Consider the following 72,089-nt stretch of genomic DNA (forward strand, 5'->3'; position numbering starts at 1 on the left):
GATTCGTGCTTTCGGCAGCGTGGCTTTGCCACGGCTCCTTGTGGGGTCGATGGTCTTGCAGTGATCGAGCATTGAGCACTTTCACCCAAAGACCTATCTCATCATGTATCCACTTGTCGCTTCATGAGAGTACATGCATGGTATACACCGCAACTATAATAAACCAGTGCAATGCAAGGAGACATCACTTATCTGAATTCTATGGTGTTGACTTAGACATTTATTACCTGCGCTTGATTAGCTTTTTCTTTTGCTAAAGACATGAAATATATTAAACGCAGATATGAAAAGTTCGTACAATTTGGGAACATATCAACACTTAACCATTTAAAGACAAAAATTTATGGCCAGGTAGCATTTGATAAGCCCGTTATACAACATGGGGCTACTCTATTTGTACGAGGCGGGGCGAGTCTGGGTGGCCGGGTGATTGGGGCTCCTGTGGGGTTGGGTAGGGAACATGTCAGCCGAGACATGAATGGTGTAGTCCCGGCCTGCTACCGTTTCCAGAATGTCTTGAAACAATTCATTAAATTCTTCTCTTTCCTGAGCTGCCCTTTCTGCCCTTGAGCATTTGGGGCCCGAGCGTGAGCTAGGGGTTTGTGCCACTAGTGCTGCCACCTGTTGCGCGTTTTGAGTCTCGACTTTCTTGACTCGAGGATTCTTCGGCCTTCGCCCTGGACAGTGTCACTTAGGGCCTCGCTTCTTGGCATACCTCTTGATGGTGGGCACATAGCACTCCAGTGGAGGGGCGCGTGCCACATGCTCCCATCGTTTGCAAAGAGCGTCTTTGCATGCCATATCTCCATGATTCTCCATGCGTTCCGTCAAAAAAGGAGGCCTGCAAGATGCGGTCAAGGGTTAGACTTGGATATAGGATACAACTGTTTGCATGGAAGGGATTTTAGTGTGGTCTATGAAGTGCATATGACAAGAAGGGGAGGGGTGACGCATGCGGTGTTTGTTGTAGAGGAATGGCCCCCATGCTGGTGTTCGCGTTGCCTCCAGTCATTAGCGGATATTAGTTTGTGCTAAGTCGCGTGGACTGGTTGTCGTGGAGTGGGACAGGGCACATCCTCGAAAGAACAGACCAAAAAGGGAAGCAGGTGTATTGGAAGGGACTACACCCTGTCTACACCATCAGAGTTGTTGGTCAAGGCTTCCGATGGCGGCAATGTGGGTTGCATGCCCTTCACTTGGAGGTGGGGCTGGTCACACGGCTTTTAAATGCATGATGAGAGGAGGACTTGAGGAGCTTAGTTTATCTGACCCCACTCTTCTCCCTGCGCCTGACTGTCATTGCTTGTGTGTGTTGACGTTGTTTATACACGGTGACACAAAAAGCTGTGTTTATTTATATACATATTCATGAATCCATGTCACTTCACGAGGATAAGAACCAAGTGTAGAACTCGGGGTTGTACTGGAGCATGGCACACACATCTAGTATTCGCGGCAGCTTACTTAATACTGATAGATATTTTGACACGTCAAGTAGCATGGAACCTTGACTGAGTCTACTGGCAATATGTAACTCCTCCTCGGTGAGAACCTTATCAATCAAGGGGCCTTGTAGCCTAGTTCCAGCTAAGTCCGTACCCCGAATGTCAGCTAGCACTTGAAGGGAAGTTGGTGCTAGATAGGTTGGGTCCTTTTGAGACCGCCATTTGGCCAATTGCTCTTCTGAGACTGTCATGATCTGAGCTCCTAATTTGGCCATTAAAACGCGGCTTTCGCACCAACGCTGCTCAAATTGACTCTGGCCTGCTAACAGTCGCTTTAGTTGCTCTATGTCTACGAGATTCGGTCGGCAAAGCATTTCATTAAACGTGACGGTTAAGCGCAATTCGTCAACCTCCTCGTCAGAGATGAGTCGCATGCGTTCATGCAGGAGCCTGTTGTAGTGCTCGTTAAGATATTCTTGCTCTTCCCATGATAGAGGAAAGGTCAAGTACTCTCCAAGCTGCTCCTTGTGGATTGTGCCCATGTCCGCCAGGACGTAGACACGTGCGACCACTTTGAGCTTATCATCCAGCTCAATTAAGCATTCTATGACACTTCTATGTTCAACGAGGGCTTGCTCCGTTGCCATCTCATGCAAAGTTCTAAGAGTTCCTTAGTCTTTAGCATGGCTGGAGGCTCAGGCCTAGATGAGCAAGATTGGTCAACGCTAGGATCTCTTATGCTCTTGGGGTTCTCACTTTTCTCTTGAGGTTTTGCTGCTATTTTGTCATGGTTCTTCTTGGATGTGATTGGTATAGATCTGTCACCCTGTTGTGATGATGTTTTATCAACTCTTGATTGGTCAATGCAAGTTCTGTTGTCTGTGGATAGAGTGTTGCAAGCAACTGTTGATGGCAACAGTTGCTTTGGTTTTTCAAAGCACCCGGGTGCGTCTGAGGGCTCATCGCTATTAGGAGAGGCATTAACGGGTTCGTTGGTGGATGGACTTGATGCTTTATTCCCCAGTTCCCCATCGCTCTTGATCTCAATGCTCTTGGGCCCCACAACCACCTGTGATTGTTGTTGCCTTTTGTGTTTTCTCCTCTTTTTCTTGGTCAATGAAGGTGCATCGCTCAACGACTCAGGACCCTGAACTAGATCAACCGTTGATGCGCTTGGTTGGGCCTCAGCATTCTCTTCCTCTAGTGTGTCCTTACGGGACATGGCCGTGGCCTGCTGAATAGCCTTGCTAGGTTGTGAGAGTACAATTACCTCCCTTTTCGGAGGGTCTAGCTCTTCAGCCAACTCCCTTGAGTTTAACTCCTCCAGCCTAGGCTTTAGGCACTCTGAAAGTGCTGGAGTTTTCGAGGAAGTTGGTTGTGACACCTCTTCCATAGGTAAACTACTAAGGACACTGTCCGCAAGGGGTCTTATCATGGCTAAGGGCTGTGACTGCTGTGATTCTTGATTGGAAGTAGTAGCAGCTAGTTTTGTGGGCTGGCTACCCTTGGTGGGTTTCGGTGTCAAGTCCTTAGGGCAATTAGAAGTGGTCGTTGCTCATAGAGCATTCCCTTGTGTAGGCTGAGTATCAGTTGAGCTAGCCACCTTAGGTTGCATAGGCATAACCTTGGGCTGAGAGCCACGGGTGGTGTCGTGTCCTGCCTCTTGGACATTTGGAAGCTTTGATGTAGACATAGGTTGGGAGTGAGCAGCCGCCATCGACGATCGCTGTTGTGTTTCCTGTGTCAATTTGGAAAAAGAGGATGTAGGAGATCTAGGACTCGTAAGTGGCTTTGACACTGGCTTGGAGATTTGCTCATGGTTGTTAGATGATTGTGCTATTTGCTTTGTTGAGCCTTTAACCTTGCCCTGAGCAATGTTGTGCCTATGATGCTTGCTATCCTCTTGGGGAGTCAAAGGATCCTTGGGCACTAGTGGCTTTTGCATATCCTCAACGATTACATCTGACGTCTACTTGTCAAGCACATTAGGTTGAGGATCTACCCTCCAATTGTTCCCGTTAGGTTTCTTGATTTCGACCATGAGGGGCTCGGTCACTCCACTGTTTTTGACTTGGGGCTTGGTTTTTCATTTAGATCTCCTCCTACGCTTCTTTACTCTTGATATGTCCTGGCCTTCAGTCGAAAAAGGAGGTTTAACAGGGGGTTTTGGTACCCAAATCCATCGGTTACCTGCGTAGTACCCTTGAGCACGTAGCAACGCTTTGGATATCCATCGCGGAGTTGTGCTGACCCTCCATCGATGCCTGTGTCTATAAGGCTTGGACTTCTTTCGTGGTCTTCTACGATATCTGTAAGTCCCAACTCCATCCTTGGCCTTGTCTCCTGACCTTTTTGTTTCAAGCATGGCCTCGCTCACTGGTTCTTGTTGTTCGACCTGTGCTTGTATCAACTCTTCCAACAAGTCCTTGCCCTCGTTTGCAGGCTTGCCCTCATTTGTAGGCTTGACTGTTATGTCATCACCTTCCTTTCCTTTCCCTTGAGGTTCGATGAGGTCACCATTGCTAAAGGTGGTGACTATCCTCGCACCCGATAGTGTTAGGTGTATCCTTTGTGCTACATAGTCAGCCTCACACTTGGTCGCCCTTTTGAAGGGTCTTCCTAGGAGGGTTTCTTTCCTATAGTTAGCAGTTTTTGGAGGAACATGAAATAGGATAGGCAAGCTTTCTGTTTCAATTGTCGCAAGGATTTTGCACTTCCCTATGAGTGCTTGTGGATGTCCCCCATAAGGGCTAAGAGTTGCATCAGTCAGTGTGAGCTCTGGTTGGCCTAGTAGGGTCTAGGATTCATAGGTCAAGATATTAAAATCTACTCCTTCATCAATTAGAGCATCAATAGTATGCTCTCTTTTCACGGTGAGTTTGACCCTAAGATAAGCAGGTGATATTATGTCCTCATCTTCCGGGTCTTGGCTCGTAAATTTAAGCCTTCTAATAGATACCCTTGAGTTCTCGACTGCACGACCAGATGTGGATTCTCCACTGTTGTCTTGAATCGTCAGTGCACTGCTATTTAAGGCACATCTCTCGTCAAGAGTGTCATGTCTAGTCATCTTGGCATTTGTAGCTTGCTGATGTTGCATTTCGCTCTGACTAGACTTGGTATGAACACAATGTCTTTGTATTCTCGTGGTGTGGCCTTTTTGCCCTTGATGGCTAGATTGGCCCATTGTTGTTCTAGGGTCCGTGTTTCTCTCTGTTCGAGTATGAGCATTTGGTTGCTCTATTGCAAGTGAGACTCCATGCTCGTGTAGAGCCATTGCTACCCTAGGATCCAATTTGGAGGGCCTGTCACAGCGCGTGTTTTCTCTCCAACCTACTCAAGGGAGGTGTGGAGGGGGCAGGGGGTAGAGCCCCCTCTGCAAGGGTCCAGGGGGGCAGCCCCCCCTGGCCCGCAGGGCCGTTACGGTAAAAGCCATGCACAATTTGGAGGACCGTTTATAGCCAAATTTGAACCACTTACTCTCAGTTTCAGCCCGGTAATAGATCTACGATATGGTTTCACCTCTATATGGTTTCTCAGTTAATTTCACTGTCTTCAGGTTAAAATTTGAGAAAATCTAAATTCGGCCTAACAGGTCCGAATTACAGGGTCCGAGTGGGTCACTCGGACGGGCCGAGGCACATGGGCCGAGGGCTAAGTTCAGACGATTCGGACGAATTCGGATGAGGTCACTCAATCGGGCCGAGGGCCGAATGTGGGATGTGGCCAAGGGCCGAATTTGAGTCTCGGGTGGGTCGACTCGGACGGTCTGAGGCCGACTAGGGTTTGGCCAAGTGAGCTGGGTGGTCCGAGGGCTGAGTGTGGGCCTCGGACCAGAGTTGACGTGACTCGGACGCACCGAACACCGCACGTGTTTTTGCCGCAACTCGCAAAATTCGACGTGCAGGGCGCTGGGGGTCTTCCCCCTTGTTGTGCAACTCTAGATTGGTCCTACTGCTATAGGGAGAGGTGTAGAATTACCTGGGCTAGCCGAAGATCTCCCTAATGCCAAGATTGAAGCGGATTTCCTCGCCAAGCTTCCCTCTTCTCTCCTGCTCTCCTGAAACCCTACAATGCACAATGTGGCCTTTCTTGCCACTTCTGGCCCTTATACCCTCTTCCAGGTATGGTATTGGCACCCCCAATAACTCACTTACCGACCTTTAGGCATCACAAGTAAGTTTTTACCCCTTATGCACGATTCTTGCCCTGTTTCTGCCCTGTTTTGCAACAGTAACCCTAATGCTTATTTTCTTTGTTTTTCTTTATTTTCTCCTACTCTAATGCATCCAAATCAAAAGTAAATACCTATACTACTCCATCTCACAACATAAATCCCAAGAAAAACAACAAACCTACTTGCCAAGGAGATGGAATACCATCTTCAACCCCCTTGCTTCCTACCTATCTCAAGCACCGGTTCGAGGGAAACCCTACTCCAATGCTTGATTCGAAGCACGCAAGTGCTCAAGGCTTGAATCCATTGGTCCGGGCAATGGAACCAAAATGTGGGAACTTTCGCTCAACCGCCAAGACCCTCGGACCGCTTATTATTTCAAGCGTTTCAAGCTGAGCACTAATGGCTACCTCTCACATAGCCGACGCACCATCCATATCTACGTGTGTAGTGAGCTTACCTCCATGCCGTTCGAGTTACCTCCTCTCCCGCGCACTCCGGTAGCTCCACGATCCAAGTGCAAGCTTCAAGTGAGCTCCATTCTCAAGCTCCAAGCTCCAAGCTCCATTACCGCGAGCAAGACAAGGGAAGAGAAGAGAAGAGAAGAAGAGAGGAGAAGATGGAGAGCTTCTCCTCCTCGGTCCCTCACACTCACACACTCACTCCCTCACACTCTCACGCTCCCTCTCTCAAGCACAAGCTTAAGCAAGCAAGAAGAAGAAGAAGAAGAAGAAGAAGAAGAGAGCTACTTTTTGCCACACATGAGAATGAGCTTCTCATTCTCTTTTTAACTTTATATACAAAACCCTAACTCCCTTTTGGGCGATCATCCCCTTTTCCTCTTTTTTACATGGCCGGCCGTAGCTTAGGCCCTTTTTTCCATTGTCCTATCTTCCTAGCTTCTTGTCCACTGCCCATCTACATTTACAAATTGCACAGGTGAGAGCTCGGCGCTCTTTTACAAGATTTCAAGGTGCGCCTTTTTATTTTAAAATGCACATTTCCCCTTTTGCCTTTGCCTTGGACTTTTAAGGTTTCCCTTGCGCTTTTGGCCTTTTCTCCTCTTCTTTCTTCAGTCGGGCTACTTTTTTTTCGCCTTTGCCTTGCGTCTTTTCCACTTCCTTTTGCTTTCTTCGTGTTGGGGTTAACACTACGTCTTGCTGTAGCCTTCTAGCCCTTTGCTCATGGTTGTAGGCAATTATGCCTTCTAGCGCTCTCTTGATTGCTCTTCTCTCTTCTTCCAGGTTTGCTACCACTTCCTCTACAGGTCTGCCCTGGATCACGGTCCTAGTGAGTAGATCGTAGTTGTGGACCAATTCCTGGACTGAGGTTGGAAATTCTCCTAACTCTAATTGGTCCTCTCCTTGTTCGCCTCTTGATCCCGACATTGTTTCTGCTTCCAGCTCCACGAGGTTGTCAATAAATCCAAGCAACTCCGACAGCGTCCAATCCTCTATATTGTTGCTTTCCGTGTCTTCGTGTCTTCTCCAGGTCCTACTAGTAGGGCACTCGAGCACCTGTCTAAGTCTTGGGGTCTTCTCCTACTAGTGGGTTCCTTAATGTTATTAGATATCCTGATGTGTTCCTTGTTATTTGAAAGCAGTTGCAATCCTTATTCACGCGTTATGCTTAGTGCTTTCGAGGTGCTTGGTGCGAAAATAGGCTTTTCTCTTTTCTTGCAGTGCAAACTTAGTGGAACACGAGTGAAGTGCTAATGTAGAAAGAGTTTAATGCGAACTCCACTCTGTTTCTCTCCACATTCTTAGCCTGATTTGAGTTCTAAGCTCGGTTCCTGGCTATTCTATGGTCTTTCTGAAGGTCTGTGCTGCGTTTTCTATTTTTCTCTAAGTTCGATTGGTCTCTGAAGTTCTAATGGTCAAACTGGGTCTTGGGGGTATTCAAGGTTGTGTGCTAGGGGTTAGGTCTGTGGCAGGGTCAAGTAAAGATCCTTATTTTTCCTTCTGGCAGGATGGTCCGATTCCTAGAATCGAATTGTCCGATTCTGGGAATCGAACAGGGCTAGTCCGACTCTAGTAGTTGAACGCGGTCGGATTCTTGCAGTCAGACAGAGTGGACCGAGTCCAACAGTAGAATAGGTCAGGTCCGATTCCTAAAGTCTGATGGTTCGGCTATGATGGGCGGTCCGAGTGGCACGTGGCACGTCCGATCCGACTGTTTGATCCGGTAGTGGGGTTAGATTCTAAAATTGTTTGGTCCGATCCGAATGTTGGATGGTCTGACTAGCACGCAGTCCAACTCCCTCAATCAGACGGTCCAATTCTTGGAATCAGACGGTTCGACTCCAAGACTCGGGTGGTCCGATTCTGGGAATTGATCTAAAATCAAGCTACCATAAAATTAGAATGGACATTGTTAATATTGTTAAAATTACTTCTCACACATAATTTGGTCACTATATGAATTTGTTGTTATGCCTTTTGGTTTAACAAATGCACTTGCTATTTTTTCCATGTTTATGAATAATTTTTTGTTGATTATCAACATTTTATCATTTTTTAATGACATTTTGGTTTTTAGTAAATCAAAAAATGAACATAAAGACCATTTAAAAATAGTTTTTGATTTGCTAAATGCTAATCACATATATACTAACCCTGCTAAATGTGCACTCTTTCAAGATCAAATTGAATATCTTGGTCATATGGTTTTCACACAAGGCATTAATGTAGACTCAAAGAAAATGCGTACTATTAATGAATGGGATGTGCTTAGAAATGCATTGAGGTTTGTTTTTTTCTTGGATTAAGTGGTTTTTACAAGACATTTGTTTGTAAGTTTTCTTTGATTTCTTTGCCTCTAACACTTACTACATTAAAATGTTATTTTTTGTTGGGGGACTACTAAAAAATCTTCCGATTCCTTGAAATTTTTCTTAACTTATGCTCCTATCTTGTAATGACATGATTTTAAAAAGCCTTTCTTTTTTGTCACTGATGCCAGTGGATAAGAAGTAGGTATTGTACTCATGTAGAATGTCTATCCTATTGTCTACAAAGCTACAAATTGAAACTATCGAAGCAGAACTATAGCACATATGCTAAAGAATTATTAAAAGTTATCCATGCTTTAGATATCTAGAAATGCTACCTTATGGGTTCAAAAGTTTTAATAAAAACTAATCAAAAAGTCATAAAGCATATTTTATCTTAGCATTCATTTTTGATAGGTATATTAAATAGGATTCTTTTATTCAAAATTTACATCTTATGATTTAGTATCAACCAAGACATGCTAATGGTATAGTTAATGTCCTTAGCCATTGCCCTCATGATCATGTTTCTACTCACCATATGCTTGGATTTGAAAATATAAAAAATATTTCCTTGAATTATGTTTCTTCATTAGTATTTTAATCCTTTGATTCTATGATTTCTAATTATCCTTTTGATCTTGATTTTGGTGATATATGGCATCATATGCATGATTCTAACAATATTATTTTCAATTATTATACATTTGTTAATGGAGTTTTGTATTTCCACAAGAAGTTGTGTGTTTATACCATTTAGAGTCATGGTGGCTATGTACAAAATGCATATACCATCCTATATGGGCCATAGAGGTATTCAATCTACTTTAACTACTTGCAAAGAATTTTTCTATTGGCCTAATTTAAAACATGATATAGCTCAATTTGTATCTCAATGTATGATTAAATAGCATCATGGCAAAATATTTGATCTACTTATGCTTTTATCGATGTATTTATGAGAGATTATCAAAGATTGAAGAAACAAGAATATGAATCATCAATGATGAAGTTTATGTGATTATTTTTCATTTGATATTGAGTGTTCATTTGTGCTCATTTGATTTGGTGGATATGAAGATTTGTTGTGATAAATTGGTGGGAGATTCATTCTCTGATGTTGCATAGAGAATTCATGTTCCTAGTGTTTTTTTCTTTTTGTGGTTTCTCAAAAGCATAAAGAACAAGCTTGTTGGTGTGATATGATAGATTTTCTTGCAGTATTTGCCTTGTTTCTTTGGTGTTTTCTAGAGAGCTCCAAATTTTGGTGTGCAACTGAGGAAAACTACCATGAACAAGCACCTACAGGAGGCTGAAAAAGGAAGGAAATGATACTATTGAAGAGGAAAAGAAGCACAAAAGATTATAGGATTCCAAGTACTACAACAGAATCAGTAGATTTCATAGGCAAAGCCACTTTCTTCTCAAGGGACTTATTCGCTAATGGTGAGAGTACACTACTATCTTGATGTGGGCCTTGTATGATCAGCTATTTCCCCTATCTATAGAAGCAATAGAGATGTGTATTTTTATATCGACCTATTTCAAAGAAAACTGAAGAAGTAGAAATAGAGAGAATGATAATCAATGGAACATTTAACTTTCATTGGGGAGGTTTTATATATAAGTGGGAGATTGTGAAGAAGCTCCAAGAGTTGTGGTTAGTGAAGGTCCATAAAAATAAGAGGGAAAAGAGCTAGACTTTTTCATGGATGCACAACAACAAGACACATGGGATGCCTGGTATACTGACAATTGTCCAATTGGTAACCCACTAGAAGCTAGTAGACAAAGTATTCTCCACAACTTATACCATTGAGACCCTCCGAGGTTGGTACTACCAAAACAATGGCACTATGGCAAAGTCTCAAAAGAATGAAATTTGAAACCTTTAGAATAAAATATATTCTTCTTTACAGTCAAATGAAAGTAGAGTAGAGACTACAAGAGGAAAGAAGTAGAAAAAATATTAGCAAAAGAGTCTTCCAAAGACTAAAGCCCTTTTATTCCCTTCTCTGAAGCACCAACCAATTGGGTGGAACCAACTCCTTGATGAATGATGTGACAAAGAGGCAAGTACTAGAACAAATCCAGAGATATTGGAAGAGAGAAGACAAAAATAAAAGTTGAAAATGAGCTAGCAACAAAAGCCTCCTTTGATGCCCTTATAGTACTCTTCAAAGAAGTCCCAATGGTGAATCAGAGTTCCCATCCTAGCTAGATCCATCATGGAAATATTGATGCCAGAAAATATATTTTCATTGCCAATTTTCAAGGGAGAGAACAATGAAGACCCCGATCTTCATGTAGCCAAGTTCATGGTAGCTAGTGTGGCTACCAACAATGCTAGAACTATAGATCATTAGTTAGTAATATTTCCCACTACTTTCAAAGGCATAGTGTTCCAGTGGTATGAGAGACAAGCAGCAAGAACTTATGTCATATGGGACAAATGAAAGATAGCCTTTCTTACAAAATTCAAGCATGAAGATTTTGAAGAGTGAATGTGGGGGGAGTTCATGAATTTAACCTATCCTCTAGAGAATGGGTGGAAGCATATGTCTCTAGAATGGAATCCATATCAAAGAGATTATCCAATCATAACCAGGATTGAGGCATCTAGAAGGGAGTTTTTCTTAGAGGCCTACAACTAGAAGTTTGAAAGTTCGTGGAACTAAGAAGACCAACTAATATGCAAAGCACATTGGAAGGTGCAAGATTGTATGACGAAGTTGAAGTAAGATTGAGAGGCAAATTTAAAGACATTATTTTTGAGATTTTGGAGAATTTTAGGCAGATTCACAACATATTTGTGAGTGAAAATGAAGATTTTAGACTCCAAAGTGGTCCTTGGTGCAAAGCGGTTAGGGCACAAGAGAGAGATAATTTTGAAGATTAAGGCATAGCACGTAAAGCTAAGTTTATAAATAATGAAGAAGCATCTAGCCATCACTTGGGCATTAATTTCTCAGGTTTGGGATGGAATTTGAGGCCATACACGTGAATTTGTGGAGGAATACAGTCCAACCAGCTTAGGAGGTCCAAAATGGGCCAAGATTTGAAGAGGTGTGGGCCAATTTTAATAGGACATGGGCCAAGCCTCAAGGGGTGCTTTAATTTAGGTAATTATTGATGAGAGAATCATGGAGATAGAAGAACAAAGATAAAGAAAAATAGGCACCATGTTTCATGACTTTTGAAGATTCCTGTGCACAGATTCCTACGCATAGATTCTCTATTGTTTGTCATGAAGAACATGAAGAATGAAGCCTTCATGCCATCCTCTATAAAACCTTTGAATCATTTTATTGCATGATTTAAGGAAAATTTTGGCATCCAAATCTTCTGTATACCGTTTCTTGTTTTCTCACATTAAAAATGCTTGTGCACTCTCATGAATACTATGTGCCAAAGCATTTTTATGCATATAACGTTGCATAGCACTTGGTTTCTGTATTGATAAGATCCATGCCAATTAGTATCAAGGATCAAATGGGTTTCTAGTGAGGATGAGTAGAGAGTAAGTGTTATGTTTGTGCTAAATGATGAGGACCGGTGGATCAAATCCCTAACTGAGTAGATTGCTCGTATCTAGAGGCCGCGGAAATCAAGTGAGTAGGTGCCTTTGTGACATTTCTATGGTATATTAGACACCTTATTGTTAGATATTTGAACTTAGATATTTGGGTAAGTAGTTAAGAGATTGGACTACAATGTAGTGTGTCAAAGTTTAGAGAGAGAGTTCCTAGTCTATTGCTAGTCATTCATGGTCGTAGGGCCGTTGGGGCTAGTCTTCTGAGGTTTGTCAGTGAGCTTTAGTATGTGAGAGTATCTATCAGGCCCATTTTAGGTCCTAACAAGTGGTGCATTTTCCAAGAGTCCTTTAGGATTTTCAAAGAGGACCTAAAACTTAGTTTTTGAGCATACGACTCTTTAATTAGTAATGGAGAAAGAGTTATTAAGGCAAGAGCATGAGTGCAAGCTAGAGATACCTCAAATTCAATGAGAGTGATGTGAGGAAAAACTAATAAATAGTGCTTAGACCATACTAGTCCTATCTCTCTTAAAGTTATGAGGCTTACAACTCCTCATAGTAAGAGCAACCCTAGTATACGCAAAGGTGGTAGTTTACCCTTAACATGTAAAGCCAAGTAATTTACTTCTTTAAGGACTAGCCAAAGTGGTGAATTAACCCCACCATCTAGTGGTGAATTACATATCAAAGACTTTCAAAAATGTATATTTAACTGTCAAGTCAATGAGGAAGCACATCATTTGACGCTCTTCAATATGACTTTGAAGGGAAATATAATCTAGTGGTACTACCAACTTGCGCCAAATTTGATTGTCATATGTAAGCATTCTACAATATGTTTTGTAGGGTAATCTCTCCTAAAAAGGGGAGTCAATATTGGTTGCATGGCCTAAACAAGACTTGATAAGAATTTACTGAGAGAGTAAAAGTGTATGCTCAAAGGCTACATGACATTTTTCATTGTTCGGGAAACACTATCCAATTACCTCCTAACCGCTAAGTTGTAGTTCTTCTTGAGAGAGTTTGATTTTATGATCAAACTACACTTGAGCAACACCACACCAAATGATTTAGATGCAACTACAATAGTAGCAAAAGGGGTCAAGTTAAGAATTCAAGTTTCCTATACAACAAGAGGGAAATCTCTCTCAGACTTGGATTAATGCCAAGTCTGATGTTAATGGATCACAATTCATTACCTGGATTACCCAGTAACATAGTGATGCAAAATTAAGGAGCCCTAAATTAAGGGTTTTCCAAATTACACGCTCTTGTAGGGCCAAATGTTACCCAACCAAGACCTATGATGTCTATGAGGAGTGGACAAGGCCCCACTATAAACCAAGGGCCCATGCAACCACATCCCCTTTATAGACTGTAAAACCTATTGTGGGGGTGGCTCTTGATGCCATTGGTTACAAAACCTCTATATCAAATATTATAGAGGAAGCTAAGGACATGATGAAACATTACAATGACATGATTAGTGAATATTATTGGCAAATAGAAGTGGATGTTAATTTCTTGAAACATCAACAAAATTTGATGGGAACTAAAAATCCTGATGATGCAATTCCATCAAGATTTAGTTGTAAGTGGTATGGTGATCATCACCTCTCATGGGCTTTTCCTCATGTAAAGTGTGATATATGTGGGAAGTCAGGACATATGTTGGTTGCATGCCTTGCATGCCCATATCTTACATTGTCACATCTATCATGTTGTTTATTGGAGAGTCTCTATCTATCAATGCACTTGCAATGAAGCATCGTTCTATCTAGATGCCAATCTCTAGAGTGCTAGGATACAGGACATCATTGGGCACATCCACTTCTTTCACAAGCTTTGGAGCCTTATTGGGTTTGATAATAGCAACTGCAAGGTTAGCAATCCTTAGGCCATGTCTTTGCGTAAGAATGCTTTTAAACCTCTATCTACAACTAGGTGACAACATCAATAGTTATCACAATGTCAAATTAGGACAAAAGCTATACAGGCCATTCACCAAGTCATACTCTTTATGGGATCCACTAGTTTCTCCAACCGACTAGGGAATGGGGGCAATGCCCACTTTGATTTTTGTTTGTTCTTCAACCAATGGTTGCATCATTACATCTTCTATTACTAGAGCTACATCTCGGGCCAGTCATCATCACAGTACAAAATAAGGTAATTTTAAAATAAAATTGTTATACATTTTTTACATATAGAAGTCTTTAATATAAAGTGGTATTTTATAGATTTAATAGAAAAGGGCTATGTTTAATTCAAGAAAAATTCACAAATAAGGATATTTATAAATAGGTCTTGAATGCACATGATGTAGAATATAGACATATAGTGACCTCCCTGAGAGCTACATCCACCTCTTCCATCTCTTGAATCTTTGGTCCGTCATCATGTACTATCTCTATAGTCTTATGTGGCACTACAGTGCTTTGTACTATACAGTTGTGTACTATGCTACTCTGTGGCTCTGTTGGGAACTTGAACTTGACAGATTTTGTAGGTGGAACATTTTCTTGTGGAACAATAGGTTCTCTTCTCTTGGCTCTTGTTATTGTAGCTACTTCCCATTCTACTAAGTTGGAGGCAAGCTCTTGATTCTTTTATTGATTATTTGTGGCATTAGCCTTGATAGGGGTTGGATGAACTAGGACTTATCAGTGTAGCCTTCTCCTTTACATTGATTATAGAGGGGCTTGTGATCCACGGATTTTCCAGGGTTTGGATAATTTGGGGAGATATAAACTTTTCTATCTACATCTGTAGCATTCCACTTCTAATATTTGTCCCATTAAACTATCTTCCTCTATAACTTTGGAGGGGAATCTCCTGGGAGGACCATAATTAGGACCAAACTCTCTAGGTTTTGGGCCAATGTCTTTGGTTGTCATCTTGGATTCCAATAGGTTGAACCTTGTTTCTTCATCTTTCTTCCTTTTGCCATGCATCTCCTTCAGATAGCAAATGCCATGCTCACCCATGCATGGGGTAAAATTTGTACTCAATTAGTCTCTCATGTATTCTTGTCTCTTGACTCTATTCTCTTGAAATTATTGGTTCCCAAAATTTTATTCAATTTTTTAAAAAGCTGTGGGAAATTCTTGTATACTCTTTTTCCTTATATGTGTTGGTAGGTAGTATAACTAGGAAACATCTATAAAATACTTTGAAGATTTAATGGGTGGAAGATAAAGCCTATAAACCAAAATATGTATATGGTCCCATGTTCTCTTAGAAAGACTTAGAATGTGTAGTAATACACATGAAATTCATACCAAATAAGGCTAGATAAGGATCTTGGGTCTATAATGCGCAGCAAGGAGGTGATCCAACAATGTCAAAATGTCTTCTTACATGTTGTAAGGCCCAAAATTGGCAAATGTTGTGCTTACAACAAAAATATAAAGGTTATAAGCAACCAACAACTAAGACAAAACCTAGGTTACATTACACAACTATATGTTATCTTATGAGCTGAAATGCAAATAAGTATTATGTTATATTTGAGCATACCTTTAGAGGATTAGAACTATTGGGTCATTTATCTAGTTGATATCCTCTACAGAAATGGTGAGATAGTGTGAGTTTCCATCAACTCCAACACCAACAAGTACTTGTTGAGGTATCCCATAGAAGTGCATAAAGTGTAGAAAAGATAGTTATTTCAACTTGCATGTAAATTTCAAACATACGATAATAAGTACTTAGAAGAAATAAAATTATGAGCCAAAATTTAAGATGAAAATGAGTCAAAACTTGACATATAAGGCAAAAACATATTGAAATATGAAAATTCTTGATGAATATTTTTTTTTTGTGAGGATCGCAAGGGCCTTTTGTGTGTCATAATCCTTATCAAACTAGTCTACAAACTATGCCATAATTTCCAGTGTAGAGCTTGAAAAGGTCATGTTTGAACTCAAAACGATCATAATAGGAATTTTGCATGCACCTATGGACTTAAAATGATCAACATAATCATTTTAAAAAATAACATATCAAGATTTTTTATATGTCTACTTGTATTTTCCTTGCATCTCAAATAGTACTATATTATTCTCTAAGTAGTTAGTATTATCATACTTTGTCTCCAAGTAATGTTAACATACTCCTTAAGATTACAATGCTAGTTCAAATAATTATGATTTTCTTCCACTAATTGATATCATTATACTAATAGATATAGGAAACAATAGTTGATGCATAAGGCTTAGAGGACCCTAGAATAAAATATCATTATTTTGAATAAGAAATTGCCAATGAAGAGGAATTTCTAACCTGGTAAGCTATTTTTCTTTCTTTACAAAGCTAGATAAACTTGTTACTTTGATAATGTAACAAGATCTTCAATGTACCATGTAACATATCTCATGTTATCTTCTAAATGCTTAGTGGCATGAAGATTGCTTCTAAACCTCACCTCCAATTGTGAGAGGTTCTGTAATATGTGCCATCTAATTTTAAGATTAAATGTCAATGTGTCTAATGGAGTGATGCCATGAATTTGAAAATATATTGTGGATTTCTCGTATTTTTTATTAAAGGTTGGCATATTTATTCATGTATAGTGGTAATATAAAGACAACATGAGAAAGACAAGAAAATGAAACAAGATAAAGAAAACCAGGCCTATAAATTTTGGAACACATTATGGAGATAATAATTATTTTTTATAAAACTTGGTACCATTATTTTCTAAGAGTTGAGCTTCCTCTTATGCAAATTGTAGGTAACAACTAGCATTCTGTATCCAATGTATTCTTTTGACAATATTAAATCTTATTTGCATGTACACAAAAGGGGTAGAATTGTCAAGGGGGATGGGGAAAGACTAACCCTAATCTTTTTATATTTAAAGGACGAGAAAGAATAGAACAAGCTATTCATGTGTAAGAAAAAAAATTTGTACTTACTTCTTGCCTTCCATTATGAGGGAGTAAGGAAGATATTGAGATTGAGAGAGTGTATAAGAGTGAGGGACCAAGTGAGTGAAGGTCTTCATCTTCTCTCCAAACTCTCTCTTGCTATATGCATGCTTCATCTCATGCATGTGGAGACTATAGAGGGTTAAGAATCAAAGGGAACTCACTTGGATTGTGAAGTTCACCATGTGATACTATCGTGCACAATGGGATGCCTAGCAAGCTCTTTACAAGCAAATATTTATGTTTAGAGAGCGTGTGAGAGGCTAGCTAAGAGATACCCATCAAACTACATGGATTAAGCCTCTTGAACAAATAAGAGGGTGTTCAAAGTCCCAGCAATGAACTTGTGGAGTGCAACATTTTGGTTCCATTGACCAAGACCATGGATACATCAATCATGAAGTCACTTGCATGGTCATTGTCATGGAATAGGAGGATACTTGAGCATCCACTCCAAAACATGCACAAATAAGTAGTTCGGAATATTTTTCTTATTTTCACAACTAACGTGATAAGTAGGGATTTTGTTACTAGGTAGCATGAGATCTACAAATATGGTCATAGATTCTAAGGATGGAACATTCCATATACATTGTTTATTTTGAGGGATTAGAGACAAATAAAAAGAGAATATGGAGACGTGCAGCTTGAAAGAAGAAAAAATAGTACATTTATCAATGGATCTATAAGTTTCAATGAGCAATGGCTACCTTGTTTTTCCATATAAGTGTGAAAAGAATTTGGTCTTCTAGGGGTAAGGGTTTTTGCAAGAGGGAAGTAGAAAAGGGAATATACTCATAAACATATATATCTATGGTGTGGGGAGGAAAGAAAAAGTAACTAGGGCTTTGCTTTTGTGCATAATCATTGCCTAACCATTGGGTATGGAGTACCTTTTTTTCCATCACCATCTACCTTTTCAATAGATCTATTTTCTCTCTTTACATCATCATCCACCATAACTACCACCATAGAAGGGAGCAACTGGTTGGAGAAGGTACTATTGCTAAGAAAAGGACAAGGAATGACATAAGAATAGCCAATAGCAACCAATAAGAAGGAAGAAAAGGCATAGAGCCACCAACAAGGAGTAGAAGCTACCAAGTGAAAGGAGAAGTCATTGATAGGGAAGCCAAGGAGAAAATGAAGATATAAATTTATGGTTGCACACCCCCATACATTGAATATTATCTTCATTGAATATTTCGAAGGAGATATTACATTGAAAGAGGAAAATAGAGAGGTGAGGTAAAGGACTACCCTAACACCCCATAATCCCTCTTTCCCACCCTACTTATAAGGGAGGGAATAGGGAAGGATTAATAAGGGAGAGGGGTCACCCTTAATGAAGCTACCTGCAAGAAACACTGGTTAAGGTCAAGTTGTTATGGTTGTGATTTTTAATTCCCTCAGAGTTTAAAATATTTTTGTTGCCTTTTTATACACTACATAGTGCACTATTACTAACACACACATTGATACATGAGTGCATTGGCACTTGCACTCGCACATGCACTCATGTGCGAGTGCACTTGCATTGCACTCGCACATGCACTCATGTGCGAGTGCACTTGCATTGCACTGTAATCTCTTGAAATTTTTTACATATGACCAGACTAGTACTATGCACACACACACAACCTTAGGCGCCCACTATGGACAAGTCCCTCTTTCATTTTATCTCTTTGATAAGCACCCACCTATTCACAAGGGAGGGATGAAGGCCCAAAGGAGAAAGGAACAAGGCACCTTGTAGTGCACATACACTATTCTATCACTCACTACTAGAAAAGTAGTAAATCACCACGTAGCACCAAGTGAACTTACATGTGTCAGTATGTCTTTGTGTATGTGTGTGTGCATGCTTATGCACTAGTACTTGCATGGACTAATAGTGTGCACTTGTGTCATAAGTTGCATCTTGCACAACAACTATAACCCCAATAATCTATTGCACTTACATAAAAGTCTTCAGACACCCACATTCACTAGCAGTTTGGGAATCACCATAGTGTAGTGTACCTTACACTTGTGCATCATTTCAACCATAATTGCACTATAAGTGCATTCTAGTGCACTTATTTTAAAGAATAGCTTCTAATCAACCCAAGTGCATAGGCGACATGCCTCTCTCTCTTCCTTCATAACCCAACACACACCTTGTCTATAACAGAGGTTTGAGAGGGAGTAAGAAGAGACAGTCAAGCCTTCTACATACACTTACTATACTGAATTGCACATCTTTGTACACTTCCATGCACCTAAGCACACTTGCATGCACCTAAGTGCACTTGTTTCATCCTAGTGCACTATACTAGTTTCATCCTAGTGCACTATACTAGTCCACTTACATTTGCACAGAAAATTTTGACTCTAGTGCACTATCATGTACAAAGCCTTACACATGTGCACTAGTGCACTACCTTTAGTGCACATACTATTGTGCATTATCCCACTCTTGCACACAACCTTACATAACCATTTGCATTAACATATACACATTGTGCACTCATGTTGGCTTAAAGATTTTTAAGATCTTAAGTTCACAGACAATGCACAACACTGTGCCACTCCTACATGCACTAACAAGAGTCCCTTTCATCTTAATATCAACCTACACACACCCTATTTGCAAGCAAAGTTTTCTAGGAAGGAGGAGGAAAGAAGATGACATCTTATAGTGCACTAGAGTACACTAGCATGCATATGTGCACTTGTGTGCATTCATGTGCATTGGCACTAGCACCGGCATTGGCATATGCATGTGCACTTTACCCTTGAGTGCACCGGTATTCATACCCTCATGCACTCTAGGTCCATAGTTATAAACCTTGCACCTAACATCACCTAGTTCACCCGTGTGCACTGTGTGCATGTGAGTTCACTTAGATGCACTTGTGCTAACACTGACACATATCGACACTAACACACCCTAACATTGGAATGCACTAATATAGACATGCACATGTGTATAGATGTACTTGTAACGCACTTATATCGGCAACTTCAAACACCATAACCTAGTATATGTAAACAAGTAGTTAGCCAACCATACTACACCTTAATCGACAACAACCATAAAAAGCATCAAGCTGCCACAAAACATAATATCCAACAAAGCACAAGACATAGCTTGCACCCTACCCCCTGGCCCCTTGACAAAATCAAGGCATGAAAATCCTCAAGGGATAGGCCTAGAAAAATCTGACAAAAATCTAGAGAAATCGCTAACCAATTGCTAAAACAAAGACTGGCTTAAAAAAACCATCAAAGAAGTTATCTTAGGCGGTGGCCTGAACTACCTACCTAACTTAGGACAATTGGATGAGGAACTCCCAATAGGCGAGGAATCATATAGCTTGGTCATCATAAATTTCTTTTTGAACATATTTTTTCTTTCAAGGTTTCCATACTCGAGCGTGTAAAAAGGAGGGAGCTGAGCATAATGACCCAAGGAGAAGAGGGCATTGACCTCAGGTGTCCTAACTCAGTACCCAAGAATCTACCAAGCTCTTGCAAAGGTGACACTTCAATCTTTTTCTTGCGCTCACTTTTGTTTTTGCTCCAACCTTCCTTGGTGTTTTTGTTTTCAGCTAGATGCCATCCCTATGAAGACAAGGCATCGGCCTTGGGTTTGACTTGTCCCCAGGGATCTATTAGGCCTTCACAAGGCAATAATCAACTACTCTTAAGATTTTTCTTTCTTATTTTTTTCTATTTTAGGGGTTAGAAGCCCTTTTTACACACCTATGTATTTTTATATTACAATTATATTCAAAAATTTCTCTTTTTTTATTTTGGCAGGCTTCTCTAATTGCTTCACACTAGCAAGGACTCCTAGAACAACTATCTAACAAACTGGTAGAACAAGAACACTAGGACTACCTTCTAAAAACAGGTCTTTCAATGCTTGACAATGTCTTTATAGGAGGTAGACAACTACTCGAACCTCCCTCAGATATATCTAACCTAACCCTTGGGATTTCATGCCTTGATCTTGTCAATCACCAACAAAAGAACAATTCTTCCAAGTACATAAACACATATAGCATAAAAGAAAAGTACTCATAAAGGAAGAACATCACCTAGAATCGGTCAACAAGAAGCTTTTGCATAGCAAGAGGCTCCCTGAATCTGTCTAGCATAGCATTTAAACAAAACCCATTCACTTCACCCACACTAAACTATCACATGGCCCTCTTGGCCTAACGAAATGTGACATTTCACTATGAAATGATTGGCCCTCTTGGCCTAATGTGATAAGTTTCCAAATGTCCACTCGGTAGCATATTGCTAAAACAAACCTTTGGCCCCGATATAACTCCACTGAAGCATAAGACCAACCAAGGATAAGGGCTCCTCAAGCCCCACACTAAATGCACCAGGTTATTGGCCAACTCCCCTGCATAAATAGCAAGGGGTGTCTAATGAATAAAATGATAAACGATCCTATGCGTCCACAATAAAATGGAAAGGTGCTCAATTGCTACCTAACTCATAACCCAAACTAGCCATCGGCAACCAACTCAAAGCAATCATGGGCTAATGTTAGAAGGTAATTGTAAGAGCTTTTCTAGACCACAATTGAAAAAGACGTCTTCAACAAAAGCATAATTAGCTAGGGAATCTGCAAAGGGATTCCATTGTCAAGGAACCAGTTGATAAGTGTCTCAAAAATATGCAACATATCCAAGGTTGCATGATGGTACATCCATAGGATGGGATCCCGCAAACTATAGGTTCCATTCAATTGGTTGATTACTAACTGCGAGTCACCTTTCACCAATAACCGGCGAATACCATCACATCGAGCTACATTCAACCCCATAATCAAGGCCTTGTATTTTTACCATACTATTAGTAAAAGAGTGTCATAAATATACTTCCATTTTCATAAGAACCCTACATTGGGGATCGTTAATGACCACACCAATGCTCGCATGTTTAGCGAGCCCTTTAGAAGCTCTAACAAAAGACAAAGTATAGACCCAGTGTTCACTAATAGGCCACGCCATACTGATTAGCCCATTTGTAGTTATGATAATCAAAGTCAAAGCCGAGAGAGAGGATGTATGACACATACAATCCCTCCTTCCTTGTTGAACTTGGTCCGTCTTGCCACCAGATTACTCCACCCAATGTGAGAGATCCGTCTTGCCACTCAATAACCTAATAATCTTTACTCCACCAGATTACTCGACCTTGGTGGTAACGTTGCTCTAAATATGGATGCTCAAGATAAGGAATGATTCTTTCCATCTGGTTGTCTTGGTACCTGCTGCAAGTTAAAGCTGAATCATAAAGAACCTACATAGGTATCAAGTCTGACGTTAGCCATTACATGTAGTAAGGCTTCAACTTATTAAAGTTAAATTTATGTTTAAACTCTACCCCTTGCAAATTTGCTAAAAGGACTGTAGAGCTATTACTTCCTATACATACAATTTTATATGGCCCATCCCATTTGGGTTCTAGTTTATCAAGAAATAGCTCAAGATGAGCATCACAGTACAATACCAACAATTGACCCTTCACAAATTTATATTTCTTAGCCTAAAGGTCATGAAGTGCTTTCATTATCTTCTTCCCTATGTCTTGATGTAATAAATCTTGCAATCAAATTTTATCAAGATGTGCAAGAGAAACAAATATTTCCTACAATGCTTCTACCTTAATAAGGCATAATTTTTCATATAAGTGTAGTTAACTTCAGATATCCCCAATTTTCAGCTAGCAATGGCTATTGGATGATACCATTTTTCTTCCCAATTTGGTCTAAATAGTAGCTGATACTATGCATTGTTGCCACTAAAAATATATAAAAGACCTCACCTCTTCTAGGTTTAGGGTTTTCTAAGACTTTGGTTTAGACCACTTTAAAAACTCTCAAAAGCATCCCTATTCAAGAAGAATTCTCAAAGACCTTTGCTAAGATGTAATTGCAATCCTATCAGCTCATTCCATCACATACACCTTTGTTACAAAAAGCAAAGAATAGTCACAACAATAGAAATCAATTCCTTGGGCCCATTCATGAACAAGTGGTATTTTCATAGACTTGGTCTCACCTCTATTGGTAGTCAACTTATCACAATGGTTGAGCAAAGATGAGAACTCAATACCCTCAATATGACCTAGATTATTATGAGAACATTTTGCTTCATTCTATCAATTTATCTCAAAATTTAATTTCTTGATTTAGAAATGCAACATTATCTATTGCTTGACAAAATTTTGACTAAAGAGGAATTATACATCACTAGTCACTTTCCCTACTTTGCAACCAGATTGGTTATCCTTATGGCCTAACAATCAACATAAATGATTTGGACACTTTTGTAGAATCAGAGTACAATCTAAATTTTTACCAACGAATGGAGTCATGACACTATAAAATGTTAGCTCTTACACATATATAACAACAAACAAGTGTGGTATACTAGCTATTGTTTAGCTAAAAATTTCACAAGCCATAAGAAATCCAACCCCTCCAATTCTTAGAAGCATTGCAACAATTTTATGTCAGGGGGAGAGTAACCAATAGTAACTAGCAATGTGAGATGCTAACAAATTTGGCACCAGCAAGCCTTGACTACCCTCAAGGGCATGTAAAAAGACAATCAATATCAAGCACCTAACTTGATCAAGCAAAATCTACCTTCATATTCACCTTAAAAGTTGTCAACTTCCTCAAAAGGATGTGTGAATTGTTCCCCCCAAAAACTTAAATCAATGCATATGGCTCTTCAATGACGGTGCTTGCTACAATGACCAATCTCATGCTTCAACCATTTTGGCTTAGTATTTACTCTATGTGCACCACAATGCACTACTAATGCACACAATCAGAACCATTGACATGATCAACCTCTCAATTTGTAATATTTTCATGTTACTTTTATAAGGCTGAAAGACTCATTTTATGAAACTTGTATATTTATTTATAAAATTATTTTAAAAATAAAAGAAATAAATACATGCACACAATTGTAAAATCACATCTAGGGGTCCTCAAGCTAGGTTATAGGTACTTCCAATAGCCTTGGTCAAATGGCTATATCTGTAACCTCCTAACCCTTGTCCCAATTCTCCCACACTTTCTCAAAGCTCATCAAGACATACCTAGGGAGCTCGAGTTGCCTATGGTCAATCTCCTTGAGCTACATGTACTTTTTCCTCTCTATTACTCATTCATTGTAGTTCCATCATAGCAAAAATGAAAGAAAGGTGGAAGGGCACTTGAGAAAGAAACCAATTTCTCTAACTACCACAAGCAATTGCAACCACTAGACACCCTATCCATCCAAATCACCAAGCTCTTAATATAATACCTTTTCAAACCTACTAATGGAGTCTCCCTATCCTCTTCTCTAAGAACTCTTTTCCTCAACATTTATTATTCATTATATTCATCAACTATTGAAATCCCTTGCTTTATTGAGTGCTTATATATACATTGCAACAAATACATGTGCATGACATTGTTAGAGAGGAAGGTAAATTGAGCAGATAATCCATTAAATCTTATGAGAAGAAAAGGAATAGCCTGCTATGGTTTACACATTCAAGACCAAGGAAAGATATGGCAAAGTAGAGCACTCCCTAACCAATCCAATCAAACACCATGTATACCTTCTCTACACCCACCTCCAACCCTACAATATTCCAAATTTATAGCTTTGTAAGGAGAGCTTCTCTATCAACATCATATAATTAGTGTTCTTCACAAATAAACGAGTATGAGGAACAATGCCGATTACCCAATCGAAGTCAAGCAAACCAAGTTCATATGCAAAAGAGAGAATTGCAACTATAGATCTAAATTACTACTGGTCCAAACCTTGGCATAGACATGATATTCGGTCTCAAGTATTAGCAATAAATGAGGTTCGAATATAGAGGAGGTGATGTGGAAAAGGAAGTTTGAAGACGACTGTGCTAAAACAATGAGAGGTACAATAGGAATACACACAAAAAGGACACAAGCTACAAAAACTTTTAAATTATATTTAATCAAGTTTTAAAATTTTAGATTTTAATTTTGATGCACCTGTAAAGAATCAAGTTTTCAAAAAGTCACAAATAGTATTGAAAGTAAGGAAAGACAACAAAAAAATGTCATGATAAAGGAGAAACCTTTGTTGAAGTCATCTCATGACAATAAGCTTAGAGCCTCCTTTTTCACTTTTTCCTAGAGATAGATGAGTTTTGGCCAAATTAGTACAAATTCATATGTTATATTGGACCACATATGGCAGTGTCCTATTGGCCTATTCACTAATTTTATCATTAAGGCCCTCTTTAGCTTTAAATTTTCCCTAATGACATATTAGGTATTCAATATTTGTGTACTGCTTCAACAATATCCTAATTCTTTTAGTGGTCTAAACCAAGGCTACCTAATCTACCCCATATTCCATTCTCCATAACTCACATCTTCATCCGATGATGCAAAGTAGAGCATTTCACCTGAAACCTGTCCTAAAGAGAATACATGAAAAAGGGCAATATACTTAAGCATTGAGGTCCTAAGCCCATATCTATTGAAGATTCTACTCAACCAATCCATGAATTAGACTAAGCTAAGAAGATTAAACTCAAATAGACTATTGACATGTTGCCTAGACTCATATTTGGGTTAGCACTTTAAGCTATCACCTCCTATTGACATTAAAACAAACCATAACTATCATCACATTTACATGATGGTGGAGTTATGGCTAAGCAAACCAAACTTATCATCAAAAAATTATTCATCTAGCTAGACTTGACATTTGAAACCTTTTCTAGGGCCATAATGATCAACATGGGTCTCATTAATGATGACATAGTCAAGCTTGTCTCCTAATTACATTACTCTTGGGAGGAAAATGAACATCTTTTTCACAAAAGCATCCCTATTCAAGAATAATTCTCAAAGACCTTTTCTAAGAAGTAATTACAATCCTATTAGCTCATTCCATCACATACACCTTTGTTAAAAAAAGCAAATACTAGTCACAACAATTAATGAACGTAAGTAGAAATCAATTCCTTGGGCCCATTCATGAACAAGTGGTATTTCCATAGACTTGATCTCACCTCTGTTGGTAGTCAACTTATGATAATGGTTGAGCAAAGATGAGAATTCAATAGCCTCAATATGACCTAGATTATTATGAGACCATTTTGCTTCATTCTATCATTTTAGCTCAAAATTTAATTTCTCGATTAGCAATGCATCATCATCTATTGCTTGGAGAAATTTTGACTTTGCAATCAGATTAGTTATCCTTATGACCTAACAATCAACACAAATGATTCATACACTTTTGTAGAATGAGAGTACAATCTAAATTTTTACAATGAATGGAGCCATGACATTATAAAATATTAACTCTTACATATATATAATAACTAACAAGTGCGGTATACTAGTTATTGTAGTCGAGGCAACTGTAATTATGGAGTAGAAGAAGTTGTGTGGAAAGCTAAAGACAGTAAGAGTCAGTGTTGTGAAAGGCCACAAGAGTTGGCAGTGGAAACAAGATGTGTGACATCTATCATCTCCTTATCGAAATTTATTTACAATAGCATTACTTAGGGCACCCACCAAATCATGACTCTATTTAAAAACTAAGGTGAAGTAGTTTGAGTTTTCAAGAGAGAAGGATGGGGGCATAAGTTTTGCATAGGTATGTGGTTAGCAAGAACTCTCAAGAGGCAAACTTCTCTTTATTTTTATAATCAAGAACATAGCCACCAACCAAGGAGTAACCATGCGGGGGAAATCAATAAGCCACCATTACCATATGGGAATGTAGCTAACATGAAAATGTAGAATAAAATATCCTCTAAAAATTAAAGAATGATATTAAAGCCATCTCTATAGTGCAAAAGAAAGCTTACAATAGGATTTGCAATAGATCAATAAATTCAAGTAGTAGCCACTTAAATCCAACAAAAATTGTGAAGCATACCTCTATCTTTCTATGAGTATTAGGCCAATGCGTGATGAGGGGTTGGATTTTTCATTGTGTGTGAATTTTGAGCTAAAAAATAGCTAGTATACCACACTTGTTAGTTGTTATATATGTGTGTAAGAGCTAATATTTTATAGTGTCATCACTCCATTCATTGTAAAAATTTAGATTGTACTCTCATTCTACAAAAGTGTCCAAATCATTTGTGTTGATTGTTAAGCCATAAGGATAACTAATCTGATTGCAAAGTCAAAATTTTTCCAAGCAATAGATGATGATGCATTGCTAATCGAGAAATTAAATTTTGAGCTAAAATGATAGAATGAAGCAAAATGGTCTCATAATAATCTAGGTCATATTGAGGGTATTGACTTCTCATCTTTGCTCAACCATTATCATAAGTTGACTACCAACAGAGGTGAGATCAAGTGTATGGAAATACCTATGCAAAACTTATGCCCCCATCCTTTTCTCTTGACAACTCAAACTACTTCACCTTAGTTTTTAAATAGAGTCATGATTTCATGGGTGCCCCAAGTAATGCTATTGTAAAAAAATTTTGGTAAGGAGATGATAGATGTCACACATCTCATTTCCACCGCCAACTCTTGTAGCCTTTCACAACATTGACTCTTATTGTCTTTAGCTTTTCACACAACCCAGGGGGTCCACTAGGGTTTACTGTATGGTACCACGTGAGTGTAAGGGAGGGGGTTATTTAAGGGAAGGAAGGTACATTTTATAAGGTAAAACCCCATAAATAGGGGGTAGATAAGGGGTATTTTCATATATTACTTGCACGCATGTGACGTCTCCTTATTACTACTAGTGAATCCCCTGTGCCACACAACTTCTTCTACTCCATAGTTACATTTGCCTCGACTACACCACCACAAACGTTTCTCCATTTGAACTTATCTACCTTGCTCGCAACATCTCCACCTTTATCTTCTCCTTGTTATTTTCCCCTCTCTACTCAAGTGCCTTATTCCACTCAACTTGACATCATGACCAAAAAGCTAACATATGCTCAAAATGGCATTGAAATGTCTCCACCATCTCCTCTTCTTCATCGTTTCCTATGCCCTAACCTCAATAATATGAGAAAAAGTCATCTTTGTGTTAAACTTTTGCAATAAGCTTTTTATCCTTAGGAAAGTAGGGCATTGTCCATATGCCTTTAAACTCTATCCCTTTGGGTCTTTGTTCACATGACCTCCAATTCTCCTTTGAAACCCACACCTAGAAAACTCATCCTTCATTGTATCATGATCATATCATGGAACCTTGATAGTATCTCCTTGAAAAATGCATTGACTATCATCCTCCTACAACGACTAGATCCTATATGCTTGCCAATTAGACCATTTACATTGTCAAAGCCAAGTCTATGATGATAGATCTATCCTGAATATCGACTTGCCAATCCTTAAACCCTTGAGTCACCCATTTATGTTAGTTATAGGAAAAACATTGTAGCTTCATCCTAGAAAATAAGACCTTCTAATAGCTAAGACCCTCTTAGATCCAACTTGCCTTAGGGCACAAAAATTGTTCAACATTCCTTACTTGCTATGGCTGGTCCATGTGTTACTATCCCATCCTTAGACCCATAAATACTCTTAGAAACAAGACTCACAATATGTAGCAAAGCGATGTCACAACGTCTAGGGTTGAAGGTCACCACAGGGGTTTGGCAAGAGAAGAATGTATGGGGGTTCACAAGCCTAGACTCCAGAGATGGTAGAGATAAGAGAAGGGTTGAAGGTTTCAGGTCAAGTTCTTGAAGATAAGAGACAATAGGGGGAAGATAGATTTAGGGAGAGGATTAGACGGAAAAGAGACAGTAGGGGGAAGGTAGATAAGAGACAGTAGGGGGAAGGTAGGTTAGATACATCATCAAGAAATGGAAGAGTAAGTTGTGGAATTGAAGGGGAGCTACAAGCTCTACCCCGAGACCTACGGACCACTTATTGCTCAAGTGTTTCGAACCGAGCGGCCATGGCTACCTCTCACATAGCCAACGCGCAATGCCTACATTACGAGTGTAGTGAGCTTACCTTGATGCTCAATCGAGTACCCTTCTCTTTCTTGCACACCGGTAGCTCCACAATCCTTGAGGCAAGCTCAAGCAACCTCAATCCCTCTCCCATGAGCTTCATCCTTCATAGCCACGTGCGAGACAAGAGAAGAGAAGAGAGGAGGGGAAGATGAAGAGAGAAGATGGAGAGCTTCTTCTCCAAGATCCCTCACTCTCACACAATCACTCCCTCACTCCCTCACACTCTCTCAATCCCTCTCTCAAGCACAAGCAAGAAGGCAAGAAACAAGAGAAGAAGAAGAAGAAGCTTTGGCCACACACAAGAATGATCTTCTCATTCACTTTTTGAACTTTATATACATGTCCTACTTTTCATGGGTGGTCCTCCCCTTTTTTACATGGCCGGCCATTAGCCTAGGCCCATTTCTCATTTCCCACCGTTCTAATCTATCCTATTCCCAACTAATGCATACAATTTTCATAGGAGTGAGCCTGGCACTCTTTTAGAAGGATTTGGGAGCACTTTCACACTTAATGGTGCGCTTTTTACTCTTTTACTTTCCTTGGGCGACTCTAAGACTTCCTGAGGGTCGTGCCCATGCTTTTAATTTTTTCAGGGTCTGGTTATCGGTTAAGGCGCCTTTTTCTTCCTTTTGTCCCGTGCCTTTTTCTATTTCTTTTTTTCCATTTCCCGCTCCTCTGTGCTGCGGTAAACATTACCCCCCTCCTAGCCAAGTGCCAGTCCCATGGCACTGTGGTGGGAAGTAGTGGGATAGATGATGCTGTTGCTAGGTGGAACTGATGGGTAGATGACACTGATGCTTGTGAATGAGAGGTGATGGAGTTTGATGACGATGACCAGGAGAGATTCCGGTGTGCTTTAGACTTCATGAAAATGCTCGGGATTTCGCACACAGTTGTGGCTCCCATTCTGCGGACGGCTAATAGAGGTTCCAATTGGCTGGTGGAAAATAGGTAGCTGGTTATCCTTTGGTCAACAGAATCGCTTGATCAATAAGCAATCCCTTAGGAGAATGGTGTTGGAGGGATTTATCCTGGAGAAACCCCCCTGAACTCTATCTTGACTGAGGTTTGCTTTGTCTTTGCATGGAAGATCTTTGTCTTTGTTTTGAAGATCTTGTTATCCTAAGGATCCTTGTCTTCGATTTGAAGATCTTCAGCTTTGATTTCAAGATCTTCAGGTTTTGATTTCAAGATCTTCAGGGCTGAGCTGAAGATCTTGAACCTTGCATTGAAAATCTTCAGGCTTGTGGAATCAATAAGCGATCCGTAGATCTTGAGGCGGTAGGCATGCATCTTTGGAAGATGAGGTTCCAAAATCTAAGCCAATGGCAGATCCATCACTGGGTTTTCCTTCTGCTTGATTTGGTTCAGTCATGGCAGCCATCAATAGGCAGATGATTGGCAACATGAAATCTGTTGAGCCATTTAAACCTTCACAACGAAGCTTCTGAAGGTGCACTAATGGAGTCATGTCCGACTCATGGAAAAATTCATTGTCATTGGAGGATGTAGTGGATGATCTGCTTCAGCCAAGCAGCCAGTTCTTGAAACACGAACATAACTTGCAAGAAAAGTTGTGCACTTCCTAGGGGGTGTGTCTGTCTCACTGTGTAGTGCATGGTGCCCGTGCCAGTGGAACTGGGAGATGGGTCTAACCTTGGGCAAGCCCTTAGTAATGTCCCGCACTTGAGGACCCAGTTCGTGCATCGTTGGAGGTGCGGTGCAAAACTTAGGGTGACAGGTCTGAAAGTCCTGCCCTTGATGTACCCTAAGTGTGAAGTGGGGAAGGGGCTAGGGAGAACCCTAGATGCAGTGAGTGTGGTGCACAATAACAATGAAGGGAGATTGCAAGCACATGTGAAGTGTTCTCCTTGTTAACTTGCTTAGTAGTAGATTCATCCTTCAGCTTTGCTAATTTTTTGCTCTTGTCTTTTTCTCCAGTCACCTTGTCTTTGTTTCCTTGTGGCTTGTTCTCTCTTTGCTTTCTTTCTTTTTTTTTTTTTTTTGAGAATGAGAATGAGAGAGGGAGTACAATTGTCAAGGCATATCACACCCATTTAATCATGGGGCGGTCGCAGGCATTGAGATAAGAATGCGCGACTTTGTAGGTATTCTTTAATATCGGCCTTAGCTCTCAGAGGAGTGGTTGACAAGAAAGGGTGATTACACCTTCTCAAGCGGGTGTCACTCATATTTTCTAAGAGCTCTAGACAGAAGGAAGGAAAGAGAGTAGCCCGCATCATTAACCTAGTCATAGCTCTACTATCTATTCCTAGGTTGATATCAAAGAAGAGTGGGGGGAGATGGGCTTCCTCTGCTGTGAGTTTATGGAGTAGCAGGAATTTGATAAGTCAGAGTTAATTACAAGTGGTCAAAAGCACTGGATCTGGGCAAGAAGAGAAGTCTACAAGGAAACGATTTATAGAAGGAAGTATATCTTCTAACCTAAACACGAAGCATTCCTCAGGGCTCCTAGCATTTACATTATATATTTTTGGGAAGTTGTAATCCCCATGCAAGTCTCTATCATATTCCACTCCATGCCTACGGGGGTAGGGCATGTGGATAGGATCATTGCACTCTTCGGGGAGTGAACTGCAAAAGGCGGTCCATGCATCAAAATTGGTGTCCCAAATCCTCCTCTGCCATTTTGGCTGTGCCTCATAGCCTTGGACGGTTTTGGGAACTAGATTGACCTTATCTTCCTAGTAATCTTGTGGTTCTTGTCGCCACCTAGTTATTATCAAGCTCCTCTCTTCAATCCACGTGTTTGCAAGTTCATTAGCCAAATCCTTAATCTTGGCTAAGACTCCTAGAGGCAGGGCCTGGTCCAGAGAGCGTGGGAAAGCAAATGAGAGCTCAAACGGCCTTTTTTGGAACTCTTGTTGACTCCAGATGACCAACTCCTAGGGCTAGTCTACAGGATGTGCATCACCTCTCAGTGGCATGGGCTCTTCAAGAAGTTGTCTTGGAATTGTGTGTGCTCGGCGTTGGGCCTCCTCAGCTAATTCTTGTCTTCTCCTCCTTGCTGCAACTATACGCTCATGCAAATGGGCATCTGCAGGTTCTTCCTATGGGAGATCGGGTTGAGGCAGACTCGGCATTCTTTGTTGCTCTTCTTCATCACCTTGCTCGAAATCCGGACCCTCTTCGACATGTTGCTCAACCACAGATGGGATGACTGGCGGCGGTGGTGGTGGTTGTTCATGCTCCTCAAAATCTAGCTCCTTAAGCTTAGCAGTAGAAAGGCCCGTATAGCGTAAGTAGTGGAATTGTTGCTCCTCAGTGATCCCTATACTCGTTGGGAGGTCCCGCTCTTGAAGACCATATCTTAGAGCGCGGGTGGTCAGCTCCAACTTTCTTTTCACCTTTTCCACTAGATCATCACCCTCAGCTTGTGTGACATGGAGTACCGTATTGAGGAAGGCCTGCCGCTATGTTTTAGTAGTTATTTCGGCAGCTTCAACCCTGCCTTGTAAGCACCCTTTCGTATTCTACCACTGCCAAGCATTTGGTCAAGTCTCTCACCCTGTCAAAATTATTCATTTCCCAATCCATAGCTCTTTCTTCCATCCTTTTTCTCTCTTCCTCTAGTTGGCTCGCCAGGGTGGTCACTACCTATTGTTGCTCATTTGTTAAAAACCACAACTGGTTCCTTTCTCTTGACTTCTGAGCCAGCCGCTCTTCAGCAATCCCTTTGGCTTGATTTACAATGCTGAGCCTTTGTTGCACCTCGGCCAGTACTTCTGATTTTTCCTACACCAGCTGCTCTTGGCTTTGGATCTCAGTAAGGAATAGCCTTTTTTGATTGAAAGCCATGGCCACGAGGGCCTCTACATCTTCCTGGGAGGTCTTCAATGCATCTTGTAATCTTTGTGCTTCATCTTGTAGCCGTTTTGCTTCTGCTACTGAGACTCCTGGCCCTTCACTCTTTAGAAACTCGATTTCATTTATTAATCTATTTTTTTCTTCTAGCTCCTGCCACAAACAGAGCTCCATGGTATGTTCTTGGGGTGTACTGGCTTTGCCTTCCTGAACCTCCTGTCTTAGCGTTTCCACTTGAGCGACCTTTTGCTATAGATCATTGTATTGCTGCACTAGTAGCTTTAGACTCCTTTTCTCTGCCACTAGGTTTTGCTCTTTGTCTTCCAACCTTTGTCTAAGGCGGCTTTTGTTGTCCTGGGCTTCCTTTGCTTTTGCTACTAGCTGGTCCTGCATGGCCTTCATTTCTTATCGTCGGTCGACTCCCTGCCTTGAGACTTCTAGCCTAAGAGCAACTGACGTTTCTTTTTCTTTTTCTAGCTCCATCAAGGCCACTTTTTTCTCTTCCTTCGCCTTGTCTAGTTGTGCCAGTAGCTCAGCCACATATGCGTCATAGTCAGTGTCGGCAGGCATGGGAGTCTCGGGTGTGGTGGTTGATGCCTCCAGCCTTTGTCTTTTAGGGTCTTGCCGTGACTCTGCATCTGCGGCAGTGGGCCTTTTCAATCCGGTTTCTGGCACGATCTCGGCCACTTTTCTCACTAGAATTTGCATCATGTTCATTAGTTGTGCTGTGTCGAGGGGAGGTGTGGGTTGTGTGGTGGTTGTAGTCGTGGTTTCAGTCATTGCAGGCACAAAAGAGGAAGGAAGTGGATGTAGTAGGGACTTGCCCTTGCCTACAGCACTGGAGCTGCTTCCACACTTGAACTAGCTTCGGCTTTATCACGGGGGCTCACAGGTTCGAGCTCTCCACCCCTGTGGGTCTCTTCCACACATCTTCGTGTAGCCTCTACCAACTCGGCCAGCTCCTTCAGTCTCTGCTCTTCATCTTCTTCTTCTGCCCTTCTTTTCCTGTCCTCTTCTACCTTCTTTGATTCTTCTCTTATCTTTGCAAGCTCTTCCTCCTCTTTCCTCCTTCTTTCTTACTCAGCCCTCCTAGACTCTCTTTGAGCCCTCTTGATTTCAGCTCGTTCTTCTTTGCTTAATTCCTCTTTCCTTTCCTTCTGTCTCCTGTCCCCCTTCTTTTGTCCTTCTGGTTTGCTTGCTTGTGTAGGCGGCACCTCCTGTTCTCCCTTGTCACTTATCGTTCTTTCCCTTGATTCTTCCCCTTCATGGTGAGGTGGGCTTTGATGCGGTGGGCTTTGATGTGCAGCTTGCTCTTCCATAACTCCAGCATCCTTCATTGCTTCATTTATGATGGCTGTCAAAACACCACCATATCTAATTGTGGCTACCTTTGAGGCAGGTTTCTTCCTTGTGGAGTGTGCTGTTGAGGTAGGGGATTCTCCTCCTGCTAGTGATTCCGCTGGAGTGAGAAGGGCAGCTCAGCTTTGAATGGTTTTCTACACGAACCCATTCCAGTCTACCTCCTCAAGGACTTCTACTGCGATGCTTTCTAACAATGGGACCCCGATCTTGTTCATGAATGCATTGTACCTTTGACCCGAGAAGAGTGTGTGGATCATCTTCGCTTGCACCTTCACTGCTGGATCCGGGATGTCAACCAAGCTAATTCCATCCAGTGTGTGCACCTCTTCTTTCTTTACCACCAGCATGGTGTAAACATCCCTTCTCGGCCGCCTCTCTTTCTTGGGTACGAGCCCCAAGGCCTTCTCTACGATTGCCGCATTGAGCAGCACTTCAACTCTTCTTTCCTGCTCCCCTGTCCTCACTATGACAGTACCACAATTCCTGCCCTTGTCAAAGTTCCTCAGAAATTTAGCACACATGCTGTAATCCACGGCCTGCCCCACCTTTTTCACATACTTGTGGAGGTTGCATCTATCCACCAATTCTTTGACTGCAGGTTTCTCCAAGATGGCCTCATCCATGTTCAGCGTGTGCTTGAAGGTGAATTGACTGAATCCTCGTGTCTCGACGCTCATGCCAAATGTGGTCATCTCTTCTTCAGAAAATGGGAGTTTGCCCCCTTTGTCTCATCCTGCCATGGTGGTTACCTGTCAACACACCATGCCAACATTAATGCTTAAAAATCGGCTTATTTCTAACAAAACTCAATTTTGAGAGAAAAATGTATGTGTCAAAAATTGGTATACTTGCTTAGAGGCTTGAATTTTAGAGACAGGCTCATAGCAGCAATTGCTATTGTTTTCCCTTTGCAGTATCTTCCATTGAAACTCAATTACTCATAACATTCTGCTAGATAGCATGACTCTCATTTTGCTCTGCTCTTGCTCACATTTCTCTCCCCCCCCCGTCTTGGATCTTTCAAGGAATCCTTCCTAGGATTAGCATAGGAAGTACGAGGCAAATGTTGTTTTTCGTGGATTGACTTACTTAGCCAATAACCAATCATAGAAGCTTGGATTGTATTCGAGTTGGGCATCACAATCAAGAGCAGATGGTTGGATGGAGACTTGGGAGATGTAGGTCAAGACATCATGAAAGAGATCTCCAGTATTAAGGCGGCTTGCAACATGTAATTCCTCTTCCGTAAGGAATTGGTCAATGTAAGGGTGAGCGAGCACATGGTCTTCTAAATGCTGGTTGCAGGTGATGTCCAAAACCCTAAATGAGATAGGTGCCACATATGTAGGGTCATATTCAATGGTTTTAACTGCCCTGCGTTGTGCTCATCATTGGTCATTATCCGAAAACCTTTTTTCTCCCATTGGATTCTCAAAGCAAACCACTGCTGCAAGAACGTGGAAGGCGAGCTTGCCATCTGCGTGAGATCTTGCAACTCGTGCTCAGGAACAGAACGAGGAGGCTTACGATATGAAGTGATTAGTCTTCTGAGGGTAGCCTGCTCCTTTGAGATTTCGTCGTTTGCTATCAGTTCAGCAGCAATTTTGGGGAATTTACCGATCATAAGTTCGTATTCTTCCCAAGTGCATGGTAATGCACGAATATCCAAAGCAATTGTTTTGTCAAGAAGACCTAGGTCTAGCCTCTCATAACTTCTAGCAAATGTAGTGAAAGTTTTGTCCAACATCTTGATGCAGGTTACTAAGTCATCCCCAGAAGTCGCGGTGAGGTCTTTAACCAAGGAAAGGAAAGGTTGTACCATGTAGGAAGGTTTAAGACCTGCTGGTGGGAATGGTGCAAATGGACTGGATAGTGGTGACTCTATCATTGGTGTCACAGGTGTGGCTTTTCACTCCAAATCACTTTGAGGTGTTGTAGGAAGCTCTGGGGGCATGGGAGTTGTGCTAGGTTCTGAGTGAGCAGTCATGGGGGTATTTAAGTTCTCTGGATTAGGTAAGTCTAAGGCTTGTGGCTTTTGCTTTGGTCGATAGATGAGCTAGGGCTTACTAGCCACAGCGGGCAATGGTTTGCTGACTATGCCCTGGGTACCATGTGTGCAAGCCTCCCTCACTGGGTTGAGATTGCTTGTAGATGAGCTTTTAAACTTGTCATTTTTAGGTACCCAAATCCAGGGGTTGCCCTCGTAGTATCCTTGTGCTCGCAAGAGATCTTTGGGGATCCATCGCGGCGTGGTTGTGTGTCTACATTGATAGCGTCTAGACTGCCTCTTAGGCCGTGGCTGATTATTTTGGCGTTTAGAATCACGTTTGGGTGGTCTACTCAGATGTGGTCTTTGCCGTTTTGGCACCCATATAAGCTTAGACTCCTTGGCCTTGTGAGCACGCTTGGCGGGTTTGGGCCTAGGGTCGAGAGCATAGCACGAGGCCTTAGTTTTCTTCTGTTTAGGCTTGGGCTGAAGCGTGGTCATAGGGGTTTCTACCGGTGGCTTCGTAATGGTGGAGGAGTCAGGACAGCCCTTGCTGAAAGTCGTCACTATACGCACATTGCCTATAGCAAGATGAATGCAGTTTAGGTTGTAATCCACATTACAGTTCGTTTGCTTCTTGAAAGTACGACCTAATAGTGACATATTACCGGCTCCTTTAGTGTCAGGCAACACATGGAAGAAAGCTGGTAAACTTTCAGACTCGATAGAAACGACTACCTTGCACTTCCCTAGGAGTGAATAAGCATTACCCCCAAACGGGGTGAGTTTGGCATTAGTGGGCTGTAGTTTCGGTTGACCAATGCGTGTCCAATGGTCATGCATCAAGATGTTGTAGTCGGCACCTTCATCAAGCAAGGCATCGAAAGAATACGTCGCTCCTACTGTGACTGTGATTCGTAGATACGTCGGTGCCACTGCTTCTTCATCCTGGTTTGTAAGGGCGGTTATAGTAGCCATGCAGACGTTCATTGGGGGTTCCAGCATGGACGGCTCATGTAATGGATGGGAAGGAGGATAGTACTTTATGCGGCTGCCATTAAAAAAGCCTATTACTTCGCCTTCAAGTGTCTCTAACTCAACATTCCCTGTTCTACCAATCATGCGTACTCTGAAAGGCCCTAGCCCCTGAAACTTCATCTTCTATTTATGTCCTTTTACAGAGTATAGCAGAACAAGGTCCCCTTGTTCAAAGTCTCGATGTTTGACATGCTTGTCAAACCACATCTTTCATCGAGCCTTCTCACAAATCAGAGAGTGAGTGGCGAGGAGTCGGGTTTTCGTGAGGCGCTCTAACTCCACTAAGCGATTGGTCCAAGCCTCTCTTCCCTCCTAACACTCCTGGACTGCTATCCTTAAGCTAGGGATGAATAATTCTAAGGGTAAAATGGCTTCAATTCCGTATGTCAGCCTAAAAGGCATCCGTCCTACAGCCGTTTTATAAGCTGTGCGATAGGCCCACAAGGCCGCCATTAGCTTGTTGTCCCAGTTACTTCTTGAAGTAGACACTACCTTTGTAAGCACGTTGACTAAGATTTTATTCATGGATTCGGCTTGGCCATTAGCTTGAGGGTAATAGGGAGAGGACTTCCGATGAATTATTAGGAAGGTAGAGAGCAGGTGGGAAATCACCTCATTAATGAAGTATGTGCCTTGGTCGCTTACAAGTTCGATTGGACAGCCAAACCGTGAAATGACCTGCTCCCACAAGAACTTTTCAGTGGTTCTAGCATCATTCTTCCTCGTGGCTTGTGCCTCTGCCCACTTCGTTAGATAATCGGTTGCCACTATGATGTAGTGAGCTTGGGAATATTGTGCCGTAGGACTGATAGGTCCAATAAAATCGATGTCCCATTTTTCAAAGGGTTGTCGGGCTATGACAGGGGTCAACTCCATCTTATCTTTCCGCACAAGCACTTTGGTCCTTTGGCACTCATCGCAATGCTTTACGAATTTACTGCATCGCGGAAAAGGGTGGGCCACCATAGTTGGGATTGTAGCACCTTTCGGGTTGTTGTGTCCCTGCTAAAGTGTTCTCCAGCGATTCCGCCATGTGCTTCTTTCAATGCATCGTGCATCTCGTGCTCACATACGCATCTGCGCAATAAACCATCTTGTCCCAACCTGTAGAGTTGACCGGCTATCAGTTGGTATGGCTGAATTTTCAGGATAAGTCTTCTTAGCCTGGCCTTCTCAATGGGTCTCTCAGGTAGTCTGCTCTCTAGCACTTGCACTATGTCATCGGCCCGATATGGTGTCAGATCGGCTTTAAACAATTCTCTCTCACTAGACAGGTTAAAGAGATGAGCATCTAGTAAATCGTCAGGTATGCCTTGTCCAGCGGCTTCTCCTGTGGGTATGTGGGACATGTGGTCAGCCATGTAATACTGCTTTTCTTTGCGTACAACCACAGAGAAGTCAAACTCTAGTAGAAGGAGTTGTCAAGATTGTGGGAGAGAAGGAAGGAGTCTCACTTGTAGCTTTCTCGCTTGCACAATGGGGGAATACACACAAAGGTGGAGGCTGAAAGCAGTTTTCCTCTTCTTAGTTGTGTAAGCCAAAAGAATTCAAGTACATAGAAATAGAAGAACCCTATATATGGGTCTCAAACCAAACTCAACTAACTAAGGTGGCATACTAACTGAGCCACGAACTAGAGTAGATAAGGATAGCTATCATCTAACTATTATTCATGGGCGGTGTACCAACCGCATCTGCAACTGACAAGTCAGTGACATAAATGTACAACGGTCACCCTAGCATATCACGAGTGGAGCTCAATATCTCAACACTCCCCCTCGAGCTCAATCCCAATTCATGCACACCAAGCAGGTCTCTGAACCTGCGCAGCCTCTCTGCGCCCAATGCCTTCGTAAATATGCCAGCTACCTAATCCTCTGTGCTGACATAAACTAGATCAATAAGACCTAGTAAAACCCTCTCCCGCACATAGTGATAATGCACCTCAATGTGCTTTGTTCTATCATGATAGACTGGGTTATTTTCCAAGTGTATACTACTCATGTTGTCACAATAAATGACAACTGGCCCATCTGTAGGCTGATGCATATCATAAAGTAGCTTATGCAACCAAGCTACCTCACATGCAGCCATTGCTGCACCCATGTACTCAGCCTCTGTGCTCGACAAGGTGACTGTATGCTGTTTATTGCTGCTCCAAGTGACTGCAGCACTTCCAAAAGAAAACACATATCCACTGGTAGATCGTTTATCAGAAATAATACCAGCCCAATCAGCATCAGTGTATCCATGCAACTATATCTAAACCCAGTCTCATAAAGTAGTCTATACTGCAATGTGGACTTCACATATCTGAGTATGAGTCTAGCCGCATCCAAATGCGGTTTCCTTGGAGCCTGCATAAACTGACTTACCAATCCAACAGCATAGCTCAAATCTGGCCTGGTAATAGTCATATAAATCAAACTTCCCACTATGCGTCTGTACATAGTAGTGTCTTCCAGAAGCTCACCTGCATTTGCGCTCAGCTTCACATTCTTCTCCAAAGGAACTGAAATAGGCTTACAGCATGTCATCCAATATTTGGACAGCATGTCCAATCCATACTGTCTCTATAAGAGCCGTATCCCACTTGGCGATCTAATCACCTCAATGCCCAAGAAATAACGCAGCTCTCCCAAATCCTTCACCTCAAACTTCTGCTTCAATAACATTTTCACATTTTTCTCACATAAAGTGAGAAATCTGCCTTGGAAATCTGAAAGCCAATAGTGACAAGATATTGTCCTATCTTGTCAGACCATGCTCTAGGTGCTTGCTTCAAGCCATACAAGGCTTTCTTCAACCTGCAAACAAACTCAGGATGAACAACATGCACATAACCTGGTAGCTGCTCCATATAGACCTCTTCTTGCAAATCACCATGCAAGAAGGCATTCTTTACATCCATCTGATGTAAAGACTGTTGAGATATCGAGCTCCACTCGTGATACGCCAGGGTGACCGTTGTGTATTTATGTCACTGACTTGTCAGTTGTTGCAGACGCGGTTGGTACACCGCCCATGAATAATAGCTACATGATAGCTATCCTTATCTACTCTAGTTCGTGGCTCAGTTAGTATGCCACTTTAGTTAGTTGAGTTTGGTTTTGAGACCCATACATAAGGTTCTTCTATTTCTTTGTATGTGAGTTCTTTTGGCTTACACAACTAAGAAGAGGAAAACTGTTTTCAGCCTCCACCCTTGTGTGTATTCCCCCATTGTGCAAGCAAGAAAGCTTCAAGTGAGACTCCTTCCTTCTCTCCCACAATCTTGACATGGTATCAGAGCCTTGTTCGTGGTAAGGAGCTCAAAAAAACAAGCCAAGCTCGCGGTGTTCTGGTAAGAGGAGCAGTGTTGCTTTCATTTTCTGTTTTGGGAGCAGATCTCTGCAGGTAGCACAGCCGGAAAGTGCAGGAGTGCATTGTCTCAGGTTGAGACGCCCTTCGCAGTGAAGCAAGAGGGCAGTATACGCTGCGGGCGAGGGCTTTAGCTCTCGGCAACCTTGTTTTTTTTATTTGAGGCCATTTCAGGGCCTGTTTTGGAGGCGGAAGTTTTCTGCACGCACTCAGGAAAAGGCCCAGTTTTATGCTGTGCAGCCACTGTTCTACATGTCGGTGAATAGTTACTGTAAAAATTGCATTGTATGCTTGTGTGCAGAGACATTGGGAGTTACAGAATCATCCCTGTTGCCTGTTGATGCAAAATCGTCACTAGGAAGTGACTGTGTGGTCAAATACCACTTTCGCCAGTTTTGCAGATTTTCCCTTGTGAGGGTGAAGCTGTGGTTTTTGCAGTGACAGAATTTTTTGCAGTCTTCTATAATGGCATCTGATTCTCTTTCACAGATTGTCACTGAAAAGCTTGACAAGAACAACTTCCAAGCATGGAAGTTTAGAATGACGAATTTCCTTATGGGAAAAAGATATTGGGAATTTGTTGCAGGAAATGAAGAAGAACCAGTTCTTCCTGATGTTCCCAATCAATAGCAAATGCAGGCATTTAAAGCATGGCATGAGAGAGCCAGGAAAGTTATGTATTGGCTGTCTATCAGCATTTCAGACTTTATGATTGTGCATATTCAGGATGCAAGTACGCCAAAGGAGGCATGGGATACTTTGTCAAAAATGTATAGCACAAATACACAAGCCAGGAAAATGCAGCTCAAGCAAGAGTTGCACAATGTGCAAAGAGAAAATATGAGCATCAACGACTACCACATGAAGGTGAAGAAGATTGGAGATGCACTTGCTTCCATTGGGTCACCAGTGGAAGATGATGATTTAGTTTCTGTGACCTTGAATGGTCCAAGAAAGGATTATGCACAGTTTCGGACATCCATTTCAGTTCGTGAAAGATTTCCTGATTTTGAGGAGCTGATTGCTCTTCTAATTTCTGAGGAGCAAAGAAATGGTGGTGCATCTTCTTCAGGAGGAACTTCAAAAGAAGTTGTCTTCTACTCAAATGCTGGAAGAGGTAGAGGCAGAGGTAGAGGAGGCCGATTTGGGGGCCGTGGTAGAAATCAGAATATGCAGCAAACTCAAGAAAACCAGTCCTATGGAGGAGGACGTGGTAACTCTAGAGGTAGGGGGAGCCAAAGAGGTCGTGGTGGATGGCAAAGAGGCCAAAATGCAAACAGTAATGTTGAATGCTACTACTGTGGTAAAATGGGTCATATGGCTAAAGACTGCTATAAAAAGCAGAATGACATCATGAATGGAAAACTGCAACAAGGGAATTATGCATCTTCTAGTAGACAGGGTGATGACAGAAATGAGCACTTGTTTATGGTGCAGCACATGAACAGTTCTGTGACAAGTGCAGAAGAAAGCAATGATGTATGGTATGTTGACTCAGGTGCATCAAACCACATGACAGGTCATGCAGAATGGATGGAGGATGCAAGAAAAATGAAAAAACCAGGATTTGTGGAGACTGGTGATGATATTGCACATCCTATTGTGCAGATTGGAAAAAATCCTTTGTCTATGCAGGATGGGAAAAAGAAATACCTCTCCGATGTATTTCATGTTCCGAATATTACCAAGAATCTAGTTTCTGTTGGTCAAATGGTTGAGCATGGCTTGCAGGTCAGATTTAATCCTCATGGATGCTTTGTTGAGGATATGAAAAATAAAGGTCGCTTGATAGCAAAAGGAAAGAAGAAGGGCAGAATGTTTACATTGGATGCAGACATGTCTGAATTGAGTGCAGCAATGTTTGCACATGGGACCGGTGTAGTTGCAGATATTGATATCTGGCATAAACGCATTGGTCATGTTAATGTACAGCGACTTAAATCAATGCAGGCCCAAAATATTGTTGCAGGTTTGCCAAAATTCAAGGTTGCAGAAATGCATAAGGTATGTGAAGCCTGTCAGTTTGGAAAACAGGCAAGGAAACCATTTCCTAGACATGTTCAAGAGAGTAAGAAGCCATTGGAATTAATCCACTCTGATGTGTGGACAACTAAAGCTGCATCTCTTGGAGGCTGTCATTATTTTGTCAGTTTTATTGATGACTATAGCAGAAAAGTTTGGGTGTATTTTATGAAAAAGAAAAGTGAAGTTTTTGGGCATTTCAAAACTCTTAAAGCGATGGTTGAAAAAGAAACAGGCCTGCAGATAAAATGCCTAAGGTCAGATGGAGGGGGAGAGTACCTCTCAAATGAGTTTGCAAGGTTCCTGCAGGAGCATGGCATAAAGCAGCAATATTCATGCAGTCATACCCCACAACAAAATGGAATTGCAGAAAGGAAAAACAGGCATATTGGAGAGGTATCTCGTGCCATGCTCAATGAAAAAGACTTGCCAGATTTTTATTGGGCTGAAGCAGTTGCTACAGCAGTCTATATAATGAACAGGACTCCCACTGCAGCAATACATGGAATGACTCCAGAGGAGAGGTATACTGGTAGGAAACCAGATATTTCTCATTTGAATATTTTTTGTTGCATTGCCTATGTACATGTGCCAGATGAGTTGAGATCCAAGTTGGATCCAAAAGCTGAGAAGTGCATCTTTATTGGTTACTCTCTGCAGCAAAAAGGGTATAGATGCTATAACCCTTCTACTCGTAAGTTTACAATGAGCAAAGATGTTGTTTTTGATGAGATGAGTAGCTGGTATAAACCAGTAAATGTGATTGATGATGTAGATGCACAAAATGGTAATGCTGCACAGAATTCACAGCAGCAGTCACAAAATATTAGTGGACCTGGAGCGTCCTCTAGCAGTGGTTCACATTCTTCGCCATGGACAGGTAGATTGAGATCAGGAGAATCTTCTCAAAGTAATGCAGATAGTGGTATGCAGGTATCACGAAAAGGAAAAGAGAAGGTTGATCAGCCCATGTTTGATGTGAATGCAGGTCACTCTTATGTGGATGGTGAATCCAGTGGCTCAGAACAGAGCATTGATGATGAGTTAGGTATTCCTTCTATTGTTACACCTGGAGTAAGGAAGACCAGGGATGTTTTGAGAGCACCTGGGAGTGAACCTACTTTGCGCAGGTCTACGAGAGCTAGGTATCCTGTGGATAGGCTGAAATATGATGGATTTACAGCCATTCACTATGCATATATGGTTAAAGTGATACAGGAACCAGAATCCACTTCTTTTGAGGAAGCCATGGAAAAAGAAAAATGGGAGAAAGCCATGGATGAAGAAAAGGATGCCTTGGAAGCAAATGCTACATGGGAATTGGTACCTTTGCCTAAAGGTAAAAATGCAATTGGCTGTAAGTGGGTTTATAAGGTGAAGCACAATGCAGATGGTTCTGTGAATAGATACAAGGCAAGATTAGTAGTCAAGGGGTATGCACAAACATATGGCATTGACTATGAAGAAACATTCAGTCCGGTTACAAGGATGGCAACCGTAAGAGCAGTCATTGCTATGGCTGCATCAAAGGGATAGTCTTTGCATCAGATGGATGTAAAGAATGCCTTCTTGCATGTTGATTTGCAAGAAGAGGTCTATATGGAGCAGCCACCAGGTTATGTGCATGCTGTTCATCCTGAGTTTGTTTGCAGGTTGAAGAAAGCATTGTATGGCTTGAAACAAGCACCTTGAGCATGGTCTGACAAGATAGGACAGTATCTTGTCACTATTGGCTTTCAGATTTCCAAGGCAGATTTCTCACTTTATGTGAGAAAAACAGAGAAAGGTATTATGCTACTTGTCATTTATGTTGATGATTTGATTATGACACGTGACAGTGATGAAGATATCCTTCATGTGAAAATGCTATTGAAGCAGAAGTTTGAGATGAAGGATTTGGGAGAGCTGCGTTATTTCTTGGGCATTGAAGTGATTAGATCACCAAGTGGGATACAGCTCTTACAGAGGCAGTATGGATTGGACATGCTGTCCAAATATGGGATGACAGGCTGTAAGCCTATTTCAGTTCCTTTGGAGCAGAATGTGAAGCTGAGCACAGATGCAGGTGAGCTTCTAGAAGACCCTACTATGTACAGACGCATAGTAGGAAGTTTGATTTATATGACTATTACCAGGCCAGATTTGAGCTATGCTGTTGGATTGGTAAGTCAGTTTATGCAGGCTCCAAGGAAACCACATTTGGATGCGGCTAGACGCATACTCAGGTATGTGAAGTCCACATTGCAGTATGGACTATTTTATGAGACTGGGGTTCAGATACAGTTGCATGGATACATTGATGCTGATTGGGCTGGTAGTATCTATGATAGACGATCTACCAGTGGATATGTGTTCTCTTTTGGGAGTGCTGCAGTCACTTGGAGCAGCAAGAAACAGCCCACAGTTGCCTTGTCGAGCACAGAGGTTGAGTACAGGGGCGCAGCAATGGCTGCATGTGAGGTAGCTTGGTTGCATAAGCTACTTTATGATATGCATCAGTCTACAGATGGGCCAGTTGTCATTTATTGTGACAACATGAGTAGTATACACTTGGCAAATAACCCAGTCTATCATGCTAGAACAAAGCACATTGAGGTGTATTATCACTATGTGCGAGAGAGGGTTTTACTAGGTCTTATTGATCTAGTTTATGTCAGCACAGAGGATCAAGTAGCTGACATATTCACGAAGGCATTGGGTGCAGAGAAGCTGCGTAAGTTTAGAGACCTACTTGGTGTGCAGGAATTGGGATTGAGCTCGAGGGGGAGTGTTGAGATATCGAGCTCCACTCATGATACGCCAGGGTGACCGTTGTGTATTTATGTCACCGACTTGTCAGTTGTTGCAGACGCGGTTGGTACACCGCCCATGAATAATAGCTACATGATAGCTATCCTTATCTACTCTAGTTCGTGGCTCAGTTAGTATGCCACTTTAGTTAGTTGAGTTTGGTTTTGAGACCCATACATAGGGTTCTTCTATTTCTTTGTATGTGAGTTCTTTTGGCTTACACAACTAAGAAGAGGAAAACTGTTTTCAGCCTCCACCCTTGTGTGTATTCCCCCATTGTGCAAGCAAGAAAGCTTCAAGTGAGACTCCTTCCTTCTCTCCCACAATCTTGACAAAGACCATCCCTTTGATGCAGGCATAGCAATGACTGCTCTTATGGTTTTCATCCTTGCAATTGGACTGAATGTTTCTTCATAATCAATGCCATATGTTTGTGCATACCCCTTGACTACTAATCTTACCTTGTATCTATTCACAGAACCATCTGCATTGTGTTTCACCTTATAAACCCACTTACAACCAATTGCATTCTTATCTTTAGGCAAAGGTACCAATTTCCATGTAGCATTTGCTTCCAAGGCATCCATTTCTTCATCCATGGCTTTCTTCCATTTTTCTTTTCCCATGGCTTGCTCAAAAGAAGTGGGTTCTGGTTCCTGTATCACTTTGACCATATAGGCATAGTGAATGGCTGTAAATCCATCATATTTCAGCCTATCCATAGGATACCAAGCTCTGGTAGACCTGCGCAAATTAGGTTCACTCCTAGGTGCTCTCAAAACATCCCTGGTCTTCCTTACTCCAGGTATAACAATAGAAGGAATACCCAATTCATCATCAATGCTCTATTCTGAGCCACTGGATTCACCATCCACATAAGAGTGACCTGCATTCACATCAAACATGGGCTGATCTACCTTCTCTTTTCCTTTCCGTGATACCTGTATACCACTATCTACATTGCTTTGAGAAGATTCTCCATATCTCAATCTGCCTGTCCATGGCAAAGAATGTGAACCACTGCTAGAGGACGCTCCAGGTCCACTAATATCTTGTGACTGCTGCTGTGAATTGTGTGCAGCATTACCATTTTGTGCATCTACATTATCAATCACATTTACTGGTTTATACCAGCTACTCATCTCATCAAAAACAACATCTCTGCTCACTATAAACTTACGAGTAGAAGGGTTATAGCATCTATACCCTTTTTACCGCAGAGAATAATCAATAAAGATGCACTTCTCAGCTTTTGGATCCAACTTGGATCTCAACTCATCTGGCACATGAACATAGGCAATGCAACCAAAAATCTTCAAATGAGAAAAATCTGGTTTCCTACAGTATACCTCTCCTCTAGAGTCATCCCATGTATTGCTGCAGTGGGAGTCCTGTTCATTATGTAGACTGATGTAGCAACTGCCTCAGCCGAGTAAAAATCTGTCATGTCTTTTTCGTTGAGCATGGCACGAGATACCTCTCCAATATGCCTGTTTTTCCTTTCTGCAATTCCATTTTGTTGTCGGATATGATTGCATGAATATTGCTGCTTTATGCCATGCTCCTGCAAGAACCTTGCAAACTCATTTGAGAGGTACTCTCCCCCTCCATCTGACCTTAGACATTTTATTTACAGGCCTGTTTCTTTTTCAACCATAGCTTTAAGAGTTTTGAAATGCCCAAAAACTTCACTTTTCTTTTTCATAAAATACACCCAAACTTTTCTACTATAGTCATCAATAAAAGTGACAAAATAATGACAGCCTCCAAGAGATGCAGCTTTAGTAGTCCACACATCAGAGTGGATTAATTCCAATGGCTTCTTACTCTCTTGAACATGTCTAGGAAATGGTTTCCTTGCCTGTTTTCCAAATTGACAGGCTTCACATACCTTATGCATTTTTGCAACCTTAAATTTAGGCAATCCTGTAACAATATTTTGGGCTTGCATTGATTTAAGTCGTTGTACATTAACATGACCAATGCGTTTATGCCAGATATCAATATCTGCAACTACACCGGTCCCATGTGCAAACATTGCTGCACTCAATTCAAGCATGTCTGCATCCAACGTAAACATTTTGCCCTTCTTCTTTCCTTTTACTATCAAGTGACCTTTATTCTTCATATCCTCAACAAAGCATCCATGAGAATTAAATCTAACATGCAAGCCCTACTCAACCATTTGACCAACAGAAACTAGATTATTGGTGATATTCGGGACATGAAATACATCCGATAGGTATTTCTTTTTCCCATCCTGCATAGACAAAGGAATTTTTCCAATCTACACAATAGGATGTGCAGTATCATCACCAGTCTCCACAAATCCTGGTTTTTCCATTTTCCTTGCATCCTGCATCCATTCTGCATGACTTGTCATGTGGTTTGATGCACCTGAGTCAACATACCACACATTATTGCTTTCTTCTGCACTTGTCACAGAATTGGTCATGTGCTGCACCATAAACAAACACTCGTTTCTTTCATCACCCTGTCTACTAGAAGATGCATAATTCCCTTGTTGCAGTTTTCCATTCATGATGTCATTCTACTTTTTATAGCAGTCTTTAGCCATATGACCCATTTTACCATAGTAGTAGCATTCAACATTGCTGTTTGCATTTTGGCCTCTTTGCCATCCACCATGATCTCTTTGGCTCCCCCTACCTCTAAAGTTACCACGTCCTCCTTCAGAGGACTGGTTTTCTTGAGTTTGCTGCATATTCTAATTTCTACCACGGCCTCCAGATCGGCCTCCTCTACCTCTGCCTCTACCTCTTCCAGCATTTGAGTAGAAGACAGCTTCTTTTGAAGTTTCTCTTGAAGAAGATGCACCACCATTTCTCTGCTCCTTAGAAATTAGAAGAGCAATCAATTCCTCAAAATCAAAAAATCTTTCAAGGACGGAAATCAATGTTCGGAACTATGCATAATCCTTTCCTAGACCATTCAAGGTCACAGAAACTAAATCATCATCTTCCACTGGCGACCCAATGGAAGCAAGTGCATCTGCAATCTTCTTCACCTTCATGTGGTAGTCATTGATGCTCATATTTTCTCTTTGCACATTGTGCAACTCTTGCTTGAGCTACATTTTCCTAGCTTGCGTATTTGTGCTATACATTTTTGACAAAGTATCCCATGCCTCCTTTGGCGTACTTGCATCTTGAATATGCACAATCATAGAGTCTGAAATGCTGATAGATAGCCAGTACATAACTTTCCTGGCTCTCTCATGCCATGCTTTAAATGCCTGCATTTGCTGTTGATTGGGAACATCAGGAAGAACTGGTTCTTCTTCATTTCCTGCAATGAATTCCCAATATCCTTTTCCCATAAGGAAATTCGTCATTCTGAAATTCCATGCTTGGAAGTTGTTCTTGTCAAGCTTTTCAGTGACAATCTATGAAAGAGAATCAGACGCCATTATAGAACACTGCAAAAAATTCTGTCACTGCAAAGAACACAGCTTCAGCCTCACAAGGGCAAATCTGCAAAACTGACGAAAGTGGTATTTGACCACACAGTCACTTCCTAGTGAAAATTTTGCATCAACAGGCAACAAGGATGATTCTGTAACTCCCAATGTCTCTGCGCATAGGCATACGATACAATTTCTACAGTAACTTTTCACCGACTTGTAGAACAGTGGTCGCACAACATAAAACAGAGTCTTTTTTTGAGTGCGTGCAGAAAACTTCCGCCTCCAAAACAGGCCCCAAAATGGCCTCAAATCAAAAAAACAGAGCAACCAAGGGCTAAAGCCATTTTCGCAGCATATACTACCCTCTTGCTACACCGCAAAGGACATCTCAATCTGAGACAATGCACTCTTGCACTTTCCGATTGTGCTACCTGCAGAGACTTGCTCCCAAAACAGAAAAATGAAAGCAACACTGGTCCTCTTATCAGAATACCGCGAACTTGGTTTGCTTTCTTGAGCTCCTTACCACGAACAAGGCTCTGATACCATGTCAAGATTGTGGGAGAGAAGAAAGGAGTCTCACTTGTAGCTTTCTCGCTTGCACAATGGAGGAATATATACAAAGGTGGAGGCTGAAAACAGTTTTCCTCTTCTTAGTTGTTAAGCCAAAAGAACTCAAGTACATAGAAATAGAAGAACCCTATATATGGGTCTCAAACCAAACTGAACTAACTAAGGTGGCATACTAACTGAGCCATGAACTAGAGTAGACAAGGATAGCTGTCATCTAGCTATTATTCATGGGCGGTGTACCAACCGCATCTGCAACAACTGACAAGTCGGTGACATAAATGCACAACGATCACCCTGGCATATCACGAGTGGAGCTTGATATCTCAACAGGAGTAACCATTTAGCTATGCATCCCGTAGCACAAGGCTTGTTCACAAGATATAGCAAGGCTTGATGGTCGACAAAGAAGTCAAAGGGAGTGGCCAACAGGTAATGCCTAAATTTCTTTACCGCAAATACCATGGCCAACCCCTCTCTTTTTGTCATGGAATAGTTCATCTTGGTCTCTGTGAGCCGCCTGCTGGCAAAACTCACCAGCTAATCTAAGTTATGTTCACCAGGCTGGCATAGCATGGCTTCAATAGCAAACTTAGAGGCGTCTATGTGTACATGAAACGTTATGTTCCAGTCTGGGGCTCGTAAGATTGGTGCAATAGTAAGAGCCTTTTTCAATTCCTCATATGCACGCTGGCATTCCTCCGTCCACTCGAACACTATCAACAGCTTGTACAATGGTCTAGCAATTAGTGCGTAATTTAGTACAAAGTGTCGATAATATCTAGTGTGTCCTAAGAAGCACTGAACTCCCTTGTAGTTATCGGGTGGCAGTAAGTCATCAATGACTCTGGCTTTAGAAAAGTCAGTGGCAATGCCGTTCGTTGACACTAGGTGCCCTAAGATGCATCCGTGTTTCACCCAGAACTGGCACTTTAAGGGGTTCAATGAGAGGTGGTACAACCTACACCTTTCAAAGACAGCTCTCAATTTATTTAAGTGTTCGGCCCAACTAGAGTGTACGCATAAGTCGTCTACAAACACTTCCATTTTGCGCCTAAGCATGTCCTTAAAGATAGTGCATATTATGCGTTGAAAAGTCGCAAGTGAGTTCATCAGCCCAAAAGGCACGACAATGTAGGCGAATACATCCCATTCTGTGGCAAAGGCAGTCTTGTGCCTGTCGTCGGGATGCACTTGCACTTGATTATAGCCCAAGAAACCATCTAGAAAACTATAGGCTTCTTTACCTGCTACCCTCTCAAGCATGTGCTCGGTGTAAGGTAAACGATAGTTATCCCTCTTTGTAGCGGCATTCACTTTCTTGTAGTTCACTCACACTCAGATTTTTCCATTTTTCTTCATGACAATCACGATAGGTGATACCCAGTCCGTGTGCTCGATCTCATATATGAATCCTGCCCTCATGAGTTTATCAATCTCCTCTTTTACTGCATGGGCATGTTTGGGATTCATGGGGTAAGGTCGTTGTTTCGTTGGCACTGCATCAGGGACCATTGGGATATTATGAGTCACAACCCTAGGGTCGACTCCCTTAAGTTCATCCAATGTCCAAGCAAATACGTCAATGTACTCTTGCAAGAGTGCAACAAGTTTGGTCTCTTCATTCTCCGTCAAGTCATCTACAATGAATACAGGTTTTGGCTTTTCACCTTTCCCATCCAAGTTAACTTCCTTGACTTTGGCGGGTCCCTCGATCAGTTCACTAGTTTGGCCTTGTCTTTTCGTACCTAGCAAAATCACCACTCTCTCACCCTTTTTAAATTTTGTAAACCGTTTGGGTAGATCCTGCCGTTTCTTTTGCCTTTCTGCTTCTAAGTCCTTTGCTTGCTTCCTGGCCTCCTCCTTTAGCCTCATGCGCCTTAGGTGGACTGGCAAGTCTCCCTTGGTGCGTTTGACTTTAGAAGGTTGTGGTATCTCAGGGTCACTCTCAGTGCTGACTTCCGACTCTGAGTTAAACTCGCATCCCTCACTTGAGGAAGGTGTTTCCCCAGGGGGTCATAGTTCAGTAGGTGCATCCATCTTGAGCACTGGGATTATCCATGGTCGTGCCACTCCAGCTTGCTTGTAATCCACGGCTCCTATGTGTTCTAGCCAGGATCTGTCACACTCCATTCGCATGACTCCTTTTTTGTTCTGACTGGTCCTTTATCTCCTAGGCCTCGAGTCTACCCTGATTTGTTCTATCGCTTTTCCTTCCTTGTCGTACTCTATTGTATCTATCTCTTCTTCACTCTCCTCTCCCATAGAGCGACAATCCTCATACTCCTCGTCATCAGATTCCTGTCCTTCTAACTGCTCATCATCACCTAATCTTTCCTCTCCTTGACATCAGTAACTAAAGCCCATTTATATAACCAATTCAGGTCGTGGACTTGGTCCATTTCCATTCTGGCTTAGCTAATAGATCACATAGAGGTTTTAAGTTAGAATCCAAGTTGCCTTTCAATTTATTGGTCAGATACTCTATGATTTCCTGAAGCTCTAGTTTGTTGTTGGGGATATGGAACGACTGGTTTGCCTGGGTTGAGTGAGCTTCCTGCCATCATGTAGAGTGGCACAATTGGCTCCTCAATTGGCATGGTTGCGGCTTTAGCAGCCTGCCGATATAGTTCTTCCTCATCCGAGAATGGTAGGTCAATGGTTGCCAAAACGTGCATCCAATCCCTCTCATCCTCAGGGAAAGGAATATATTTAGTGAGTGATCCATAAGGTTTGGTCATTTGAGTATCGCCTTTCAGCATAGCTGAGATGGCATCTAGGTCAACAGGGGTCGTCTTCCAAGTGTCCATCTCTACCCTTATTGCACTAGTTTTGTTCCCTAGGAAAATCAAACCATTGCCCCAGTCCTCAATGACATGCGCATTCCTCATCCAAGGTTAGCCTAATAGTATGTCGTAATCCACTCCCTTCATGATAATGAAGTTTACAGAAAACTGCACACCGGCAATCTTTACTGGCCAATTCTTTAAGACCTTGAATGGTCTTACCTTCATTCCATTTGCTAACATGACGTTAAACCTGGTAGTCTCTACAGGAGGGTTTCCCCATGCCTCTAAGACTACATGGCTTAGTACACTAACACCTGCACCTGTGTCTACAATTCCTTTTTGCGTCATATCTCATAAGGCTAGGATGGGTAAAACTGCATGCATTTCAGTGCCTTCCCAAAAAGCATTGATGTGCAAAGACTTAGGAGTTGAGTGTAGAGTTAGACTTTGGATCTTTGTAACTGCATCATGATCTTGCGGATCAGCACCCGCAAGTCCTGTGTGTCCCTCCATCAAGTCTTTTAACTCCTACCATAAGGAATGATTCTGTCTAAGCAGGTCTTCCAAGCTTAGAGTTACTGGAGTAGACAACAAGGTTGTGAGGAGGCTATTGGGCTCTTGTCTTCCGCTGAGGCTAGCATTTCTAGGCCATGCCTTCTATCTGCCTTGGCAAGTTTCCCCTTGGCCTTGCTGCTGAGTTGCCCCCAGTGGTGTAGGTATGCTCGCAGCTTGTGGTTTTAAAGGTGAGACTAGTGTGCTCACGTTGGAGAAATCGTCAATAGGATCTTCTAATATGGGTTCAGCATCCTTGAGGTGCTTTTGGGCGTCCTTGACCCACTCCTTGACCTTAGCTATAGCCTCGAGCTGCCATTTGGGATGGGGATATTCCCCTACCTTTGCACTCCCTAGCTCGGCTATCTTAGGAGCTGAGGTCTCCACCTCTACGTTTGTGACCCTCTTTCCCATTACTAACGTAGTCACTTCCTCGGTTTTAAGAGTTATCTTTGCATCGGTTCTCTTTTTCCGTCTCCTCCGGCTTTTCTTTCCTATTGAAGTTGCCTCAAGGTTACTTGGCCTTGGCAAAGAGATGCCTGCCTGTTTTGTTTGAGCTCGCGTCATAACATGTAGTGGGATGGGTGTATCCTCACTGTCAAAGATTTCCACTCCAAAAAGCCCCAAAGGCACCGATGGCATGTTGGCAGAGCTGGTTGATGGCTTCCGCCTAGGACAATCAAGAAACAGATGTACGATTCCACAATCTGTGCATCGGAGATCTGCTTTGTACTTGTTAGCTTGTTCTCGTTCTGGTCAGCATGATGAAATGTGGCCTGGGTGATCGCAAGTCCACTGGATCTTGGCTAGGCCCTCCAAAGCTTCTGCCTCTTCCTCTTCCTAAAGCCATCACCGGCACCGGCCGATAGTCCATCAGGATTGGGTTGTCCTCCTCGTCATAGGATATGTACGGGTTGACATATGTTTCTTTCTCATTAGGCTCCTCCACAAAGTGAACGGGAGCATCACTAGATGGGTGGGTTACAAAAGGCCCTGGTGGTCTGGGTATACCACTTGGGTTCATCTCCAGCCTAGGTACGGCAGGTCTTAAGTCAGTCAGTGCTGGGAGAGCTAACTGGGCTCCCCTCCCAAAGAAATTGGGTGGCCTATTACCTAAGTATGGAGGGTTGTACTGCTACGCATATGGGAATCTCCTCAGCATTCTGCAATGCACTGCATCATGTCTGAATCTACCGCAATTTAAGCACAGGCGAGATCTAGGATCTTGGCACTCAACTGGGAGGTGATTTCTGCCGCAGTATATACATTGTACATGCGATCTCATAGGCTTCCTTACCAGCTCTTGCAACCGTGCAATCTCCATTCTCATTTCTTCCATCTCCTAGTCGTGGTCTACACTCTTTCCCTTATCCTGCACACTAGCAGTTGCTTTTTCCCCCGAAGTAGTTGATCTCTCAAGGTCCCTCTGGCTTGCACTCTCTTGGTTGGTATTCCTCATGCTGCATTCCTTGAGTTGATCATCTACGCGTATTGCCTCCTCGAAAACTCTAGCTAGCATGTCTTGTTGCAAGGTGGAGTTAGTGGCCAAAGCCTTGTAGAGCTCCTCACTCCGAATCCCATTCATGAACACTGTAGACACTGCCCTCTCAGTAGGTCGCTCATTGGCAGGGATTCTCTTGTAGAGGCTACGCACCTGAGTGACGTAATCCCTAACGTCTTCCTTCTCCCTTTGACTGGTATTCATCAACCTAACAATGAGGTTATCCGAATACCCTACCTCCAAAAACCTCTTGATAAAGAGGCCCTTAAGGAAAAAAAAGTTTGTACGTTATGTGTCATATAGACTAGAATACCAGGTCCTCCCCTTATCGCCTAAGCACAGGCCGAAAGTTTGAGCTCGCTGCGTAGGGTCAATAAGACCATTTGCCTCACATATTTGCTCAAACTGCTCCATGAAGCTATACGGGTCACTGTTAGATTCGTATCTAGCTAGCTGTTTTGCTACGATGGGGATTCTAGCCTGCCCTTTAGCCCCTTGCGTGACTCCCAATTCCGGTAGTAGCATGGTAGCTAGGGCAGTAGCGCTCTGTTCAACGGACGTATTGTCCAAGAGTCGCTTTGCTACCAGTTTGCTCAATGTCATGTTAGCCTCTGCTGCTCGTTCCATCTCTACATTTGGTCCAGATTTGGCCGCTCCAGCTAGGTCTAGCACTCATCTAGCCTCGTACATATCTACGTGTGGAAACTTTCGCTCAACCGCCAAGACCCTCGGGCTGCTTATTGTTTCAAGCATTTCAAGCCGAGCACTAATGGCTACCTCTCACATAGCCGATGCACCATCCATATCTACGGGTGTAGTGAGCTTACCTCCATGCCGTTCGAGTTACCTCCTCTCCCGCGCACTCCGGTAGCTCCACGATCCAAGTGCAAGCTTCAAGTGAGCTCCATCATCAAGCTCCAAGCTCCAAGCTCCATTGCCGCGAGCAAGACAAGGGAAGAGAAGAGAAGAGAAAAAGAGAGGAGAAGATGGAGAGCTTCTCCTCCTCGGTCCCTCACACTCACTCCCTCACACTCTCACACTCCCTCTCTCAAGCACAAGCTCAAGCAAGCAAGAACAAGAAGAAGAAGAAGAAGAAGAGAGCTACTTTTTGCCACACACGAGAATGAGCTTCTCATTCTCTTTTCAACTTTATATACAAAACCCTAACTCCCTTTTGGGCGGTCATCCCCTTTTCTCCTTTTTTACATGGCCGACCGTAGGTTAGGCCCTTTTTCTCATTGTCCTTCTATCTTCCTAGCTTCCTGTCCACCGCTCGTCTACATTTACAAATTGCACGGGTGAGAGCTGGCGCTCTTTTACAAGATTTCAGGGTGCGCCTTTTTATTTTAAAATGCGCTTTTCCCCTTTTTCCTTTGCCTTGGACTTTTAAGGTTGTCCTTGCGCTTTTGGCCTTTTCTCCTCTTCTTTCTTCAGTCGGGCTACCTTTTTTCCGCCTTTGCCTTGCATCTTTTCCACTTCCTTTTGCTTTCTTCGTGTTGGGGTTAACATTACCCCCCTCCTAGACAAGTGCCAGTCCCATGGCACTCAGCGTCATAGGTAGAAGGCTGTAGCATGCATCGAAGACGTCGGTGGCAAGGACGCTCATGGTTTCTGTGGGGGAGTGTTGGCACTGGTGTGGAAGAAGGTCCTGGGGCCTGTTGGTAGCCAAGGTGGCTGGTGGAAGGTTGTTGGAGTTGGCGGTAGGGCTAATTTGTATTTGGGATTGCATTGACAGCCAGCACAAGTGTTGGTTTGTTGGGGATTCTGCACATGTCGATTCTTTGCGGGCTTGTCGGATGGTAAGGGATAAGCATGCAGGGTTGGGTGTCACAGAAGAGCGATTGAATTTTCGTTGGAGGCTTCAATACCTGCCATTGGAAAACCTCTCGTGTGGTCTCTCCCTAAGGGGTAGTGCTAGTCTTCTTATCGTGCACAAGACATATTTGATTAGTTTGGGAGACAGGTCGAACTCTAAGCAAGTTGAGAGTATTTTCCTACACTTGAGGACCCAAACTATGTATATACTTTGGTGCAGATATTATGTAAGTGCGCGTGCCTACTTAGATATTACGTAGTTAGAAGACCATGGGCTAGTTTCTCATAACAATGTGTGGATGAAGCAAAGTTGTCCATGTTGAGAAGAAGTACACGTGAAGGTATATGAGACATCCTTTGCATTGTGACTGCACGACGGAGCATAATTGAATACAGGGACACCGCACTTTCGGTATAGCAGGAAGCCATTGGACTTGCTTGATGAGGACAGTGTACATTTCATGGCCAATCATGCGGTGCTTACCACCATGGATTGCAATGGTATTAGGGCAGAGTGCAAGAGGGGATTGTGCAAGTGGGTCAGGGTGACAGGTCTAACCATAGGCGAGACAAGCTCCCTAGGTATGTCCTGCCCTTGATGTGCCCTAAACAATTGTGGGTGATGCTAAAGGGCTAGGGGACTAGGGACGAAGCCAGGCGACCAAGGTCACTAGACGTACCTAATTTGAGGACCCCTAGGTGCTATGCTGTGATCGTGGATGTGTCTTATCCTTTCATTCGTTTCTTTTTTTTTCTTTTTTTTAATTAGTACAACCATTACAATATGTTGAGGCTATCAGCCTTTCAATGGATTGGAAATGTCAAGCTTTGAAGACTCAGGAAATGATATTATAGTGATGATTGTGCCCTAGCCTCGTTGTTAGAGAAGCAGTTGTCGAGATGGGGAGATACACTTGAGATATTGCAAACCTCCTTGCGACACGCAATGTTGACACGATTGAGGTAATGACTATCGTGAGCCAACTATGGAGCTTGACCCAGAAAGGGAGCGTGGCCCATGAATGTGGTTTGGGCCATGCGATGTGGGCGGTTGGCAAGGGTGATTCGTGATTTCGGCAGCGTGGCTTTGCCACGGCTCCTTGTGGGGTCGATGGTCTTGCGGTGATCGAGCATTGAGCACTTTCACCCAAAGACCTATCTCATCCTGTATCCACTTGTCGCTTCATGAGAGTACATGCATGGTATACGCCGCAACTATAATAAACCAGTGCAATGCAAGGAGACATCACTTATCTGAATTCTATGGTATTAACTTAGACATTTATTACCTGCGCTTGATTAGCTTTTTCTTTTGCTAAAGATGTGAAATATATTAAACGCAGATATGAAAAGTTCGTACAATTTGGGAACATATCAACACTTAACCATTTAAAGACAAAAAGTTATGGCCAGGTAGCATTTGATAAGCCCATTATACAACATGGGGCTACTCTATTTGTATGAGGCGGGGCGAGTCTGGGTGGCCGGGTGATTGGGGCTCTACTGGTGTGGGGCTCCTGTGGGGTTGGGTAGGGAACATGTCAGCCGAGACATGAATGGTGTAGTCCCGGCCTGCTACCGTTTCCAGAATGTCTTTAAACAATTCATTAAATTCTTCTCTTTCCCGAGCTGCCCTTTCTGCCCTTGAGCATTTGGGGCCCGAGCGTGAGCTAGGGGTTTGTGCCACTAGTGCTGCCACCTGTTGCGCGTTTTGAGTCTCGACTTTCTTGACTCGAGGATTCTTCAGCCTTCGCCCTGGACAGTGTCCCTTAGGGCCTCGCTTCTTGGCATACCTCTTGATGGTGGGCACATAGCACTCCAGTGGAGGGACGCGTGTCACATGCTCCCATCGTTTGCAAAGAGCGTCTTTGCATGCCATATCTCCATGATTCTCCATGCGTTCCGTCAAAAAAGGAGGCCTGCAAGATGCGATCAAGGGTTAGACTTGGATATAGGATACAACTGTTTGCATGGAAGGGATTTTAGTGTGGTCTATGAAGCGCATATGACAAGAAGGGGAGGGGTGAGGCATGCGGTGTTTGTTGTAGAGGAATGGCCCCCATGCTGGTGTTCGCGTTGCCTCCAGTCATTAGCGGATATTAGTTTGTGCTAAGTCGCGTGGACTGGTTGTCGTGGAGTGGGACAGGGCACATCCTTGAAAGGATAGACCAAAAAGGGAAGCAGGTGTATTGGAAGGGACTACACCCTGTCTACACCATCAGAGTTGTTGGTCAAGGCTTCCTATGGCGGCAATGTGGGTTGCATGCCCTTCACTTGGAGGTGGGGCTGGTCACACGGCTTTTAAATGCATGATGAGAGGAGGACTTGAGGAGCTTAGTTTATCTGACCCCACTCTTCTCCCTGCGCCTGACTATCATTGCTTGTGTGTGTTAACGTTGTTTATACACGGTGACACAAAAAGCTGTGTTTATTTATATACATATTCATGAATCCATGTCACTTCACGAGGATAAGAACCAAGTGTAGAACTCGGGGTTGTACTGGAGCATGGCACACACATCTAGTATTCGCGGCAGTTTACTTAATACTGATAGATATTTTGACGCGTCAAGTAGCATGGAACCTTGATTGAGTCTACTGGCAATATGTAACTCCTCCTCGGTGAGAACCTTATCAATCAAGGGGCCTTGTAGCCTAGTTCCAGCTAAGTCCGTACCCCGAATGTCAGCTAGCACTTGAAAGGAAGTTGGTGCTAGATAGGTTGGGTCCTTTTGAGATCGCCATTTGGCCAATTGCTCTTCTGAGACTGTCATGATCTAAGCTCCTAATTTGGCCATTAAAATGCAGCTTTCGCACCAACGCTGCTCAAATTGACTCTGGCCTGCTGACAGTCGCTTTAGTTGCTCTATGTCTACGAGATTCGGTCGGCAAAGCATTTCATTAAACGTGACGGTTAAGCGCAATTCGTCAGCCTCCTCGTCAGAGATGAGTCGCATGCGTTCATGCAGGAGCCTGTCGTAGTGCTCGTTAAGATATTCTTGCTCTTCCCATGATAGAGAAAAGGTCAAGTACTCTCCAAGCTGCTCCTTGTGGATTGTGCCCATGTCCGCCAGGACGTAGACACGTGCGACCACTTTGAGCTTAGCATCCAGCTCAATTAAGCATTCTATGACACTTCTATGTTCAACGAGGGCTTGCTCCGTTGCCATCTCATGCAAAGTTCTAAGAGTTCCTTAGTCTTTAGCATGGCTGGAGGCTCAGGCCTAGATGAGCAAGATTGGTCAACGCTAGGATCTCTTATGCTCTTGGGGTTCTCACGTTTCTCTTGAGGTTTTGCTGCTATTTTGTCATGGTTCTTCTTGGATGTGATTGGTATAGATCTGTCACCTTGTTGTGATGATGTTTTATCAACTCTTGATTGGTCAATGCAAGTTCTGTTGTCGGTGGATAGAGTGTTGCAAGCAACTGTTGATGGCAACAGTTGCTTTGGTTTTTCAGAGCACCCGGGTGCGTCTGAGGGCTCATCGCTATTAGGAGAGGCATTAACGGGTTCGTTGGTGGATGGACTTGATGCTTTATTCCCCAGTTCCCCATCGCTCTTGATCTCAATGCTCTTGGGCCCCACAACCACCTGTGATTGTTGTTGCCTTTTGTGTTTTCTCCTCTTTTTCTTGGTCAATGAAGGTGCATCGCTCAACGACTCAGGACCCTGAACTAGATCAACCGTTGATGCGCTTGGTTGGGCCTCAGCATTCTCTTCCTCTAGTGTGTCCTTACGGGACATGGCCGTGGCCTGCTGAATAGCCTTGCTAGGTTGTGAGAGTACAATTACCTCCCTTTTCGGAGGGTCTAGCTCTTCAGCCAACTCCCTTGTGTTTAACTCCTCCAGCCTAGGCTTTAGGCACTCTGAAAGTGCTGGAGTTTTCGAGGAAGTTGGTTGTGAAACCTCTTCTATAGGTAAACTACTAAGGACACTGTCTGCAAGGGGTCTTATCATGGCTAAGGGCTGTGACTGCTGTGATTCTTGATTGGAAGTAGTAGCAGCTAGTTTTGTGGGCTAGCTACCCTTGGTGGGTTTCGGTGTCAAGTCCTTAGGGCAATTAGAAGTGGTCATTGCTCTTAGAGCATTCCCTTGTGTAGGCCGAGTATCAGTTGAGCTAGCCACCTTAGGTTGCATAGGCATAACCTTGGGCTAAGAGCCATGGGTGGTCTCGTGTCCTGCCTCTTGGACATTTGGAAGCTTTGATGTAGACATAGGTTGGGAGTGAGCAGCCGCCATCGACGACCGCTGTTGTGTTTCCTGTGTCAATTTGGAAAAAGAGGATGTAGGAGATCTAGGACTCCTAAGTGGCTTTGACATTGGCTTGGAGATTTGCTCATGGCTGTTAGATGATTGTGCTATTTGCTTTGTTGAGCATTTAACCTTGCCCTGAGCAATGTTGTGCCTATGATGCTTGCTATCCTCTTGGGGAGTCAAAGGATCCTTGGGCACTAGTGGCTTTTGCATATCCTCAACGATTACATCTGACGTCTGCTTGTCAAGCACATTAGGTTGAGGATCTACCCTCCAATTGTTCCCGTTAGGTTTCTTGATTTCGACCATGAGGGGCTCGGTCACTCCACTGTTTTTGACTTGGGGCTTGGTTTTTCATTTAGATCTCCTCCTACGCTTCTTTGCTCTTGATATGTCCTGGCCTTCAGTTGAAAAAGGAGGTTTAACAGGGGGTTTTGGTACCCAAATACATCGGTTACCTGCGTAGTACCCTTGAGCACGTAGCAACGCTTTGGATATCCATCGCGGAGTTATGCTGACCCTCCATCGATGCCTGCGTCTATAAGGCTTGGACTTCTTTCGTGGTCTTCTACGATATCTGTAAGTCCCAACTCCATCCTTGGCCTTGTCTCCTGACCTTTTTGTTTCAAGCATGGCCTCGCTCACTGGTTCTTGTTGTTCGACCTGTGCTTGTATCAACTCTTCCAACAAGTCCTTGCCCTCGTTTGTAGGCTTGCCCTCGTTTGTAGGCTTGACTGTTATGTCATCACCTTCCTTTCCTTTCCCTTGAGGTTCGATGAGGTCACTATTGCTAAAGGTGGTGACTACCCTCACACCCGATAGTGTCAGGTGTATCCTTTGTGCTACATAGTCAGCCTCACACTTGGTCGCCCTTTTGAAGGGTCTTCCTAGGAGGGTTTCTTTCCTACAGTTAGCAGTTTTTGGAGGAACATGAAATAGGATAGGCAAGCTTTCTGTTTCAATTGTCGCAAGGATTTTGCACTTCCTTATGAGTGCTTGTGGATGTCCCCCATAAGGGCTAAGAGTTGCATCAGTCGGTGTGAGCTCTGGTTGGCCTAGTAGGGTCTAGGATTCATAGGTCAAGATATTAAAATCTACTCCTTCATCAATTAGAGCATCAATAGTATGCTCTCTTTTCGCGGTGAGTTTGACCCTAAGATAAGCAGGTGATATTATGTCCTCATCTTCCGGGTCTTGGCTCGTAAATTTAAGCCTTCTAATAGATACCCTTGAGTTCTCGACTGCACGACCAGATGTGGATTCTCCACTGCTGTCTTGAATCGTCAGTGCACTGCTATTTAAGGCACATCTCTCATCAAGAGTGTCATGTCTAGTAATCTTGGCATTTGTAGCTTGCTGATGTTGCATTTCGCTCTGACTAGACTTGGTATGAACACAATGTCTTTGTGTTCTCGTGGTGTGGTCTTTTTGCCCTTGATGGATAGATTGGCCCATTGTTGTTCTAGGGTCCGTGTTTCTCTCTGTTCGAGTATGAGCATTTGGTTGCTCTATTGCAAGTGAGACTCCATGCTCGTGTAGAGCCATTGCTACCCTAGGATCCAATTTGGAGGGCCTGTCACAGCGCGTGTTTTCTCTCCAACCTACTCGAGGGAGGTGTGGAGGGGGCAGGGGGCAGAGCCCCCTCTACAGGGGTCCAGGGGGGCAGTCCCCCCCGGCCCGCAGGGCCGTTACGGTAAAAGCCATGCACAATTTGGAGGACCGTTTATAGCCAAATTTGAACCACTTACTCTCAGTTTCAGCCCGGTAATGGATCTACGATATGGTTTCACCTCTATATGGTTTCTCAGTTAATTTCACTGTCTTCAGGTTAAAATTTGAGAAAATCTAAATTCGGCCTAACAGGTCCGAATTACAGGGTCCGAGTGGGTCACTCGGACGGGCCAAGGCACATGGGCCGAGGGCTAAGTTCAGACGATTCGGACGAATTCGGATGAGGTCACTCAATCGGGCCGAGGGCCGAATGTGGGATGTAGCCAAGGGCCGAATTTGAGTCTCGGGTGGGTCGACTCGGACGGTCTGAGACCGACTAGGGTTTGGCCAAGTGAGCTGGGTGGTTCGAGGGCCGAGTGTGGGCCTCGGACCAGAGTTGACGTGACTCGGACGCACCGAACGCCGCACGTGTTTTCGCCGCAGCTCGCAAAATTCGACGTGCAGGGCGCTGGGGGTCTTCCCCCTTGTTGTGCAACTCTAGATTGGTCCTACTGCTATAGGGAGAGGTGTAGAATTACCTGGGCTAGCCGAAGATCTCCCTGATGCCAAGATTGAAGCGGATTTCCTCGCCAAGCTTCCCTCTTCTCTCCTTCTCTCCTAAAACCCTACAATGCACAATGTGGCCTTTCTTGCCACTTCTGGCCCTTATACCCTCTTCCAGGTATGGTATTGGCACCCCCAATAACTCACTTACCGACCTTTAGGCATCACAAGTAAGTTTTTACCCCTTATGCACGATTCTTGCCCTGTTTCTGCCCTGTTTTGCAACAGTAACCCTAATGCTTATTTTCTTTGTTTTTCTTTATTTTCTCCTACTCTAATGCATCCAAATCACAAAGTAAATACCTATACTACTCCATCTCACAACATAAATCCCAAGAAAAACAACAAACCTACTTGCCAAGGAGATGGAATACCATCTTCAACCCCCTTGATTCCTACCTATCTCAAGCACCGGTTCGAGGGAAACCCTACTCCAATGCTTGATTCGAAGCACGCAAGCGCTCAAGGCTTGAATCCATTGGTCCGGGCAATGGAACCAAAATGTGGGAACTTTCGCTCAACCGCCAAGACCCTCGGACCGCTTATTATTTCAAGCGTTTCAAGCTGAGCACTAATGGCTACCTCTCACATAGCCGACGCACCATCCATATCTACGTGTGTAGTGAGCTTACCTCCATGCCGTTCGAGTTACCTCCTCTCCCGCGCACTCCGGTAGCTCCATGATCCAAGTGCAAGATTCAAGCGAGCTCCATCCTCAAGCTCCAAGCTCCAAGCTCCATTACCGCGAGCAAGACAAGGGAAGAGAAGAGAAGAGAAGAAGAGAGGAGAAGATGGAGAGCTTCTCCTCTCGGTCCCTCACACTCACACACTCACTCCCTCACACTCTCACGCTCCCTCTCTCAAGCACAAGCTCAAGCAAGCAAGAACAAGAAGAAGAAGAAGAAGAAGAGAGCTACTTTTTGCCACACACGAGAATGAGCTTCTCATTCTCTTTTTAACTTTATATACAAAACCCTAACTCCCTTTTGGGCGGTCATCCCCCTTTCCTCTTTTTTACATGGCCGGCCGTAGCTTAGGCCCTTTTTCCCATTGTCCTATCTTCCTAGCTTCTTGTCCACTGCCCGTCTACATTTACAAATTGCACGGGTGAGAGCCCGGCGCTCTTTTACAAGATTTCAAGGTGCGCCTTTTTATTTTAAAATGCACCTTTCCCCTTTTGCCTTTGCCTTGGACTTTTAAGGTTTCCCTTGCGCTTTTGGCCTTTTCTCCTCTTCTTTCTTCAGTCGGGCTACTTTTTTTTCGCCTTTGCCCTGCGTCTTTTCCACTTCCTTTTGCTTTCTTCGTGTTGGGGTTAACACTACGTCTTGCTGTAGCCTTCTAGCCCTTTGCTCATGGTTGTAGGCAATTATGCCTTCTAGCGCTCTCTTGATTTCTCTTCTCTCTTCTTCCAAGTTTGCTACCACTTCCTCTACAGGTCTGCCCTGGATCACGGTCCTAGTGAGTAGATCGTAGTTGTGGACCAATTCCTGGACTGAGGTTGGAAATTCTCCTAACTCTAATTGGTCCTCTCCTTGTTCGCCTCTTGATCCCGACATTGTTTCTGCTTCCAGCTCCACGAGGTTGTCAATAAATCCAAGCAACTCCGACAGCGTCCAATCCTCTATATTGTTGCTTTCCGTGTCTTCGTGTCTTCTCCAGGTCCTACTAGTAGGGCACTCGGGCACCTGTCTAAGTCTTGGGGTCTTCTCCTACTAGTGGGTTCCTTAATGTTATTAGATATCCTGATGTGTTCCTTGTTATTTGAAAGCAGTTGCAATCCTTATTCACGCGTTATGCTTAGTGCTTTCGAGGTGCTTGGTGCGAAAACAGGCTTTTCTCTTTTCTTGCAGTGCAAACTTAGTGGAATACGAGTGAAGTGCTAATGTAGAAAGAGTTTAATGCGAACTCCACTCTGTTTCTCTCCACATTCTTAGCCTGATTTGAGTTCTAAGCTCGGTTCCTGGCTATTCTATGGTCTTTCTGAAGGTCCGTGCTGCGTTTTCTATTTTTCTCTAAGTTCGATTGGTCTCTGAAGTTCTAATGGTCAAACTGGGTCTTGGGGGTATTCAAGGTTGTGTGCTAGGGGTTAGGTCTGTGGCAGGGTCAACTAAAGATCTTTATTTTTCCTTCTGGCAGGATGGTCCGATTCCTAGAATCGGATTGTCCGATTCTGGGAATCGAACAGGGCTAGTCCGACTCTAGTAGTTGAACGCGGTCTGATTCTTGCAGTCGGACAGAGTGGACCGAGTCCAGCAGTAGGATAGGTCAGGTCTGATTCCTAAAGTCTGATGGTTCGGCTATGATAGGCGGTCCAAGTGCCACGTGGCACGTCCGATCCGACTATCTGATCCGGTAGTGGGGTCCGATTCTAAAATTGTTTGGTCCGATCCGAATGTTGGATGGTCTGACTAGCACGCAGTCCAACTCCCTCAATCGGACGGTCCGATTCTTGGAATCGGACGGTTCGACTCCAAGACTCGGGTGGTCCGATTCTAGGAATCAGACCACTGAGACCTGGTCCGCTGTGTTTGGCGGCAGGCTCGATTTCGATGCATTTCGATCCCACTTGACGCCTGCTACACACAATCACAAGAGACTTTCTAGATATGATTAGGGCACTACTAAGAAGCACCAGACTCACCTGGAGTAGCACAAATCGCTGGCACCCAGAATTGTAATAGCGCTCCCTCTTCCTTGCAACCAGAAGCTCTCTCTCTCTCTCTCTCTCACAAAGCTAACCAGTGAAATGAAGTTTGCCCTGGCCTCCCAAGCCTCTTAAGGTCCTTTCCTAGCACTGCAAAACCTTAAAGCTAGTTCCCTTTTCCCTGTTTTACCCAGAAATTTGAATCTGGTCCCCTGTTTCCCTGTTTCCAACATCAGCCAAAACCTTCTGTTTTCTCTTTTCTTAACCTAATCTAACCTTAATCTAGTACAACCAAAATGCAAAACAGAGATGCAGAATGGTAATCCTACACTAATGCTTCCAACAAACCAAAACACTTACTTATTTCACGGATTAAAACCTCATAAATCTCCTAGCTATCCCAAGCACTGGTTCGGGCTCCAAACCCTGCTTCTATGCTCGATTTGATGCGTGGAGCGCTTAAGGCTCGATTCCGTCGGTCCCTGCAATGGAACCAAAATGAAGGGCAGCTACAAGCTCTACCCTGAGACCTATGGACCACTTATTGCTCAAGTGTTTCGAACCGAGTAGCCATGGCTACCTCTCACATAGCCGATGCGCAATGCCTACCTTATGGGTGTAGTGAGCTTACCTTGATGCTGGATCGAGTGCACATGCGGACCAATCCAAGAGGTGTCTTCATTGTGGTAACGTTTCGGCTTTTTAATGAAAGCTAAAATTGGTCATATCCTGAATATAGGTCACCCATAGAATAAATTACTCTACTTCAGCAAACTCATCAACAATTGGACCCGAACCAACATTTTGGATTGTGACATGATTAACAGGCTGTAGATCTTGGATGAATCGTAAAGATCCATTTTTCTTGGGTACGGTAAACCATCGATTTGAGTAAGGTGCTGAAGAAAGTTTTAAAATCTTCATTATGATCTTCTCATTTAGAAGTTCCAACAATTTGGGCAGATGTACCCTTGGGATGGGAATGGGCTTGAAGGCACATGTGGGACCGTAAAAATGACCATAGGAGCCACAATATTTGGATCCACACAACCTATTTCACTTGGCTGAAATGCAAGCTTTTCCATGTTTCATTAGCATTTGCATAAAAGAGTGTTTTTCAGCCGCCAAAAGAAAAGAAATTTCACCTATTTTGAGCTCTTTTATACTTTCAAATGTAAACTTGTGACCAATGTTGGAAGGATCACGAAGACTTAGCTGATTTGCTGCCCTATCAACCAGCCCTTCACTTTCAGGAGGCATTGGGACTGCCTAGGCTTGACTTTCTTATCCACTGTCTTGTATTTTGTCTCCACTTGCGCTTTAGCATTGTTGAGTAAACCAATGTCTTCCTGCTCAACAAATTCTTGAATTGTTTAATAAAAATCCAATGTACATACTTCTATGGATTGATTTTTAGCTTGATTTTCTATATGAGTAGCTGCATATATTTTAGCCAATGTGTTATTAGTAATCAGTCCAAAAAAAATGTCTGAAATATCTTCATTTTTAGCCATCATGTCATAAGTTTTTAGCTCCATTTTTACATTATATAAGTATTTTCTTTCAGCTTTAGTCATAGCTGGAAGAGACTTATAACAACCCATACTGTTGGATGTAGATACATACAGATTTGCTAGAGACACACTTTCTATAGTATAAGGAGGTTCAATATTTTTACATGGCGCACTGCCATAGCCTCCTTTTATAGTAGTACAGCCCAAAAACCCTTGAATTCTCGGGCATTAGGAGGCACAAGATAATCACACAGTCAATCTTTGTTTTGATTATGGTTAACACACACAGTAAGAAATTGGACAGCTCGTTCATTATCCTTGCTTCCGATTCAAGCATAGGGAGAACCATCATCAAGAGCTATTGTTTCTAAGCGGCCTTCAGAAATGTAAGGTTGCCCAAGAATGATAGGGTTAACTACAAGACTCTTGAACAAAAAATTGAAAATTGTCTTTTATGTCTCCAATAATTACCTGCACATTAGGACATGCAGTATATAACTCTCCAGAGGAGTTGTTTGCAGCTCTCATTTGCCAACCTGGATCAACATCTATGGGCCATCCGCCACTTTCATAGAGACTCCTTGCCATGATGTTTATCTCCGAGCCATGGTCTAAGAGTGCAATACATGGTGTTTCTTTTTCTCCAAATTTGACGATTGTCTCCATTTTTTCTCTTGCCCAATGCGTATGGGAGTAGTGACTACTTGGAATGAACCAAGCCTCTTCCTCCTCATGCATGTGTTGTAGACGACCTTCTTTTTGAGAGGTGGGCTGTGCAACTGTTTTGGACTAGCCGACCATTACATTTTTAGCTTTCACTTCTTTAATTTTTTTCATTCATGCTTTCTTTATCTTCAGCTTCAATTGCTACAATTAATTCTTTAACTGCTTCAAGATGAATTCCTTGTAAAGTCATCTTCTCTTCATCCTACACATAAACTCAAAGAACTTGCAAAAAAGTATGCATTGTTTCTTTAGCTTCATCACTAACATATTGTCTTTTCCTTTTAATTACATTTATAATTACATCATGGAATTCACATTTGGCTATTCCAAGAATTTCGCCTAAGGTAAATTCAATTTTTCTTCCCAAAATTCGTTCTTCTATGACTCGTTTGAGATCAGTTGCAGATTCTATGTCATATTGCAATTTGTAGCGGCTGCTTGTCTTTCTTATTTCCTTTAGTCTTCTTTGTTTGTGGCACATCTTCCATGTCTTGATTTGGGGTTATATTTTCAGCAAGCTTTGGTTGTTCAGACGTTCTTCTAATTACCCGTTTCGGAGGACCAAAAGAGAAAGGCCCTGGTTCATCTTCTCTTCTTCTCTTTTCTTCAATCAAGACTTCTTTATGATTGACGTCAACCAAATGTGCAAAGGCGGAAAAAGAATCTATTGGTTCTTTTCAACCAGTTATTCCTCGAATGCACTAACTAGCATTAGCCAAATCTTCTTTGGCTGCTTTACCACGTTCCATTTGATCTAATGCATGCATCCATACTTTAGATTGCACATTAGCTTTACATACTTTCAAACTTGATTTAATTGGCTCAATTTGCAACCCATAGACAGTTGCATCAATTGCTGCATAGGCATTCTTTACAGCTAAATCTTCCAATCTTTTCTTCATTCCATCATTGCCAAAATTTGGCTCCAGTGGAAGACCAGTTTCAGCTGCATGAATTTTTATGTCTTTTCAAAAGACGAGCTTTTGTGCTTCAGCCTTATGGAAGGCAAAATATACCCTCTTATCATGTTGTTGGCTGTCACACCAAATACAACGCCTCTTAAAGCCTTCTCTCATGGGTCTTTGAAGTGATGAACACCCTCATTCTTCAACTTTGACATCCAGCTTCTCCACCTTGGAACTAATTTTTATAAGATTTAGATGAAGGTCACGCATGATTTTAATGAGTTCATCCATGACATCATTTTTAGAAGGAACGGAAGAATAAAGAGTTGGTTCATTAGTCAAAGGGATAGGGGATTTTGAAGGTGGAACAAGCTCCATCAATGGAGTTGTTAAAGTTGAAGTAGAGCCCAAGCATCCACTCTCTTTGAGAAATCATGTTAATTGCATTAATAACATCTGTCCATGCAGTCTTGACTCCTGATTCGGAGGTAGCATGTTCTGGGCGATTAGCAAGATTCTCTTGCAGAATGGGATCTGTAGCCTTAAGGAATAATTCAATCTTCTGACCTTCCATACTTTGTTGGTCTTCATCATCAAGTTGTCCAAATTTACTTTCAAATTCATGGTATGAAGCTGTTGCAGCTTTTGGGTTTCTCAACCCAATCAGTGAAACTTTTCTTCGTCATTAGGCCAGAGTCTTCTAAGAAGAATTCTTTGCATAGGGATTTTTTGAATGCAGGCCAATCCGCATCTTGCTAAAAAAGACCATAGATTCTCTCTTGAAGACCGTGCTTGGATAGTCTGGCAAAATAGTGACTCCATCCATGTTGAGGTACACCAAAGAAAATCATTTTTTCAACATACAAGCGAATAAAAACAGAGACATTTTGACCATTAAATTGTTTTAATTCCCATCCAACTTCCTCTAGGGCCTTGATAGCTGTGGAATCAATCTTTTCTTCATCTTGTCTTTGTTGTTGTTGTTGTAACATTTGGATTTGTTGTTGCTAAGTTTTTGTAGTATGCACACCGATTGTTGTAGAGTATCTCCTGAAGAACCCACCATCTTGAAGTTCTCTTACACCGACCTTCACGTCGAGTTCACCAATGTCGCAGCGAGGTCACCACGAGGGTTTGGAAAGAGAAGAATGTATGGGGATTCAAGAGCTTAGACTCCAGAGATGGTAGAGATAAGAGAAATGTTGAAGGTTTCAGGCCAAGTTCTTGAAGATAAGAGACAATAGGGTGAATGTAGATTTAGGAAGAGGAGTAGATGGAAGAGAAGGGATTCAAAGAAATTGAAGACATAGAAGAATACTCCCAAAAAGAAATAGAAAATAAAGAAGAATACTAACAGAGATGAAGCATGTCAGTTTCTTTCAACATTATGAGAAGATATAACTCTAATAGACAAAAACGTATATAAAATAATACCTTACTCTATGCTGCTCAGATCGCCAATCTGATGCTTCCATTGGCTCCGAAAGGGGGGTAAAATACCAACACACTTAGCTAGAATTATGCTAGATCGCTTCTTCTTTATCTCCCCCTTCGGAGTGCTGTTCATTGCCTGAAAACAGCGATCGCGCATCACGCGATTTCATCAATGATCTCTCTTTTTACATAAAATCCTCTCAAATTGGCTGAAAGCTACATGCTTTCTTTTACATGACATCCTAATGTAGAAGTTGTCTATAGTTTTATGGATTTTTACAAGAGATAATATCTAGAATATCAAAAATTGGCTAAAAACTTGTCCAAAAAAACTAATATTTTGAACCATGGATACTAACACTAATGCCTAAAGTGGCATTGGCTCTCTAAATCTAAAAGGAAGCCACACTCTAGATTTTTTTTACATGGTGTGTACGTAGTGGCACGATAGCGACCCACACAAAAGGCTTTTACTATACATAAGATCAATGGGAGGAAAGACAAGGTGCTATATGTGCATATAGCTGGCAACTTGAGTTTGAATAAGTCAAACTCTAAGCGGAGAATTCGAGGAAGCTATTAGAGCACATGAATTTCTTAAAGAAAGAAGCAAGAACAAAGCATAAACTTTCGAGATTCAATGCATTCATTATGGTAGTAGCCACTTTTATTCATACTGCCTAGAGCCTGAGATTAGAAGTCTTTATAAATTACATAATATATTTCTCAAATAAATAAAATTTTAGGGAGCCTCTAAGAACCATCGCTCAAATTTTAATGCTTAGATGTCTTAGCTGAATGCATTTTACATATCGATTTCTTATTTTTGGTTAATACTTAAATCCAATTCTCAGTGTGTGCTATCAAGCAGTGTTTCAACAATCTTTGTTCTTAGAAAGGGTGTGAAAGAAGGCATCCGCGGCTACTACCGAATGGACTAGGTAGCATTCCTTTATTGTCTCAACAATTCTTATGGTAGATGTTTGTAAGCCTCTTAATGGGTGTGTCTCCCCTTGGGATCGATAATCTCTATCCCTTCGCTTGGGGGAGGGTTCATGCTTGCCTACTACTTTGCTCCTTGTTGCATCTTTTCACATGAAGAATATATGATGCCCTCTCTAGAAATGTAATTTTCATTAAGAGGACTAAATTGGGAAGATATTTTGTAGTGTTGCCTTTGTCTTTGACATGCAATGGATTGTAGGTGTATTGAACTATTTGGGGAAAGCATGTCCTTCTCCACCACACATGTGACATTCACTTTTCAAGTTGAACTATCCGGGCTTTGGGCCAATATCTTGAGTGGTCATCTTAGACTCCATCAAGTTAAGCCTAGCCTTTTTTTATTTCCTTCATTCCTTATAGGGAGCATGTTTCGTATATAGGATGCATTCATACATAATAAGCACAAAGACACTTGATATTTGGTAGTTGTGAGATCTACTGAATTTCTAGTTGTCTAGCTTGATGGCATTTTCTCCACAGTGTGTTTAAGCTTAACGGTATCATAGGTTGATCTCATGATACGTTTTGGAAATGGTAGAGGTGTTTGCCATTGTATTTTTGAGCAGCTTTTCCATTGCGCCCATTAACTCCTTTATGGTGGCCACTAAATTGGTAAAGCTACCTTTGAGATTCTCATTGTACCTAGTCCAATTGCTATGCGGTGTGGGAGTTAATATCTTCAAAATCTTCTCAACTAGAGTCGGTGAGGAAGACTAACTTCAATGCCTCCCATGTGCCAAACTATCCATTTTTTAATCTTTCATATCCTATACATATGAAGTTTTTGGACAGGGGGAGGGTCTGGTCGTCGTCGCGAAAGTGACTCTAGGGTCTCAGAATGGTCAGCCGTATAGGCTATCTTAAACGTTGTTACATGATTGAGAATTAGCAATCACGTGGTACACCCGCTAGATGGTCAACAACATCATCTAGCCAACAACATCTCCACCCAAAATAGATTTGACTACAAAGAGGGTGCTCAAGCCATGGGACTTGATTGAAGAGCTTTCTACGGGTTCCAATAGATTTTGGGCCGATAGCTCTTTGATTGTTCCAGCTGCACTTTTCCTTTTAATGCACCTTGGGAGGGATAATTGGACTTGCTTCTGTGTTGAGCATTCAAAGGAGTGCTAGCCTTTATCGTTTCAAATTTTTTTTGAAAAAAGGTAGTGGTGTACCTATGCAAATCAGAGGGTTCATTGAGAACCATAACGAGAAATGAGAGGATGCCCATTTTCTTGGTTCCTAATTCCCTCGAGCTTTCCTTTTATCCTATCGAAGAATTTTGTCTCTAGAAGCCTTTTCGCTTCTTGCTCGTGTAGATCCTAGGACCCATAAGTCAACTCTCGATTCCAATCCTAGGAGCCATAAATCAACACTCAATCCAATGCAAAAGGAATGTGTAGACC

The sequence above is a fragment of the Lygodium microphyllum genome, chromosome 1 (assembly GCF_053477565.2).
Source record: "Lygodium microphyllum isolate KBCC chromosome 1, Lygodium_microphyllum_v1.1.10, whole genome shotgun sequence".
Lineage (NCBI taxonomy): Eukaryota > Viridiplantae > Streptophyta > Polypodiopsida > Schizaeales > Lygodiaceae > Lygodium > Lygodium microphyllum.